The sequence below is a fragment of the Hippopotamus amphibius genome, chromosome 5 (genome assembly GCF_030028045.1).
Source record: "Hippopotamus amphibius kiboko isolate mHipAmp2 chromosome 5, mHipAmp2.hap2, whole genome shotgun sequence".
Lineage (NCBI taxonomy): Eukaryota > Metazoa > Chordata > Mammalia > Artiodactyla > Hippopotamidae > Hippopotamus > Hippopotamus amphibius.
The window spans coordinates 131959454-132031542 of NC_080190.1; the positions used below are offsets into that span (position 1 = coordinate 131959454).

A 72089-nucleotide genomic window follows, 5' to 3' on the forward strand; every position below is an offset into this window, starting at 1 on the left:
ACAGGGGTAATCGAGATAATGTGAGGTATTAGGCTGGGCCCTAATCCAGTGTGACTGGCGTCCTTATAAAGAAGGGAAATTTGGACAGAGACAGATACATGTAAAGGGAGGATAATGTGAAGAGAAGACCACCATCTGTAAGACAGGAGAGAAGCCTGGAATGGATCCTTCCTTCATAGCCCTTAAAAGAAAGGAAGCAACCTGCGGCCATCTTGATTTTGCAGTTTCTAGCCACTCCAGAACTGTGAGACCATACATTTCTGTTGTTTAGGTCACTCAGTTTGTGCTCCTTTTTCGTGGCAGCCCTAGCAAATTAATAGACTGGGTGTGGATTCAGAGCAAGGAAAGATTATTGTATGAGTTAAGTGTAAAATGGAGTTGGTTATGTAGTCTTAGGTCTTCATCTTCATGATAGCCTGAGAAAAAGACAGGTCAGATCACCATCAACCACACTGCCTCCCTTCGCATCCCAAAACACTGAGACACAATGACCCATCTTAGCCTCATGGGGTCCTTTTTCTATATCCAGCAGACCACTCCCAGTTCATTTGCTCAGTTTCATGCAGATCTGAATTTATTACAAGTCCAGTGCAGAGCTATAACTGTCAAAATATATGATACCTTGATAAAGAGTTCAGATATGTGCTTAGAGATGGCAAGAAACTTTGTTCTAAGCTGTCTATGCCCAGACAGACTAGCTTGTTTTGATGGTCTTCAAATAAATTTAAAATTTATAAATATAAAAGTATATAATACACTTGAGTGTATTTGGGGAATATACTTTTACATTTAGTTAAATGTCTTATAAATGGAATGGAATCGTACTTTTTTGGCACTGCAGCATGCAAGGGTGAGGCTGGGTCTCCCACGATCCTGTATTGTGGATTTGTGATGGAAGCAGCTCTGCAGGTGCCTGTCTTAGTCAACTCCAATGGCCATAACAAAATATCACAGACTGGGTAGCTTAGACAGAAATTGCCTTTTCACCATTCTGGAGGCTGGAAATCTGAGATTAGGGTGCCAGCAGGACTGGTGTTTGGTGAGAGCTCTCTCCTTGAGTTGGAGACAGCTGCCTTCTCGTGTCCTCACATGGTCTTTCCTTGGAGACTGTGTGTAGAGAGTGAGGAAGCAAGCTCTCTGCTGTCTCTTCTCGGATGGACACCAATGCCATCATGAGGGCTCCACCCCCATGACCTCATCTAAACCTAATTACCTCCCAAAGGCCCATCTCCATCTACCATCACATTGACAGTGCTGCCGAGAAAAACCTGGCCTCTGTTCACTGATGCCAAATAGAAATACAGAGACAGAGCTTTGGAGGAGTAGAGACAAACAGCTTTATTACTTTGCCAGGCAAAAGAGGAACACAGTGGCTAGCGCCTCAAGAACTGTGCCCCGCTCCCTGGGGAATAAGGAGTGGTCTTATAGTCAGGGCTCGTGGTCAGGGGTAGGCAATAAGGATCAAGACAGTAACTGTCTTGCATTCTTCTGATGGGCTGGTGGTGAGGTAGGTAGGAGTCAGCATCCTCAACCTTCAGGTCCAGCTGGTCTGGGGTCCACATGCTTGCGGGCAGCACACCATCGTTAATCATTAACTTCTCCCATGTGGAGGGGGTTTCAGCTTTTGCAAGATAGCTCAAAGATATTGTTGCGTGTATTGTTGATAGGAAACAAGACCTGCCCCAAGGCTGCTCTTGATTGTTTCTCCCAGGTCTCACACTCTCCTCCCTTCACGAATTAACAACTGCTTGAATTTGCCCCCTGGAACTCAGGGAAGGTCATGGAGGCTGCATGAAGGCTGTTTTCCTATAATCAAAGAAACAGCGGCACAAAAGGCTTTGTACCCAAGAGCCTCACAGGGCCCTGCACAGTATCAGTAGTTAGGGCTTCAACATGTGAATTGTGGGCTGCAGGGACACAATTCAGTCCAAGACAGTGCCTCTGCGCAAAGAAGGAGCTCATTCTTCCCTCTGGGCAGATGCAGCCCCACACTTGAGCATGTCCTGGTGAATCATGAGTGGGCTAGATTTCAGGTCCCTGTTGTTCCCCCACTTCTGGGATGCATTTGCGCCGTATGTAAATCATACATAGACTGAAAACCAACAGCATCCGTAAAAAGAGGTTGTTCCACTGTAGCAGCAAGTCCTGCTTTCAGTAATAGAATTATGGGGAAAGAATGGGGTCTCAAGGTAGGTCAACTTTTCCTTTGAGGCTTTTTTCACATTGGCCAGTTGGTTTTGTAAGCCAGGTCTCTGCTAGGTACTCTGTAGGCCCTAAGGTTATTTGAGGAGACTCCTTAGAACCAGCCTCTCCCACTTACCTTCTCATGTTCTTGTTCTCCGACTGCTTTTGCTTTGATTTTGTCTCTCTCTTCAATTCCCAGCTCTTGGTGTGTGACCCCTTTACTTGTACAAGCACTTCCTAATTTGGGGCCTGAGGCTTTCTCCAGGATTCTACAACTTGACACATCAGCCAGGGCAGGAACTTTCCTGTCCCAGCCTCAGTTTCCACAATCCACATCCAGCTCCGGGTCACTTAGCCAGAGGCTGATGGCCCAGTGCCTACTGGCTTTCCCTTCTCTTCTCTTCCCTCCAGGGTGGGAGGTGATGCAGACCCTCTCCAGAAGGGGTGGAGTGGGGGAGAAAGCCTAGGAACTCTGGCTGGTGGCCTGGCATGTGGAGGTTGTCTGCTCTGGGCAAGTTGTCCAGCCCTGAGATTCAAACAATATGTGAGTAGTCCTTCTATTTTTAAAGCTCTGTTAGCTCTAGCACAACTGTTATTTATTGTGTTTTACTTTCTCTTTTGCCTCAAATGGTTTGATATCTGCTCACTGCCAAAAAATTTTAAAACAGTGGTGTATTTTGAAAATTGAGGGGGTGGGGATAAATTAGGAATTTGGGATTAACATTTTAAAAAAACAGAAAATTTGAAAGCCTTTTCACATATGTATCTTTTTCATTTAATGGTCATCAAATCTTTGAGAGGAAGGTATTATTCTTCCCTATAGGAGAAACAGATGTTGGAGGAGGGGATTTATAACTCCCACCCAACTTGAGGTTGCTGGCTTATTGTGGCCTAACTCTTTTGACCTAAAATTCTGATCTACTGCCACTAAAAACAATAACAAAATCACTGGTAATGTAGCTCCAAGTGCTTCATTTCAGTGGAACATGTGTATCAAGTTCTACCTTCTGAATAACAAAACTAATCCTTATGGAGGATGTATTTCAGGTTAATCAGGAAAGTGCAGTGTCCAAAGCAATTTAAGGCGGTCCTTTTTTTTTGTATGTTTAAATTTTTTTCTAATATTAAGCTATAGTTGACATAACATTATATTAGTTTCAGATATACTGCGTAATGATTTGATACTTGTCATATATTGCAAAATGATCACCACTGTCAATGGAAAGAAAATTGCACAACGTGAAAGTTGTGAGTTAAGTTTTATCTGAGTACCTTACTGAGAACTATAGCACAGGAGATAGCCTCTCAGAAAGCTCCGCGGAACTGTTTCAAAGCATCAAGAAAGAAGCCAAGACATATATGAACTTTTTTTTTGCTGGGAAAAGCATGTAGTCAAGCATCAAAAGATTACTGCTAATTGCTAAGAAGAGACATCTCAAGTTAATGATTTTAGTGCTTTCCTATGTACAGGAAGATGCAAGAATCTGGGGTCATTTGAAATTTTTCCTTAGACAGGAATCTTAACTATTTAGGGGCAAGTATATCCATGACTTTCTTTTTTTTTTTTTTTTTTTTTTAGCCGTGCCACGCAGCTTGCAGGATGTTTATTCCATGAACAGGGATAAAACCTGTGCCCCCAGCAGTGGAAGCGCAGAGTTCTAACCACTGGACCACTAGGGAATTCTTGGGGCAAGTATATCCAAAGCACAGAACGTTTCCTGTTTCTCTCCACCATGACTTCCCTTCAGGGCACGCTGTCAATGGGTGACTGCAGTGGTTAATGGCCTAATCCTTCTAGAATTGGAATGGCAGGCAACATTTTTTTCTTAACAGTACAATAACTCCAATTAATTTCATCAACATACATAGTTACAAAAATTTTTCTCAGGATGCGAACTTTCAAGATCTACTCTCTTAGCTACTTTCAAATATGCAATACAATATTACGTACAATAATACAATATTAACTATAGTCACCATGCTGTACGTTACATCTCCATGATTCATTCATTTCATAACTGGAAATTTGTACCTTTTGAGTGTCTTCACCCATTTCACCCACTCCCTGCCCTCTCAGGTTGTCTTTCTTAATTATTATTATTAACTAAGTGCCAAGTTTATTCTAGAAGACCAAATGCAGAGTACATTTTTTCACATGAAATGTATTATTTTGGTGGACTAGCTGCAGAAATGGTACTGGGTATAATATATTTGGCAGTAGCTTATATCTGCCTAAATAAATAAGGTCCAGGATATGTAAGTTGGGCCAGAGCAGAGCCTGCTAATTGTCTGCCTTAAATCCATTTCTGCCATTCTTCCTGAGTAATGGAACTCTTACTCTTCTGCTACTTTATAGTCACAATATTTTGGCCACCTCAGAATAAAGACTACATTTTCCAGCTGCCCTTGCTGCTAGGTATGGTCATGTGACTAAGTTCTGACCAATGGAAGACACGTGGAGGTGTTACGTGCAACTTCCAAAAAGTGTCAGGGGGTGGATGGGGTCAGGGTGGAGCAGTTATGTCCTGCTCTGGCTCTTCTTCCTTCAAGCTGGCTGAAAAATAGATGCAATGGCCATGTCAGATGGCAAAAAAGCAAGGTAAAATGAGCCTGAGTCCTTGAGGATCATGGTTTGACCACATCAGCCCTGGATCCTGCCTCTGGACACTTCTACATGAGTGAAAAATAAACTTCTATCTTATTTAAGCCTCTGTTATATGGGAATTTTTTGTTTGGTTTTGTTTTGTTTTTTACACCCAAACCTATTTCTAATTAATACTTCTTAGGAATCCCTATGAATTGTGTTCCTGCTGAGGAATGTAAATCTTTATGCACAAGTTCTTCTTAAAATATTTATTTAAAAAATGAATGATGATTGTCTGACTTACAAAATAATTTTGTGGAGGGCTTATCCTAACAGATTTTCGGTTCCCAAAGGAATCACATGGATCCCTTCACATGTATTTAGTACGGGTCTGAGAGGGTTTCCATACTAGGTGTGAGGAAGTAGTCAGAGAAGAGAAGCTTTGAGGGCGCCTCTAGTGTAGCTCTGGAAGCAAATGTGTAAAAATTAAACTATGAAATACAGTAAATGCTATAATAGAGGTGTAAAAGTGTTATCAGGATAGTTAATTCTTCAGGAAGAATCCTAAAATTTTCATGGAAGTAGTGCCATTTCTCCTGAATCTGGAAAGATACAGCAGCATTCCAGAGGGACTAAGCAAAGTCACAGAGTAAAGAAAGAGCCCCGCAAATAATCCTATGTGGCTAGAACACATGGGAAGTAGAGAGAGTGACAGGAGATAACACCTGGGAAGGGCCGAGGAGCGGGCACTATCATCACTGATGCCTCCCTAAGGAAATGCAAGTCATCGGAAGGACCAAATCCATGGGTACCGTGTCCAAATGTGTGCTTTAAAATAATAATGCTGATAACGACATGGCCCTTGAATCAGAGGTGGGAATGGTATCCATGTCTGTGTTCCCAGGGCACCTTCAGCATCACTATATCTTTAACACCCATTCTAGGTATTCCTTAAATATTTATGAAAATGAATGAAAGAACAGATGAATGAAGGTAATAGTGTTGGCTTTTTAAATATATGGTCCATACTGAGTAATCTAACAACAATTCAAATCATCACAGGCCCTCTCAGAGAGTATATTTAAAAATGGAAGATGATTCTGTAAACAACAAACACACGGGTATGAGATGATTAAAGAACTCTAGACTGGGGAGAGTGTTATAGACAATAGGAGTTAGCTCTGGATGCCACTTCCTATACCTTCCCAAGCAGGACTGCAACTATGGTGAGGCCAGTAAGCTGCCCGGGGCTCACATTTAAGGAGACCCTCCCTCTTGGGGCCATGCGAGTGCAGGGTCACCACTTGCAGGACCCTGAGAGGGAGGGCCTCCTTAAATGTTATGTGCTTATGCCTTACTCTCTAGTCTGTTCTGTTTTCAAGTCTCCACCAAGGAAAGAATTCTGAAAATGTCTTAGTTGGGTTTCTCCCAGAAGCAGACTCTGAGACAGAGATTTGAGCGCAAGTCATTTATTTGGGAGACACAGGGACCACTGGCAGGGGAATGGGAAAGTGACAGAAAAGAGACAGCAGCCAATAATGTGTGGGTGACTAGACCTTGACCCGTGGGGAAACCATGGTGAGGAACACCCTCCTCAGAAGCCCACAACCTGCGGGAGGAGGGAGCTGGGTGTCTGTGCACCGCCTTCCATCAGTCTTCACTGAGAACTGCTCTGGGGGCAGTGGCCCTTCTGAGCAAAGCTGGAGGCAAAGGTCCTCAGGCACAAAGATGCATATACGGGAACTTTAGGGTCCAAGGCATACTGCGGTTGGGCTGGGGTGAAGGCAAAGCAGTGTCTGCTGCAGAAAAGAACATAGACCTTATCTGAAACCCCTCCCCTGAAGTCTGGCCAAGAGTAGACCTCCATTGCCCTTAGACTGTCAGCATGGTGCTGAGGGAGTTGGTCCAAAGATGCTGCTAAATGAAATCCATAAAGAAAGAAGAATCTGGGAATGACGTCAACAGGGCTGAGGGTAGGAAGTCCTGGACCAGAGATGGTTTGAAATAGGCGGAAGATGGTAGCCTGGAGCATGTCCTGTAGCACACAGAGGAGTCTAGTCCAGCTGCAGTGGCTCATATAAGGCTCCCTCGGCAGGCTGGGCACAGGAGGGGACGGAGTGCGGTGAGGACAGCGAACAAAGGGTGGCTGTGGAGGCCGAAGGGAACACAGGCCGTCCTTAGAGCTCCCCATGTTAGGACCCAAGGGGTCTGAAAAAACATATGCTCAAACCTCTTATATTAGTGAAGCCCCAGCCTCTCCTGCTTGGCCTCCAAGCGAGGGCGTTCACCTGACCCCCTCACAGTGGCCTCTCTTCCTGCCCAGCTGGGGAGGCTGCATAAGGCCGTGGTGGAGAACACAGGGACTGAGGCGTGCGGAGCCAGCCAACCTGCCTCTCCAAGGCCTCCCACAAGCTGGGGACATGGGGCGGGGGGGGGCAGGGCACGGGAACGTTTCTGAATCTGGTGAATTTGCCGGGTCCAGGGTGATGTTTCTCAGCGGGCCTCAGACTGCACGCGGAGAAATACCCATCTTCATCTAGGATCTGAGCCCTGGTCCTGCAGACACGCAGATGATGGATTTTGTCAGCAAAATCAGGCGTATAGCTGTTCCCAGGAAGGATATCGAAACGTTCCTATTTCAGGTTGCACTCACTAAGTCAACCACTGCTACACTTACTTTTTCCTCTGGGTCTGAATGGAATGCGGTGGAAGCCGCCTGGGGAACTCTTGGCTTGTCGCAGGCGAACACGCATGCGCAATCACACACCTTTGCTGGGGGTAGTCAGTGTCGAGCCCCACCGCGGACAGTCACCTTTTGAACACCTGTTACACGTCTGGTAATACATGCGGTGTTTCACAGACACTCTCTCTTAATCCTCATAAGAGGATTCCATGTCATTTGCAAAGGTAAGCGTCGTCTCTGGTCTACCTGACTCGCCTTTGGGGTGCAGCTTCTGATGCCAAGTGACTAACGGTGAGGTTCACGAGCCCCTGCCTGAGTCTGAAGACTCAGGGCCCAGGTACGACTCTGCTGGCCCTCAGCAGCTGTGCAGTTCCAGGTCACTTACCTGTCCTCTCTGGGCCTCGGTTCCCTCTGCATTATGAGTGTTTTGGACGATCTGCTTCCTTGGGCACCTTCATGTTCTGTGCCCTGCCTTGTCGTGTTACTTAGCACGTTTCAGACCTGACCTTTAGTGCAGCTGCGAATGTGGATAAGACAAATTAATTAGATTAATACGATTTTATTTTATTCTTTTAAGCAAGCATAACAAATATTTTTAAAACATTTTCTAAATGGAAGGCTTGAGGAGATCCATCCTTGGAGAAATATATGAGGTAAAAGTTTGAACTTAGAATATGCCTGCGATCCCCCAAGGCTGACTCACTTCATCCAAGCTCTCTGTTAACCTCATCTCCTCGTGCGAGCGCTGGGAATATGCTCCGTCACGCTTCTCTGTCTTCAGTCTTTCCGTTTTCACTGGCTCCTTTTCTTTAGGCTAGAAGTGTCAGTCCCTTCCATCTACACACACACACACACACACACACACACACGTCCCTCCATTTTGTGTATCCCTCTGGCTATTACCTTACTGGTTCTTTTTCTTTCTCTCCACTTAGCTAAAATCCAGAAAGGAGTACTCCACGACTGCTCTGCATAACTTCTCATCTCCCTTTTGCTCCCTATCTTTTTGTATTCATTCGACAAACTTTTTTTCTATACGCCAGGCATTGTGCTAGGTAATGTGGATACAAAGACAAGGAGCATTCCTATCGTTAAATTGCACGTGATCTAGGGCAAAGAAACTCAAGCTGTGTAGTGCAGTGGTCAAGAGGCCAGGTTTAGGAGTCCAACTACCTAGCTTTGAATAGCCTCTTCTAGTGACTAGCTGTGGCCTTGGGCAAGTTACTTTACCTCTCTGAGCTTTAGTTTTCTCATGAGCTTAATGGGGTTCATCATAAAAGTTACCACCAAAGATTGTTATAAGAATTATATGAGGTAATGCATGGTGGATATTCAATAATGATGAGCAGTTTCTGTCACTATCACATTACAGTGGGACCAAAGCCATATAGGGGCACGCAAAAAGATGCTTTGGAACATATGGGCATGGTTCTTAACCTAGATCGGGAAGGGAGGCAAAGTCAGGGAAGGCTTTCTAGAAAAGAAGAATGGCCTTAGAGATTAACTAGGAGCAGGGAGGGCACGGGGAGGAGAGAGGAAGGCCGGGCTAGAAGTATTCAGGCATAGGGCGATGCCAGTGGACAGGAGGAGAGTGCACAGAGCCCATTCTGGAGTAACCCAGAGAGTGTGGCTAGGATGTGGGATGAGGACAAACTGAACTATGCGGACTGGCGAGGCAGGCTCCTCATCAGCACAGGCCTCCCCCTGCCCCGCCCTTGCCTCTGCCCCTGCCCGAGAGCTCACCTTGTAACCTGCAGGCAGGGGAGCCTGTGGAGGACTTCATGAGGACAGGGGCAGACCCAGATTGGTGTCTGGGGAAGATCACTCTGGAAGTAGACAGGGCCAGGGTTGTGGAGGGGCCAGGAGACTAGTGAGTGGGCAGTGGGTGGCTGGGGGTGATGGTTGATTTTCTGTGTCAATTTGACTGGGCCATGGGATGCCTAGATATTTGGTTAAATATTATTTCTGAGTGTGTCTGTGAGGGTGTGTCTGGATGAGATTCACGTTTGAATTGGTAGACTGAGTAAAACAGATTGCCTTCCCTGTGGTGGGTGGGCCTCATGCAAACTGCTGGCGGCCTGAAGAGAAGAGAGAGCAGAGGAACAGAATTCTCTCTCTGCCTGACTATCTATGAGCTGGGACATTGGTCTTCTCTTGCCTTTAAACTGGGACTTACATCACTGGCTGTCCTAGCTCTCAGTTCCTTATAAGTGTCTTTACACACACACACACACACACACACACACACACACACACACCCCACACACATATCCTGTTGGTTCTATGTCTCTTGAAGCACCCTAACACTGGGTTAGCCCTGTAACCCTGTCATCCTCATTGGTCTCTGCCTCCAGCCTTCTCTCCTTTCCAGTTACTTGGTATTTCTAGCCAAGTTATCTTTCTAACATATATCTGAGCAGGCCAGGCCTTCTCTTGATATTCTCCAGCTCCTAGTTACCTACAGCTCCCAATTCCTACTCTAGAATAAAAAGTCCTTCAAACTCTAACCCCAGCCTACTGGTTCAGCCTTCCTTCCTCTGTTTCCCCAGTACCGATACCACCATTTAAACTAATCACGGTCTTTCTGGCACCCACTGTTTCCTTGTCTGGAAGGCTCCTTCCCCATTCTCTTCCTGGCTGGTTAACCACTGATTCGCATCCAAGTGTCTCCTCCTCAGTAAATCCATCCCCAGTTGCCCAAAGGTACACAGCCTGAGCCCCATTCCATTTTGTACCCGTCTCCATTGTGGCAGGGATTACATCATACTATAGTGGTTCATGTAGTGTCTGTTTCTGCCAATTGACAGGGCATCTCAAGGGCATACACCATGACAGTTTAAGTTTTGGATCCTGAAGTCCTAGCATGTAGTAGGGACTCGAGTCCCTAAGTGCTGCAAGACTGGGCATGAATAGATATATGAACACATGGAAAAAAGGATAGAAGAGACAAAGAAAGCAAGTGTGCCGGTGTAGACCCCAGTTATCCCAGTTCATTCTCCTCTTTAAATGTCCTGTTAAATAAACATCATGAACTTCTTTCCCATCAGTGTTTTACACTGTATTCTAATAACAGCTAATAATCAACTACGGGATTATTTTCATAAGATTGTTTTCTTTTACTTCCATCAAGTTTCATCCAGTTTCTATTTGGACTTGAAGAGCCTTGGCTAATTTCAAACACTGCTGTTCTCTCTCCTTCTCTCTTATTATACTTTTATTTTGTACTGGAGAAATTTCAAGAACTCATTCTGGTGTTTTTTAGGACATTCGTTCATAGCATTGTTTAATGTAAAGTTAACATTTTAGGAAAGACAGAATTTCTGAAAAGTGTTCTTTGATCTTTTGAGTTAACATAAATACCTGTTCAGAGTTTTAAAATTCAAGTTCTATGACTTGTGCCAGGGTGAGGAAAGACTATAGAGGAGTTATGTTTTTTAATGAAAGTTGGAAAAATACAAAATGAAGATTAAGGAGCAGGCAAATTTATTGTGGCAACTGACAATTGTAGGCCTAGTGAGTTTCTCATCATAATTCCCAAAAAAGCAAGAGGAGAAAGAGCCTGAGTGTAGATGTTTAGAATGGAACCACAGCAGGGGGCAACAGAAGTTTGCTTAATTATTTTTAAAAGCAGCACTAAGACTGAAAAATGCTTTTAACATTCCTAGCACACACAAAGAGTTGGCCTCAATGTTTTGCTGCTGAGCAATTGGGAAAATGAATATTTCCATTGTGGCCAAAGCCTGCACATTTCTCTTATGACTCATCTTGTATCTGAATTCTAAAAGCCTGGCATGCGGAAGAATGGGGAAGTGCCACACCCTCATTTCTAGTTAATTCCTGTCAATATAAAGTCAGGCTGCACTGCAGGTTAAGTTTTGTGTGACAGTTCAATTCAGAGTATGTTTTCTAAGGCCCTTGATATTTGGGCTAAGGAGTAATTTTTATCTCTAAATTTAAAAAAAAACGTAGACACTCTGTTGTATGTAAACAATAGCATCCCCCTTGACACGTATACCCCTTCTTGTTCTCTATACTGTGGACTGATATAAATATCAGTACCCTGACCTTGGGCAAGTAATTAACATTTCTGTGCTTCATTTTCCTCATCTATAAAATGGGAACAATATCTGCCTTATTGGTTTGTTGCAGGAGTTAAATGGGCGAATGTATATAAATAGCTTAGCACAATGTCTAACACGTACTCATTATTCAATAAACAGTAGCTGTTGTGGTGGTTGTTGATGCTGTTCATATTATTAAGGATGTAATGGAAAGAACATTGTCCTGGAAATCAGAAAAAACGAAGTTTTCCCAAAGTAACTGCTTAGCCTATAACCTATTTTGAGCCATATTTTCTGGTCTTAAAATGAAGAGTTTGGCCCAGACAGCTTTCCAAATTTAGTATTTATGACTCTATGAATAAACTGGTCAGTATAGTGAAGTCCTCTCAGCTCCATCCCCTGAAGTCCTTGCATCTTTCCCGAAATATTCTTCAACCACAAGCGAGTCTTGTGTCTGAAATTCCATGGAGCTCTTGTGTCTGAGCTCCATGCTGGCCAGCTCTGTGTGGGTGCACAATAGCTCTGCAGAACTGCAGCAGAAAGAGTTTTTTAGGTAATGATTTTCAAATCCAAGGACATAATGTCTAGAAAAGTTTTTAGTACTAGTGGGACACAGATAACATTCAGACTTGTCTCCAAGAGATACTGTTCCATTGTCAGTGAGAGCGGAAGATCGATGCCTTTATCCCACAGTCCTTGATGAAATTTAACCATTTTGACTTGGAAGCAAAGAAGTTTTCATCTGGGGAAATAAAATTCTCCAGACTGATCCTAGTTGAGGACAGACAGCCATAAGAGTATAATAATTACTCCTTGGCTTGCTGCCTCTGCAAAGCCCTTTATCGTACATTGTGCCCTTTCACCCCTACGACAACCATATAAGGCAGGTAAAGACGCTACGAATATTCCCATTGCTGAAATAAGGGAGCTGATATCCAGAGGTTGCATGACTTGCTTGGGGTTGCACAGCTCATAGACACACCTAGATGCCTCCTTATCCTGCATCTGAGCAGCAGTAATTCTGTCTTCCCCACTGGTCTTCTTGGAAACTGGCCAAACATTTCAACATCTCTGTCAGGTAAAACTAAGCAAAGCAAAGTTCTCAAAGAAGGATCTACCAGATCAGCTTCTCAAGCAGGCCTGCTGGATGAAGTAAGGGGTAAGTGGAGGGGAGGCCATACCCTCCTTCTCTATTGAGAGATACCAGTATAATCCTTATCAATAAACACTTTTAAAAGGGCTGTCAAATGATTCACATACCAAAACGCACAAATATCACCCACAGAGAGTCACACTCAGTTCAAAAGCACAGTCATTTAGGACATTTAATGGAGAAATTTATCTGCTTATTATAAAGGAAAAACAGCATGTAAGCATTTTATTAATTGAATAAATCAAATACTACAAGAACACATTCAGGTTCATGTATCAGGAGAAAAGTCAGTCTTGGCCTGTTCATAATTTTGCTTAGTTAGTTCTGCAGATAGAAGATAATGGCATACAACTTGCCACTCTCTGATTTTCCTTGCTTGGGTTTGATAAAGAAATGATTCCCTATGGCTTGTCTCTCTCACATTCCTGCATTCTCCCTGTTCCCCCAGAGCTTGGGAGTGGAGAGCCCTGGCTGACAGGTCTGGGGGTGGTGGTGAGCTCACCTACAACTTACTCTGACAAGGGATTGCAGACGAGCATTGTTGGCTCTTGAGCCTTTGAGAGACTGAACTCAATGACCCCAGAGGGCCCGTCCCACTGGAAAGCCAGCAATGTTCCTTTCCCCCTCCTGGGAATCAGCCAGCCAAGAGTGTCCAGAACCATCTTTCACTTCTGGCAGGCATTCTATAAGCCCCCTAAAAGAGAGGAAGAAAGATGAAACTCTCAGGGACCCTCACCCCTTGTCCTAGCCAGGACCACAGTCTTGATGAATTGATACCTATGCTTCATCACATGTGAGTAGGTCTCTTAAGCCCCCAGGAGGCATGGTAGGTAGCAAGGTTTGGGACGGGCAGAATCACCAGGAAGCTTTGCCTACCCAGGTACCCACATGTGAGGACCTTCCCAATGGTGCCAGGTCCAGAGGTGCACAAAGGTACGCATGGCTCTAACGCCGATATATCCCTGAGCCCACTTAAGCAGCTTGCCAAGAATTGGGATGGCTTTACTCCAGCTCTGGAAGAAAGCCCTCACACTGGCTCTTTTTCACTCTGGGTTTCAATCTGTTAATCTCTGCAAAGCCTGGCTTATCAAAATCCAAAGGCATCTGAACAAGAAGCCTACAGATAGATTGCGAGCACGCCACTATCAGCCACTGGATAGATTTTCGGGGAGGTGATCATGTCCACTTACCAAGGACTGACTCTACACAGGAGCAGTCCTGCACTTACTTAACCTTGAGGAGGTATGAATACTATCGCCACTTTGCAGTTGAGGAAATAGACTGAGATGTGGTAGAATCTATTTACATAGGTAGTGAAAGGGGGAGGCTCCTCTACCTTTAACCACTAAGCTGCATTGCCTCTGAATGGACTAGAAGAAGGATCAGAACTTCTGACCAAAGACAGAGCTTCTGGAATTTGGGACCAGCTCATCAGCGTGGTTGAGCGCTACTTCATTCACTTACTTACTCTCTGCCTCCCCATCTACTCCAGACTATACTCCACATTCTACAAATGTAATAGCCACACAACTTCTCTTAGAAACATTAGGAAATACATAGGCAAAACCTGGAAAGGAAGAAAGTTGAAAAGATTCATGGGGTGTGATGGGGCTCAGTATCAAAATGTGTGTGTGTGTGTGTGTGTAATGGTGGTCAATACCAAAGAGTGTGTGTGTGTTTCAAGGGGGTCACGGGGGCCAGCATTAAAGTGTGTGTGCATGTCATGGGGTCAGTACCAAAGTGTGTGTGTGGATATATGTGTGTGCTTCATGGGGGCCACAGGGGTCAGTGTTAAAGTGTGTGCATGTGCGTGTGCGTGTGTGTGTGTGTGTACCACACGCACGCACTGGGCCTGTGATAGGGACTCACCTCTGTAAACAGGAGGCAGGGAGCAGGCCCTCTCCATCCTTCATAGCTCCAGTGAGTGCCGCCCAGAATAGCTTTGGCCTTGCTGTTGCCTCATCATGTTACAGAGCAGCATCTCCGTTCCGTGCAGCAGTCCGCCCAGCTGCTTTTCAGCCTCTCAGCTGTCCTTTCTCTCCTGACCTCTCTGCCTTTGCTGTGGATTAGCTCCCTGTGGCTAGTTTGGTTTGTATGTCCCCAAACCAAATCCCAGTTCCTTCCTCCCGCTCTGTACCAGCTCCTTTGGACTTCTGCTCTGCTTTCCGCCTCTGGTCTTTGAAGCACCCACTGTGCCTGCTCTCTTCCAAGTTATTAAGAACAGGTGTCAAAGGAGGACAGCCTGGACCGGGTCTTCAGCTTGATGCATCCCTGGAGCCAGCTATCAGCTCGTCCTTGAGATGGGCACCGAAATGCCAACACTTAGGCTCTAAGGCACACCCTGAGATCCCAGCTCTGCCACCTGGCTAGTACTTTACTCCCTGGGTTTCAGTTTTGTTATCTTTATGGTGGGTACAGTAATCCCTTCCTCAAAGAGTTGGAAATAATTAATGAGATAATGGTATAAAATACTTAGTATGTGGCAGCTATTGAAAAAGTTCTAGTTATTATTAATAGTATGATTATTACTTGACGTGTTCCTCCCTGCTCATGTGACACGGAACCTCCCTCACTCTCCCTCCTCCTCCCCAGTGTTTATAGTTTTTTAAAAAATGCATTATCTCAATAACTTTTACAAACAGACATCATCACCTCAATTTACAGGTAAGGAAATAAAGGCACACACAAGTTACATCACTTTCCCAAGGTCGTGTCATTTGGAATAAAGGCAACTGGAATAAATTAGTTTCCTCTCTGACTCATTCAGGAAACCTTTACTGGGTGCTTATGATGCCAAGAACTTTGTTAGGTGTTGAGGAGACAGTGGTGATCAGACATGGGCCTGAGGTGGGGCCCAGTAAAATGGAGAAAGCCAAGTAACTGGATGTAATTATCCAGTTATTATGGGATAGTGGGATAAAGGCATCCTAATAGATAGCCAGGGACTTGGAGGTACCCCCAGGTAGCAGGGCTCCAGAGCGCAGTGGTCTTTCCTTCACCACAGAGTTTACATAATGCAAGCTGGAATGCGTCCTGAGGTCCGGCGCGATGGGGCACACTGGAGGAGAGTCATTCTGACGGGAGAGAGGGAGCAATCTGGGAGACCCCATAAGAGCAGGCAGCCTCAGCGTTCAGAGGACGGGATGTTGGCAGGAATTCTGAAGGCAGCACACCCTTCACACCTCTCAGCAGCCACCCTTCTTCAAGAACAAGGAGACCCTTTCCTCTGAGTCCCCTGAAGACCTTCTTTCACAACTCTTTGGCCGGAATCACATCACAAGCCTGTGGAATCACCATGATTGGCTTAGGATAACAAAGATCTACTGAAAGGCTGTGGAAGTGCCCTTGAAGGCTCAAGTAAAACGGAGGTTCTATTAGCAAGGAGGAAGGGGCTGCCTGGGTGACCGGCCAACAGTGTCTGCCACAACCATCTATAATTATTATTATTATTATTTTGGTTTTTGATTGAAATATTTGGCTTATTTTTCTCTCCTGGGTTTTGGTCCATATTCCTCCTTTCTGATGATCAGGGATGTTGAAATGCCCCCAGCTCACTATTCTAAGAATCAGTTTTTTTAATTATGCTGAGTTCTAGGATTAGGAGGCTTGGAAGAATGGGCTGAATGTATAGTGGCTACTGGGCTGTGTTTTGGAAGGCACACTTTGGATAAATCACCACATTCACTTGTATGATTTACCTTTCAATTCTAAAATCAGAGTGCTGCAAAATATTGCGGGCTGTATTGCCAGCCTTCCATTTTAGTTGTTTCTCTTCTGGTCAGTCTCATTGATTATCTAACAAGCTACAACGTAGGATAAGTACCAGAACCTCTAATTAGGGTCAGACAGGTGACGGGACTTTTGTAAGGCCACCATAGCAGATTTCAGGCCTCCTGACTGCAGACTGCTCACCAAGCATAGTGTGATAAGCAAAACAGCCCGAGAAAGAAAATAACCACTGCAGCTCACTCTGGTTGCCTGGCCAAGGGGCTAGCAGGCCCCAGAGACCTCTTTCTCCCAGCAGAAGTGCTGCAGCCAAGCTCGGCTTCCCACGGGGCTGGTAGTGTCTTCCCCTGCAGCATCCTATGGAGCCTGGCCACTGGCTTTCCCAGCAACCCCTGCAAACAGCTGGGCCCCCAATCCAGACTGCCTGGATCAAACTGCCTGCGTATTCCCCCACTGACAAGTCAGCTTTCTTATACTTGCTTTACAGAAAAGACAGAATAAAGAGAGGTACTGTTCCTCTATTGGAACATAAACCCACACCACATTTCCTGCAAAGCACCCTTGCCTGTCTCTCTGTGGGACCATGGGAGGTACAGGGAACCCAGTCCTCTCTTTCTGTGTAATCTGCCTTATAGGTTTTTCCTTTCCCAATAAAGCCTATTCCTTAACCCAAACTGCGTGAGGTTGTAGAATTCATTCCAAACCTGAAGCACAGTAGGTGGTGACTCAGAAGACCCCCAACTTGAACAACAATCAGACACCTGCTTTTTTTTTTTTTATGTAGATCGGATGGAAGTACCATTCTATTCTCCCCACAAGTGCAAAGCTATTAATATAATAATGCAGGAAAAAATTTATGCAAAACTTTTCATCCTTATTTAAAATTTATGCCTATAAGTTATAGGTGTGTAATATATAATATATGAATGTATTCATTTAAGTCACTCTAACTTTCTTCTGAAAAAGATAGTGTATAAATAAATACATAATAATAAATGGGGTGTACGTTATTCATCATTTTGCCTAAGACTTCTATGTGCTTTCTGCTTCCTCTTGCCCCCATACATGCAGAGCATCGACTTTGCTGTTTTCAACAAGATCTGAGCCCTGGCACTGGGCCTGAGTGTGTTAAGCCTTGCAGCCAATAAAGACTGAGATTCCAAACACACACACACACACACACACACACACACACACACACACACGCCCCATGCCCCACTCATTTATTCTCTGGCAGTAGTTCATCAATGCCACTGCTAAAGTAACTTGATTTCCCTAGTGATTCTAAATATTGAAATTCTAAGGGCTTATGGGAAAATTCTTCCTCCCAAATTCCTCTGATCCTGCAATTTCTCTCATGTCTCCACCACACGTTTGGGGATTGTTTGTTACACAGTAATAGATAACTGATCTAAGACAAAGTAGCTTTCAGTAAAAGAGTGGGTTTCTCAGTAAAGTATTAACTACCCTCATTGGTAGATTACTTTGATTACTCTTTGGAATATTCTCCATCTTAATCCTCGCTTGAGTCCTCTCATATCTGCAGATTTACCTTTGGTCTTATCCCTTCCCTGAAGTCTCTCTCTGATCAAGGGCTCCCAGATCCCCTTCTCTAGCACTTGTTGCTTGTAAGTTACGGGTTATACATCATCACGGAGTAACACATACATACTCACATACTGGCTTAAACACAGGAGCTATGATTTATACTTGAATATAAGTACTGCATTCCCTCAATGTCCTCCAGTTCGTCTGGGAGAATGTGTCTTGTGTGGTCTTGGGAGTAAATCCTCTCTCCTGCTTTGACCTGATGAGGCTATGAGTTCCTCCTGCACATTCCATCAAAGCCTGTGTCAATAGCCTGGTTGCCTGTTCCAGGCCAATTTCTTCTTCCACATCAACTCTGTTCCAGAAGCAGACTGGGTTCAGCCCAATACCACCCGCCCAAATGAGGAAACTCCCTTCATCCTCTAAATCCCCACTTCTTCCCTAGAAATTTCACTGAAACTCTGTTTTGTTCTTTTAATTGCAGCCTCTACTCCAGGTCTTGGGTACAGATCATGGGGGCAGGGTTGGGCCATCTGAGGGACAGATAAAGGCTGTGCTGAGGTGTAGCTACCTCCATCACTGATTTAATGACCTTGGACAATCTTGGACTTGCCTCTCTCTTTCTTTAGGATGAATTGTCACTGCTGTTAGGAGGTTTTTGGGTCATATGCACAGCAACCCATAATTATCTCCCCTTCTGTTTCTTCTCAGGCAAGACTGAATAGGGAGATCTCAGCTGAAACTATCAGGATGGCACACCAGCTTCCAAATAAAAAACAAATGGATGCCTACTTCCCTTTATGTTGTCCCTCCCATCAACAGATGGAGTTTTATCTCTTCACCTCCTTGCACTTGAGGCTGGCCATGTGGTTTGCTTTGGCCAATAACACATTAGCAAGGGCGACACAAACAGAGGCTTGAGAAGAGTTTGCAAATTGGAATCTGCTCTCTTTTGCTGCTTTTGGAAACCAGTGGCCAGTGAAAAGCCTGGGGTAGCCTGTTGGACGCTGCAGACACACAGCACAGTTGCCTCTGCACCCTAGCCAACCACCAGACACGCGATGAGGCTGTCTACATTCAATCAGCTTTCGGCTGAACCGCCAGCTGACTGTGACCGCGTAAGTGAGCCCAGGGAGGACCAGCAGAAGAACCACCTAGCTGAGCTCAGTTCAAATTGTCAACATCCATAATTGCAAACTACTCAGTGATCATTTTCTTAACCAAAAAACAAGTTTGGGGATTGTTCATTACACAGCAATAGATAACTGATCTATTATTGGAAGAGCAGAAGAGGGAATGTGGAATTGATGGAATAAGTATCCACAACTGATGGATAAAAGAAGATCTAAGGTCTTTGTCAGATACTGAAACTCTAAGATTTGATGAGAAAGACCCCAATGTCTATAACAAGTATAATTTATATAATTTCAATTTGCAGGGCTTCCCTGGTGGTGCAGTGGTTAAGAATCTGCCCGCCAATGCAGGGGACATGGGTTTGAGCCCTGGTCTGGGAAGATCCCACATGCTGTTGAACAACTAAGCCCGTGCACCACAACTACTGAGCCTGTGCTCTAGAGCCCATGAGCCACAACTATTGAGTCCATGTGCCACAACTGCTGAAGCCCACGTGCCTAGAGCCCATGCTCTGCAACAAGAGAAGCCACCGCAATAAGAAGCCTGCACACTATAATAAAGAGTAGCCTCTGCTCTCTGCAACTACAGAAAGCCCGCGTGCAGCATGCAGCAATGAAGACCCAGTGCAGCCAATAAAATAAATAATTTTTTAAAAATTTAAAAATTAAAAAAAATAAATTTGCAATTTAAAGACCATATCTGCTCTTTCCTCTGTTTTGTATTGTAAATCTCAGAGATACACAATGTATGACCATAAAGAACTATGACTGATAATCACCACATTGATCTCATTACTTCCTTGCCATGCTTGGTTTTGTTGCTACCAAGGCAGTGCCTTTCTTGAGTTGTGAACCGTTCGTAAATGTTTACTTCACATGATTCATACCTCAATCTTGGATAAGAGCTATATGCATTAAAAAAAAAAAAGGAGTTGAGACTTACGCATGAATTAATTTCTTAATAAAAAGATATTGAAATCACTTGCACAGTCACACACAACCATAAAAGAATGCAGTTGCTATAACACTAAAGGAAATTACCTCTAGGCTTCCATCCAGTACAATGCAATTTCAGCAACTAAGACAGAAGCCTTGAAAATAAGAGGTAATAATGGAAATGCTGACAAATCCATAACTCCCGTTGCTGAAGGAATGGCAAGGAAAGACCAGAATAATAATGACACAGTGTGAGCTCCCAGTGTTTTTACCTAGCGTGGCAGCAAGTGACACAACAGGCTTTCATAATGACAACGTTATAACTAAATTGCCCATTGTTTATCTAAATAATTTCTGAAAGCCAGGAAAAATAGCATTATTTAACTTTGGAGAAGATTCCATTTTGCTGAGGTTTTTGTTTCCTGCCCACAAGTCAGAGATTTCCAGACAGGACACTGCCCTGTCCTGGTTTACACATCTGGTGTCCACCTTAGGTCACGTGGAGGGAGACGCAGGAGGGAGGCAGATGCATCTCTGTACACACGTCACATTGAGGACTGTGGGCCTAGAACTCTGGGAAAATGTCCTCTTTCAACTCAGTGATCAGTGCCTTCCCCATTCCCTGGCTGTGACACAGTTTTCTCTTTGAAGCACAGGGACATCAGGAGAGAGTGTGGACAGTTCTCATCTCCATTTATGCCGCCCTCACCCCTCCACTTGCAATTATCCCTCCCCACACCCCACAACGCACCCCCAGGGCCTCAAAGGGTCTCCTCCTCCAGATACCCAGGGCTGACGCAGCAGGAGGCATGGCCACCCTTATTCATTACAGAGCGTCCTCTCTTCTTATCTTGCCTTTTTTTAGCCTGAAGGACAAAGACAGAGAGAGGAGTCTTGATATTCCTTGTTAATCTGCTCCAGCTGGCAGCCTAGCCAACATCTAAAATCAGTTGTGATGTGACAGTTATTTTTTTTTAACTCTAGCATCTCATTTTATGTAATTTTAACAGGGTAACAGGATGGGAATTCAGCTTAGAAAACTTTTGACCAACAATCATTCAACAAATAAAAATGAGAACACAAAGGGTGGCTGTGAAGAGCAAAATAAAACAGGCTGCTGTACCGAGAATGTACACGAACCGCGTTTCCAAAGGCCACGTTTCTTGTCTGTTTTGTAATGACCTGGAACCTCCTTCTCATCATGTCTCTCTTGGGCTCCTTAGCTGCCCAAGGATGACTAATTCTGCACTTAGAACGGTGGACACTCAGAGCCTCAGACTCTCTGAGCTGAAGGGACCTCAGGGTGCTTTCTGGTTGACCAGCTCTACCACAGCCCCCAACCTGCTGGGAGTTAGAAAAACAAGGATGGAGAGTGTTATGGCTGGTACTGTATCCCCTGAAAAGATGTGTCGAAGCCCTAATCCCCAGCACTTGTGAATGCAACCTTATTTGGAAACAGGGTCTCTGCAGATGTAATCAAGCCCCAGATGAGGTCATCAGGGTGGCCCTAATCCAATACAACTGCTGTCCTTACTAGAGGAGGAGGGATACTGGGACGGACACACAAGGGAAGGACACCATGTAACAGACGGAGAGAGGGACTGAAGTGCTGCAGCTGTGAGCCGAGAGTGCCAAGGACTGCTGGTCACCCCCCGGAACCGAGCAAGAGGTGAGGAAGGATGTTCCCCTCTGAATTTCAGAGGGAGCCTGACCCTGCTGACACCTTGATTTCAGACTTCAGCCTCCAGTTCTGTTGCTTTAAGCCACGTAGTTTGTGGCACTTGTCATGGTAGCCCTAGGAAATGAATACAGAGAGTCAGGCAAACTGCCCATGATCACAGGGCAGGCAATGGCCCAGGACACACCAGAACACAACCCTTGTGACTCCCACTCCAGAGTCCATCCACTGTCCTGGGCTTTATTCCTCCGAGGCATCACAGCTAAGTTGTGTGCACGTATGTTTTCTTACTTCTTGTTTTTGATCTGGATTTCTATAACAATTTCCCTCAAATAGATTTCCCTTGTCTCCCCCTTTTTTATTCTGCAAACTTTAAACAGACAAGTTGAAAGAATAACACAATGAACACACACGTTCCCTATGTCTAGACTCACCAATTAATATTTTGCCATGTTTATTTCTCTCTCTGTGTATTTACTTTTGTCTTGAGCCACTTGAAAGTTGCAGACTTCAGGACATTTCACACCTAAAATATTTCAGCACGTATCTCTAAGAGCAAAGACATCCTCCTTCAAACTGATCAGATTCAAGGAATTTAACACCAAAAGGATAAATCAAAAAATTATATTCAAATTTCTCCAATTTCCCCCAAATGTCTTTTATAGATATTTTTTTCCTTCCTCCCCTCCCCTTCCCTCTATTGTCCTTTCCTTCAGTTTCTTTCAGCACCCTACCTCTCAGCTGCCAGGTCTCTTTTTCTTTTAATTTGGAGCATTTACCCACTTTTTTTTTTTTTTTTTGTCTTTCATAACACTGACATTTTTGAAGAGTGCAAGCCAATTGCCTAACAGAATGTTCCATGATCTGGATTTGTCTGCTCGTTTCCTCATGATTAGATTCAGGTTAACCAGTCTTTGGTGGGACTATTACCCACATGAGTCTGTGCACTTTCCACACATCTCAGGCAGAACTTCATGGCGGTCAATAACCACTGTCACTGAGGATATCAGGTTCATCGGTGATGGTGGTACCTGTCAGGTCTCCCCACAATAAAGTTACCATTTTTTTTTTCCTGTTGTAAATTAATGAATTATCTGTGGGGGGGGGTTTTAAGAGAAGACTTGTTCTTAATTGCTTAATACAGTACGTCCAGTTAACAACAAATGCTGACTCAGTATTAGATATCACTCCATAGCTGAAATGCAACACCTAACACGCCCTACTTAATTTACCACATGTTTTCCATAAGGGTTGTAGGGGGGTTAAGGTTAAAACTAACCCTTCTCCTTTACAAACCACCTACCCACAGAAATCTGAAGGTCATTCTCATGGCTTCACCAGCACATATAATATTATCCAGGTTTTGGTCTCATGCAAGATTTCTGACTCATTAACATTTACATTAAAACTTAAGAAGGCATACAAAAACAGTTAACTGTATCAAAGAGTAAAGCCCTAGGTAGGTAACCTTGATACTTAAAGCACAAAATTACATTAGGTAAATCAAAGGTTTGCATCTCAGCGCGTCTGTATCACAACAGCCCAAGTATCACAGATAACATAGAGCTTATAAAATTACACTTGTGGCAGAGTGGTATTTTCCCTGCTGGCTACCACAAAGGATATGAACTTGAGAAAGCAGGACAAAAATAGATCTCCAAAGCCATGTCAATCATTTTTGAGAGTTCAAAACTCCTCATGGCTTGAACTGGAAGTTACTGCCTTGGTAATTAGTATAATAGCATGAAAACACACCTAAGTCTCTGAGTGAATATTAAGCAGGGTGATTATGAGCCATCAGCCACCAAGGCCACCCTCAGGGCCTTCTCATGCCACCAGAAGGTTGGTTCTGCCGTGAATTCCTGTGGATTTTTTTCTGCATTTGTTTCCGGAAGGGGAAGCCCTTCCAGGGCCTGAGAGGGGGCTCCTGCCTAACACTGGGAAACGAACTGTCCAAGGAGACACACGTGCTGACAAAGCAAGAGACTTTATGGGGAAGGGGCGCCCGGGAGGAGAGCAGGAGGGTGAGGGAACCCAGGAGGACTGTTCTGCCACGTGGCTTGCAGTCTCGGGTTTTATGGTGATGGGATTAGTTTCCGGGTTGTCTCTGGCCAATCATTCTGACTCAGGGCCCTTTCTGGTGGCACAGGCCATGGCTCAGCCAAGATGGATTCCAGTGAGGAGGATTCTGGGAGGTGGGTAGGACATGTGGACTGGCATTTCCTTTTGATCTTTCCCGAATTCTTCTGGTTGGTGGTGACTTGTTAGTTCTGTGTTCCTTACCAGGACCTCCTGTCGTGAAATAACTCATGCAAATGGTTACTGTGGTGCCTGGCCAGTGTGGGCGGTTTCAGACAGAGTTTCCCCTAACACGTTGATTTCCCCACTGGACTGCAAGTTCCATGAGAATAGGGGCTTGGTCCTATTTGCTCTCCAGTGTCCAGAACAGTGTCTGGTGCACATTGGGTATCCAAACGATTATTGGTTAAATGAATGAATGACTCAAATAGTGCTCTTCAAGATTAGGTCAGTCAACATTTCTAAGCAAGAGATGTAACCTCGTGGCCCCTTCATCCTCTTTTAACTTAATTACAAAATGTGTTGCTTGGGAGTATGTGTAAAGGGCCCTTCTTAACTTCTCTATCTTAACCTCCAACAGCTTAGCTGGTCATTTCAGGGTGGACAGCACACCTCTGTGTGCCAGACCACATCACGATTCTATCCCTTGAGGCCATGTTTCTTTCTCTCTCTCTCTCTCTCTCTCTCTCTCCCCCTCTCCCTCTTTGCAAAGCAGGAACCAGGAAGGACATGGAATATTCCATCATCTCATCATCACTGGTGTGTTTATCTCCTTCCAATATTTCCATTGCTGAGTTGCTAAAGGTCATGGGGAGAGCGAAACCTGTGGATTGTTAATAGAATGTATACTTTGCTTAAATAACATTTTTTCTCGGTATGATTTTGTCTAGAAATATTGCGACATACAATTTTGATTAATTTGCTTTAATATATGACAGTTAAGCAAAATAAATGATCTGCCCTATAAACATTATTTTGTTGTTGTTGTTCACATGCAGATGCTTTAGTTTCAAGGAAACTGAAAGAATCAACCAGTACGCATGTTCACATGAATCAGGACCCTCCAGACTCAGAGACGGAAGACAGTGCAGAGCAGGGAAGGGGAGAAGGGCCAGGAGTGAGGCTCTCCTTCCAGGAGGAAAGAGCAATGATAAAAATTTAAGTACAAGAACAGTAGGAGTCTGTGATTATTGCATGCTTATTACTTCTGTGTACAACAGCCCTATGCAGTAAGACTATTATTCTGGTTTATAGAGAGGAGGAAGCTAAAGCTTAGCAAGGTTGTGACTTGACAGCAGTAAGGAGTGAGCAAGAATTTGAATCCCCTGACTTCAGAGCCTCCTACTTCACCACACACAAGGCTGCTTCCAAATGCACAGTAGAAAAGAGCCTGTTATTTACAAGTGTTGTCTTGCAAATTTTCAAGGAAATCTTTGATCATTTCTTAAAGTATCTATGCTGGGAGGAATTCAGGGCAGGTAAGTTCCTGTCAGATCACTGCCCGAGAGTTCAGATAGGGGAATCCCTATGGTATTCTTCTTAAATCTAATATCTTTTGATATTATTCAGCCCTTTTATCATCTTTGTCATTGTCCTTGAATCCCTCTTCAAAGATGATACATTTCCTAAAGTTATGGATATAGCTTAGCTCCTGAGAGGCATCCATTTGCACATAGATGAAAAGCTTTGCTGCTGTAGGTGAGATGAACAGGGCAGACTGACAAGGCGGCACGTTAAACATTCTATCACCACCACCTGCCCAGACACACAGATACAACGGCTCACTCTTTCTCCTGCCCCCTGTAAAATATTAGGGGAAAAAAAGAGGCCGTATATACAGAGGTTATTTTTTAACCCAACACCTGGAAAGAAGTAGAAGGTTTACAATCATCAAGCTTAATTTTATCTAAACTTCTTAAGATTTTATGTGGGGGATGGGGAGGAGACTGGGGTGGGCGGTGGGTGGGAATCCTTCTAAAACCAGTATTCATGTTGGCAACAGTGGCTTTCCAAAGCTATAGTTCAAATTCTGCACCACTGCGGGCACAGTTTTTTTTTCTTACACCTAGTGCCCCCGCCACTCCCCAGACACATACTAGAAAAACATTCAAAATCAGCTTTAAAAAGCAAGCATACATTTTTTTTCTCACAAATTAATTTCCCTTTAATGTGGATGTGGTTAAACCACTGACAGGCAAACAGCAGGAATGCCTTTATCTGAGCGTATCTTTCTTCCAATCCCAGCACAAATATAACCATCCATAACGAGGGCTCCTAACCTTTTGGATTTCAAGGACCAATAAGTGAATGAACACATGAAAATTTGGATGACATGAGGTTGCCAAGTTTCATTTTGCAATGAAAGAAAACAAATAATAGTACATATTATCACCATGACTTCATAAAGCAAAGGACAACATAACAGGAAAAAGAATGTCAGTACATAATTTCAGGCTAAAGAATGTTTTTTAAATGTTAAAGTTAGCTTTAGTTTCTTTTCTCACTCTGCCACAAGTCGGTGAAAATTCTATTAGAGACTGGCACTGGTCCTGGGCCCAACATTTGGGGGCCACTGATCTAAAAGAGGTCTTTTGATTATCATCTTCCACCACTGGGCGGAACCAATCCCCTTTTTCTCCTCAAGAGTTTTGTGAACACTTCCCTATATCACATGGTTTCATAATTATGCCTGTTAATATTTATCTAGCAGCTTGACCACAAGTTTTTAAAGGCACAAAGATTGTGTCTTACCCTTTTACCCACTTTGAGAACATAGCACAAAGCCTAGAACACAGTAAGTACCCTGAGAGAATTTATCAAATTAATTTGTACGTCAGTCAAACGTGAAGAGAAAATTCTCTCCCTAGACAAAACTGACCATCTTATTTGGAAACTGGGGCATACCACAATAGGCCCTGGAGGGAGGTCCTAGAGATGTAAAGAAAGTTATAACAACATTCAAATACCACTGGCACACAGTGACGGCTTGCAAATTTTAATTGAAGTCTAAATAATTAGTCAATACCATTGTTCTGAAATACAATCTCAGCTAAGAAATTGGTTTGGGGTTGTGTTTAAACATGGAGAGTTTTATACATACCTCAAATGAAAATGGAATTTCCAGTTGCAGAATAGAGTAAGAATCAAGAGGTAGGGTAATAGCCAGCAGCAGATGAGATCCTCTGTGTTCATTTATCCAGGTGGTTTATTGGTGAGTCATAGATCTGTGGTCTGAATACTGAATACTGAGCTGGTAGTTCCCTGAATCCAGGAAAACAACATGTCCTAATTTATTACCCAGACAAAATTTGGCCACAGATCAGCAATGCAGTAAAAATGTTCCATAAAAATATCTTTATGGAGTCTCTCATCACATTGACAAATGAGGGGTGGAATCACCTTATGGGGGTGGGGGGGAGGGTGGAACCACCTGGAGGGGGCAAATCACCAAAACCTTCTATCTTTTATACACATATATCTCCCATGAAGCAAAGAACGTAAAACGTGGAAGGAATTAAAATTACAATCAGTTGTTTCTTGCACTACCAAATTCAGAGGCTGTCAGCCTATATATAGTGTTATGTTAGCTATTACTTTTTACTTCTTAGCAGTATCCAACAGTTGAATCATTTAGTGTTGTCTTATGGATCAAATTCAAAGTTACCTTCAGCAGTGATTAAATAGTTATGAAATGACACAAAGCTTTATGGATGAAACTGTGGCAGCATTGGCAACTGTAAGCAGGATTAGAGGAAGAAAACTGAAACCCAGAGCCTCACAGCTTGCTGTGCTCATTCACCTATTCTTCAAGCTGAAGAAACAAAAACAGCTCTGGGGACCAAACTTGAGCATATCTGAATCCAGTGCTTCTGTAGAAGCAACATTACACAGGCTCAGCTACATTATCTCCTCACTGAGGGTGGCAGCCCCCAAGGATCCCACCCCTGGGACTCATGTCCTGTGGACTCCCAAACTTTACCAGGGTTGGTTTGTGTGACCAATAGAATACAGAAGTGATTGTATGTCACTTCTGAGATTAAGTCATAAAAGACTGCCGCTTCTGTCTCGGTGTCTCTCTCTGTCTCTCTCAGATCACAAAGCCAGCTGGGAAAGCCAGCTCTTATGTTGTGAGCAGCCCTAAAGAGAGGCCTGTGAGGCAAGAAACTGAAATGGTCTGTGACCAGCCATGGGAGTGAGCTGGAAGCAGTCTCCAGCCCCAGTCAAGTTTTCAGATGACTACAGCCCCAGCAGACCGCTTGACTGCAACCTCACCAGCCCCTGAGCTAGAACCACCCAGCTAAGCTGTTCCCAGACTCCTGACGCTCAGGAACCAAGTGAGAAAATATGTGTTTGTTGGTTTAAGCTGCTAATTTTGGAGGTGATACGTGACCCAGCAATAGGTAACTAATACACCCAATGTGATCCTGGCTAAGTTAGATAAATTAATTGAGCCTCTGCTTCCTCATCTATAAAGTGGGGACTGATATAAATAGAAATATATGTATACGTACTGTCCTTTGTTCCAGAATGAATTTAGGACTACTTTCAGGGATACATAAAATACAGGGCAGCATAAAGTAAAAGAGGAAGGAGGACAGAAAAACAACAGTAGGAGAAAAATAAGAAATGGGAAAGAGGCTAAAAAATAATACATTACACACATGCTAAAATTGGGCCACAAGTCTGGCTCTGAAACTTAGCAAACTCCTCCAACCTCCTCACCCCCGCTCCCCAACCTCCGCCCCCTCCCCCCCGCCCCCCACACACAAGGTCAGGTGTTAGTTCAGAGTCCAAAAGCTTAAAAAAGAAAATCCAATTATTTGAGACATATAATTATCCTTAGTGCTAACACAGATGAGAACTTTCCTTGGGCACTCACTAAAGCAGATACTGTGTGGGGTACAAGCCGAGGCCTTCACACTCAGGGGTAATTTAATGAAATGGGATGGTGACACTTTGTCTCGTATCATGTAGCCCATAGTGGAGCTTATACTACAATGCCTGCTGTTACTACACTACCATTCAGGGCAGAGTTTTACCAGTACTACAGCTCATCTTTAAAAAAAGTTTTCCCTTCACAGCCTAATACTCTTGACTTTCCAGTCTCATCAATATTAAAAATAGCCCATTTTCAGCTACGAACTTAATGGAAACAGTTGTGGAAAATCCTGGACATTCCAAATAGTTTCTCATATTCCTTACATTGCAGTAAGAAACTCAGTGGACATAAATATCCACCCTCAGGGTCGCTCATGCTCAAAGCTTTGGGCCTCTTTGATACCCTCTCCTTTAAACCCTTTCTTATTGGCCTCAACCACCAAGTCTTAATGTTTTCAGTAATGTCTCTTCCCATCTGACCCCTCCTTTATATTCTTGCTGCCACTGCTTAGCTCTGAGTTTTAACTCTTTACTCTCATATTTAGGCAATAGGCCTGAATTAGTCAGCTCGGGCTGCCATAACAAAATACTACAGACTGGGCAGCTTAAACAAGAGACACTAGCTTCTCACAGTTTTGGAGGCTGGGAAATCCAAGAGCAAGGAGCTGGCTGATTCTGCTCCCTGGTGAGGGAGCTTTATTCCTGACTTGTAGATGGGCCCCTTCTCCATTTGTCCTAACATGGCAGAGGGAGTGAGAGAGAGAGAGAGGAAGAGAAAGCTCCCTGGTGTCTCTTATTTATAAGGGAACTAATCCCATCATGAGGGCCCCATCCTCATGATCTCATCTAAATCTAATCAATTCCCAAAGGTCCCACCTTCTAATCCATCCCATTGGGGATTAGGGCTTCAACATAAGAATTGTGGGGGACATTTCAGTCCATAGCAAGTCCCCAGTCTTTCCCAGTAGAGCCAAAATGCATATGATTGTAAGGACACTTTTTCTCTCTTCTTTCATCAGGATTTAGTCAAAGTGTTAGCCTGGATCCAGACTACAGGATGAGAAAGCCTGACATCCTTGAAATTAAAGACCTTCAAGAATCAAGACCCAACCTCCTGCCCCAACTTTAATTCCTGTTCTTCACCCAAAATAGCTCCTCCACTCACATTTGCTCCCTCTTGTCTCTGGGCCTTTTCCGTACAGTGAAATCCAGAACACAACACCACCACCTCCTTTCTGCAGCCAATTCCATCCTTTAAACCTAGTTCAAATTCTAGCTGAGAACTGAGAGTCTGAGTTGGAAGGACTCTAAAGGTCACTCTGTCCAACCCTTAACCTCATTCATGCATCATCTATTTATCAACCCAACATTCATTTGGTACCTTCTAAGCCAAGTAAAAATGAATATGATAGGTTCAGCCCAGAAGGAAGTCACAGTGTGCACAGGGAGACTGGAATGCAAATGATTACAATGTAAGTACAATGTTCATGACCTGAACAAAGTGCTTTGGGAGTGCATTCTTTGACACTTGTCTAGATTCTGTCTGAATACCTCCAGGGACAGGAAACTCAGGTAGTTCATTCCACTTCAGAAAACTATAACCACATAAAGTTATCACATTGAATTTAAACCTAACTTCTACACATTTACTCTAGTTTTTTCAAATCCCAGAGATTTCAAAGAAAAATCCAGATTTCTTTTCATAAGTCTGTCACTTAAGTATTTGAAGACCACACCATAAATATCCCTAAACTCCTTATGTGTTCTCATTCTAGGCTCTTCACCCTGTTGGCTGCCCTTCTCTGGCTCCACTGAAGATTTTTATACCCTTCAAAGTTTGCTGGGGATTCACCAAGGTAAAATGGAGGGAGGCTATCCGCTCCTTTGTTCTTATCTTAATACAATCTAAGATCACACACCTTTTGTGAAGGGAAGGGGACATCTTTATTATTTATTGTAGAAAATAAAAATTGTCAGTGATTCTTCTTTTCTCCCTCATTCATTTAAGTGATCTCGCCTCTGGAATGGCTCACTGGGGCTTGTTCATACTATCTTGCAGTATTAGTTAATTTTTTAATGTATAAATCTAAGCTCTCTACCTAAACAGAAGGATTCTTGGAGGGTAAAGATACTTTTATTATTCATATTTTCCTTTAATAAGTATATGAATGAATGAACAAGTGTTAAGGGAGAAAAACACTATGGTATGCAGAGCAACACCCCTCTCTAAAAGGTGTCCACACCACAGTACCCAGAAGCTGTGAATATGCTGTGCTACATGGCAAGGGAGGGGATTAAGTTTGCAGATGGATTTACAATTGCTAATGAACTGACTTTAAAATAAAGAGATTATCCTGGATAATTCTGGTGGGCCCAACGTAATCACAAGAAAGCAGAAGAGATCACAGTGAGAACGATCTAAAGATGCTACTCTCTCCCTTTGAAGATGGAGAAAGGAGCCATGAATCAAGGAACTGCAGCAGCAGCTCAACACTGGCTGAGGCAAGAGAACAGATTCTCCTCTAAAGCCTCCAGAAGGGAATGCAGCTCTGCCGACACCTTGATTTTAGCTAACCGAGACCCATTATAGACATCTAACCTCCATAACTACAAGATATGGGTGCCATCTTAAGCCACTACATTTGTGGTAATTTGTTACAGCAGCAACAGGGAACTCATTTAGGTGCTACCGCTTCATGCTATTTGCCAGCCATCATTTGGCATTTTCCTTTAGATTACCATTAATCCTTACAACACTCTTTAGATTTTAAAAGTATTGAAACTATTGGGTAAATTTGTAAAGATTACCCAGCTAGTAAGAAGCAGAGCTAGGATATGAACTCAGGTGTCTCTGGCTCCAACTTATGTTCATTTTACAAAACCACGATGCCTTAAGAAGGGATAAAATCATAACCCAGATATTGTACCTTAGTAATTCTCTAATTATTCTTTTTTTAAAAAAATATTTATTTGGCTGTGCTGGATCCTAGTTGCAGCACATGGGAACTTCATTGCCAGTGCAGTATCTTTTTAGTTGCGGCATGCAGGATCTTTAGTTGTAGCATGCGAATTCTTAGTTGTGACATGTAGGATCTACTTCCCTGACCAGGGATTGAACCCAGCCCCCCTGCATTGAGAGCGTGGAGTCTTACCCACTGGACCACCAGGGAAGTTCCCTAAATTTTCTGATTAGACTTCCCAAGACCATTATTTCTAGCAGAAGCTGTATATAGAATTCCATAGCTCTTATTAATATTATTCTTCTTCTGTCTTCTTTCTCTCCTTGAACTTTTCTCTCTCCTGTTGATACTGCTTAAAAATAAAATATTGTAAACTGAACATATAGCTTTAAATACACTAAATCATTCACTTCATATCATATATCAACTATAGTTTATTACTAGGATGTGAATTGAATATATTAGGTATTCATCTACAAATATTTATAATATCTAGTCTCCAAGGAAAATATGCCTTTATAGCTAATATCAAGGGGTGCGGCAGCTTGAAGCAGGACCTTAGTCCTTGTCTCCTTTGAAGAAAGAATTCAGCAGAGACAGATTGTGAAGCAGACAAAGCATTTATTAGAAGCAAAGTACGTGTGGAAGAACATACAGGTGAACTCGGTGAGGCACGGAACGGGGATGGCTTAGGTTGCCTATGCAGGGGTGGTCTTCCGGACTGTCTCTGGCCAGTCATCTTGCTTGTGTCCATATTTGGCCTGACTCAGGGCCCTCCCTGGTGGGTGTGCATGCATTGCTCAGTCAAGATGGATTCCACTGTGAAGGTTTCTGGGAGGTTGTCAGGACATATTATGGGCTGACTCCCCCTTCTTCCTTCGAACCCTGAGGACGTTCTCTGCGCCTAGGTGGGCTTGGAAACCCCCCTGACCACAAGAACGAGAAAAATGTGGTCATTTTGTCTTTCACCCAATCACGTCCTGATGCTCCTGCTAGTGTCTTTTTTTTTTAAATTAAATTATTTGTTGGCTCTGTTGGATGTTCGTTGCTGTGTGCGGGCTTTCTCTAGTTGCAGAGAACAGTGACTACTCTTTGTTGTGGTGCACAGGCTTCTCAGTGAGGTGGCTTCTCTTGCTGCGGAGCACAGGCTCTAGGTGCATGGGCTTCAGTAGTTGCAGCACATGGGCTCAGCAGTCATGGCACACGGGCTTAGTTGCTCCACGGCATGAGGGATCTTCCTGGACCAGCGCTTGAACCTGTGTTTCTGGCATTGGCAGACGGATTCTTAATCACTGAGCCACCAGGGAAGTCCTTCCTGCTAGTGTCTTATCTTGAGATGTCAGCAGGGAACTGGTTGTAGCTGCTCAGCCTGGGGCCCATCTATTGCCTACCTCATAGGTACAATTGTTTTTTCTGAAAAACCATAACCAAACCCTGCAGTGTTTTGACAAGAATGGCCATTCAGTGGTGATACACTTATCTGTGCAAAATTTAGTGCTGGTTACACATACAATAACATGGGTGGAAATTCTGCAATTATAAGGGTATAGTTCATCCTCAAATCCATAATGAAAATGTGAAACTTTCTGTAGTTCCTTAATTATCACGCTTCAGCTGTTGCAACATGCTACTTTTGTCTCTATTTGAAACGAGTTCGTTATTGAGCACCTCTAACATAGTACAGAGGTCACTATAACACAGCACCTTAGAATGCAAGCTAAGATGCAACGCAGATGATTCTACTACTTTCTACTTATGTAAACAGCACAAATCACCCTCAGTGACTCAGTTTCCTCTCCTGTGAAATGGATATAATGGTAACACCTGCCTCATGTGAGTGTTATAAAGATGTAATGAGACAATGCATTTAGAACATGGTGCAGTATAAAGTAAGCACTCACTACCCGCTAGTTCTCAGTATATGCCAAGCTGTGGGTTTAAAAGAAACATGATCCCTGCCCTTGAGAAGCTTATACTCTAACAGTTAAGGTATACAGATAAACAATGAATTCTAGTTTTTAAGAAGTATTCAGATCAGCAGCTACTATTTTTGAGTTCATAGTGTGGGGGCTTCTGCTGAAGTCTGCAGATTGGCATGACTTGCTTCAGGGTCTCTCAGGACTGGCACCTACTGTAAAGTGCTTTAGACCTACCCCAAGGTCTCAGTTCCCCTGAAACCTTCACTTTTTATTCTCTGTATTCTGGAGAATCATCTACAGAATTACAATGCATGAAAATGTAATCCTGCCTGATCGTCTGATGGCTAGAAAATAATACCCTTTTCCCCAAACATCATCCTTAATATCCAAAGATACGCCCATTAGCAGGGGTTTCTGAAATAAAGCAACCCCAGATACCCACTTTTTGTAATTTTTTTCATGTTAAATTAATGCACAGAAACTTCCTGCCTACTCCCCAGATTTTCGTCCCTAATTTTGCAAGAGAATGATATGTGTGTGTGTTTATATACATATGGGTATATACATATATATATATTTTTTTCTCTTCAAACATACTACTGCCTCATGAATTCTGATGAGAACGGACTACTTTTAAAATATTAAATGAGAAATCTGAATGCACCTATAACAGCCTCTGGCCCACAAGAAATGAGCCACAGTACATGATCTGTTTCTTTCTTATAGATGATTTGTTGACCCCAGTGCATAACTCCAAATAATGTAATTTCAAAGAAGCAATTTTCAACCCCAGGATGGTAATAAAACAGGTACCTATTGCTTACATACTTAGTACTTGCTGATTTCCTACCCAAGACCTGAAGGGAAGTAGGAGCTAAAGATGAGTGTCTAGCAGTCTCTCTTCCCCCTAATTGCTGATTTTGGCAAAGGCCATGGTAGCTCACTGGCCATCAGGCTGACAGCATCTCAGACCCACTTGCAGGTCTATTTTAAGCTTTCTGGCTGGCACCACTGAGATTCTACCGGACCATCTCCATGTTGTCACAGCTAACCTCCAATACCCACTGAGGGTTTTTTTCATCCACCCACAAGAACACCAGGCCAATCTGGTTAAGCATTTGCTCATTTCCAGGTTTATTCTAGGGCAAGAAAATGACTACATGTTAAGGTCTAATTCAGGAACTGTCTTTCATTTTTGGCATCACAAAAAGCACTGTGTAGATATAATAGGTATTTGGGGTCAGTGCTTTCTTTGCACCATACTATTTTAGAAGCCCCTTCTCTCCTTGCCTGCCCTTGAAACAATCCTGGGATGTTCAGTGCTACTTTTCTATACCTTACAATATCAAAGTGTCAACAGGTGTTCCGGTGGCTAAAACAGTCTGTGGGGTTACAGCAGCAAACCCAAAGACCTGCCCTGGCCTTGGCCAGATGGCCATGTGATAACAAAGAGCACTTCTAAAGCAAGCCTAACGGAGCTCCAACTAGAGACAGGAAGAAAGCCAGCCCAGAGGGGAGACATGGTTGAGATACTAAAGAATCTCCCCCAGCGGTACAAGCAGTTGGCTCCTCTGCAGACGCACTGTGACTTTATTTAGAACATACATATCACTGAATCATCCAACTTTGTAGCTAGAGAACTAAACTAACACCTCTAAATAAGTTTACTTCAAAGCCATTACTCTGGGTAGCCTTTATTCTGATTTCAGAAATACCTTGGCATTGCCTTCAATTCTCATGACAAATTCTTTTGACTATATCTAGTGGTGGCAAATACCAATTTTTTGAGAGTGGGTGTTATTTTCAGAAATAGGTTGTTCAGAACTAAGAATATTAGCACGAGGGAATCAATACTATTTTGGTGTAAAAACCAAGGTACTAGTTATAGTAAAATAAGTTGGAGTTTCCTGAGCAGATGCAAAAACAATCTGAAAAGGTAACTTAAAAAATGCTCTGAATAACGGCAATGCTGGTGTAGAATAACCAAGGTTGTCTGAAGAGATCATTGATATGGATGTATATATACTGGAGTCTCATGACTATTTTCACAATCACTAGGAACAAGTTTATACACAACAGACAAGCTTAATGTAAACTTCAATTCTGAGTCCTCAGGCAGAAACTCGCAAAATAAAAATCCACTTACCTTCAATTATCTGGTCTCCATGTCAGCAAAGTGGGGGCTAAGAGGTAGTGACATTCCTCATGTAAATAAATTACTTTAAACTGCTATCCTAAGTTTCTAAGACTCTCCAATCTATTAATATTATAACTTCTTAGTATCTAGCTGTAGAACATATTCCACTCGAGGGTCTGGGTCTCCTACTCTCTAGGAGTCCCTAATTAAAAGAAACACACTGACCTGGACATGTCTATAATATTAATAATAGCCGATACTTACACAGCCCTTACTACCTGCTTGTACTTACTTAGCATGAGGTATACATACGTATCTCAACTCAATACAACACTGTGAGGTTAAAATAATTTTAAATATTACTATTTTTATTCCTATCTTACCTATGAAAGAACTGAGCCAGGAAGAGATTGCTCAAGACCACACAGTAAGCTGCAGAACTGGGACTGGAACTCAGGCAGTCTAGCTCCAGCTGTGTTCTTACTCATTTTGCTATACCAACATATACTGCCTCTAGGAGACAAAAGGAAACCAGATACATAAAACAGATACTCAATAGAATAAAGGACAATGAAAAATACAAACTTATGGGAAGCTCATTTGAGAAGTAGAAAGGAGGGGTGCAGTGAGGCAGATGGACCCATGTAAAATGGGATGAAGGCCACATAAAAATAGCCACAAGAGGTCCATGGGCAGCCTGGGGCTGGGCAAAAAGGCCCTCTAATTTATTTAGAGAATAGAGGAGGCAGTTGGAAAGACCTAGAAGTTATAAACAACCAGCTCCTGGCACTGTTTTGTGTCTATAAAATTTTTCCTTTTTACATAAAAATCAGATAATGCAAATTAATAAAAACAAAACTCCACAATACTGTTAACATGATAGTTGTAATATCCAACCCACATCACTCTGTGAACTTTATTGGCTAGTAAGCACATACGCTTAATAAATCAAAATAAATTGTTTAACAGTAGGCAGGTTAAGTGCAATGATCTGACACCATTTCCAAGGAAGCTTTTAGAAGTCACTATCAGTGATTCAGTTCCCATAAAGAGGGGATTACGTGTGGACAGAAGCAAATGAAGTAGCCCTTGACATTTCTTCCCTTTAACCAGAGTGCCAATGCCACCCCAAATCCAACTCATCTCACAAAAGTGGAATCTGAATATCACGGAGTGGCAATGACTTGGATGAAGGTCCTAACACAAGAGTTCATGGCTCTTCCCACGTTTGCAGACTGCATTCTACCCTTTGCCTTGTAACTATTCAGGGTAAATAAGTCAAAACTGATTTTCAAAGCCCTTCAGAAAACGTCAGCACACACCTACTCTATGTGGGAAAGAATTCCTTCTTAACAACTTCCTCTTGCTGCTGTTTAGACCGCCTTCCTCTCCCTGGGCCCTGAGAGGTGTCCAAAAAAAAAAAAATAGAAAAAATCCAAGTCAACGCTCCTAAAATCCGCCAAGTATCAAATGAATGAGGCCACAGATACTCCCGGGTTATCAGGTCTTGTTACTCCAGACAGGGGCGACTGCGGGGAATTTAATTTCCCGTTGGGCAGGGAGACGCCCCTGCAGCCTAAAACTACGAAGCCCTGGCCCACCCGCAAGGCGTGGGGGAGGCTCGGCCAGCACCGCGCTGTGGTGCCAGAGGTTCGCGGAAGCCTGCCCTGCGGGAAGCGGCCGGTCCCGGGGCCTGGCTCGCTGGGGATGCTGGTGCCGGCCCAAGTGCTTCCTCCCTCCCGGTCCGCCGCCAACACAGTCGCCACGCGCAGCCCCCAACCTCCACCAGGCTACCAGGTGCGGACGCGAGCGCGACCACGTGAGGCGGGCCCACGGAACCAATGGGCAGCTCGCGGGGAATGGAAGGGATTGTCTGACCCCCATGACGTCACAAAGCTGGCGGGGAGCGCGCGCTCTTCCGCCCCTAAGCGCCGGGCCGCGGCCCGCTCTTCTCCTCCCCGCCCACTCGCGTCTCCGCAGCCAATCGGAAGGCGGGAAGCCCTCCTGCCCGAGCGTGCGGGCGGGGTAGGGTGGCGGCCCGGCGGGGCAGGGGTGCGGAGTGGGCCGGCCTGGGGCGCGGGGCCGCGCTCCGGGTTGCGTGGAAGGACCGCCGGGAGGTGCCGCAGCCGCGGCCTCCTCCCCGTTGAGAAGCAGCGGTTCCTCCCCTGCCGTGCCCGGTTCGTATTCCCTTCTCCCGGCCCCGAGCCGCCCCGTCCGAATTCTCCTCCGCCCGCCCGAAGTTGTGAGGGGGGCGGCCGGCGCGCGTGGGGAGCGGAGGGACGAGCCCCGGAGCGCCAGGTGCGCGCGAGGGCGTCGGGGCCGCGGCGGGCCCAGGGTGGGGCGGGCCCGCCGCGCCCTCTGTCAGCGCCGGGGGCGCCGCGGGGGCCCGCGGGAGGGTGGGCTCCGGGGAGGTGCGGCGCAGGTGGCGCGGCGTCTCTGCCTGAGGGTCCCACCCTTACACACCCCGGATCCGGAGTGACCCCACGGGCAGCCGCCGCGGACCGACCCCCAGTTTTCAGGAGTGGAGCCGGTGCGGCGTGGGCGGGCGGAGGATGCCGCGCGCCCGTGGGCTCCGCGCCCGGGCTGGATGGACGGGCAGGTCCCGGGGCGCGCCTCCGCCGGCGTCCGGGCCCCCGCCGCCTGCGGCTGTAGCTCTGCCTCTCCCGCGGGGTGGGTTGGTTTGTTTGGTTTCCCTCTTCTCCCCACCCCTTTCTTCCTCCTCCGTGCTCTTCCCGCCTCCTAGCCCCATTCACCGGGCTGGAGCGAGACCTCGCCCCTCCTCCGCTCCCGCCCCCCCCGCCGCCGCCGCCTCTAATGAGCATCTCTGCCTTGCTTTCAATGGGCCGGTGCTGCTGTCGCTGCTGCTGTCCGCGCGGGTTGTGGATGTTGTCGGCTCCGTGTTGTGATGACAGGAGAATGTGTGTGTGTCCCGGGCCCAGACAAATTGGTAGGTATTCACTTAACTACCTGCGTTGGGTACCCAGGAAGGATGAAGACTGATTTTGTGTGTGGATGGTTTTAGGTGGGATAGCTTTGATGCCCTAGTGAGTGCAATTTTCAGGTAGGGACAAAGGAAACTAATCAAACAAGTGCTAGCTTGGAGCTTCGTGTCTTCCGAAGGCAGCCGGTTTCTTCATTCGTGTAGAGATAACGCGAACTGTGAAATGGCTAGACCAAAATGCTGGTCTAGCCATTTCACCAATGCATTTCACCAAAAACGCTGAAAAATCGCAGAGTCTTTATGCAGGGTGTTTAATGCAATCAGATTACCTAAACTGGGGTTCTGACACATTTAATGATCAGCATAGCCTTTTTTTTTTTTTCGTTTACACCAAAAGCTTTGCAAAGCTAAAGAGCTCTGGAGTTGGTATGGTAATTGCAGAACTCTAATTTCTTCTGTGAGTTTATTGATGAAGTGGAATCGTTTCTTGGCACAAGCTCTGCTGAGCACATCAGTAAGAATGGATGGGTCTCTTTCCTGTCTCTGGTTACAGCTCATTTTTCTTTATTAGTCATTGGCAAAATTGGCAGAATCTGCCTAAAACTAAGATGCTGCATATAAGGTGGCTAAGTCTGGATCATGGGATAGGAACTTTGAAGTGAAATGGTGCCAGAAATAACTTGAAAATTTGACAGTGCTTCCGTTTACCACAACTGTACCTTGCTGCTGTTCTTATTGCCTCATCAAGAGCCCTCTACTTTGTTAATTTAGCAAGTTTGTCAACAAAAGTTTTGATTTCATGGGGTTTTGGTTGAATCACAGGATATTCAGAAGGATGCTCAAGAGTTTTCTGAATGCTTGCTTATGGTTTTTGAAAACATTTGAAAGCACTTTGACTTCTTGGAGTAATTAGTCTGATGGAGAGAGTATGTCACTTGTACTGGTGGTGATAGATGCTCATTAATTACAGAGTAGGTAACTTCCCTAAGAATTTGACTTTTAGAGGCATGTTGAGAGTCCATATGCTAAGCCCCTGAATAACTGAAAGATAGAGTTAGTAAAATTCACTCTCCGATTTTCTGTTTTTAATCTTGAGAATTTATGCCTGAAGGAAAATGTATGTTATCTGAGTGCTTGCTGTTTGAATTTACGTATTATTCAAAGCATCTGCTGCATGAATCAGTTCTTTTGCCACAATAGTTCATTCATTTTGCAGTCGATTACAAAAGCAGGGGGACTGTCAAAACAAAGGAATTTAAGGAAAGCGTGGATTTCCAGGTCTTGTTATTCCTTGATCTGACATTGTATAGCCAAATCCTGTTATGCATCTATCTGTCAACCCCCTCCCTCCAAACACACACGCAGTACTTTGATTCAATCTATATTCCATACAGAAACACACATTTTTTTTCCTCTAAGATTCTTCAGTTTTAAAGTAAGCATAAATGCAACCATATAGAAAGTTACAGAGAAAATTTACTTTCATTAAGAATGGTGTCTGCTTAACGTTTTTAATAATAGAAATAATCTTTATACAAAGCATGGAATGAGTTAATGTGCTTTCTGCATACAAACCTAGCAAGAGATATGGTTCATATCTGGAAGCCAGTGTCATGTGGCCCAGCATTTGAGCACATCTCCTGGCTCAGTCATGTACACTTAACCTTTGGATGACTTTCAGGTATTCAGTTTGAAGTGCTCTTATTTAAGTGGTTAGTCTTTATAGATTCCTTTTCTCCTGGAATTTCTGTTTTTCATGACTGCCTTTCAAAATGCTTATTTAGTTATCTATCTGATGTCCAAAATTCTAATCATTATCTTCTATTGCCTAATCTTGTCTTCAATTTTGTAAACAAATCCCTTCTTACATAGTGTGGTTAAAATAATGGTTCTTTTTAACACATGCAAAAGGGGTTCCATATGACTGGATTATACAGAGCTTATTACAGAAGCAAATTCAGTGTTTTCTCTGTCCCTCACATTCCACTTATCATTTGTCTATTTTTCAAAAGAGGGTACGTGAAAATAATGTAATATATAGCTAACACTATGATATTTGTAAATTTTTTTCTTAATGTGTTCAACCTTAGGAAGGAATAGTTGATATTAAGACTCAAATGGTTTTATATTTCTTATTTCTTTTTGTATACTGCATTTGTTTCCTTATTTAAAATATTTATAAAGCCTGTTTATTTATAGGCCAGATGAATACTTTGAGGCAGTTCCTCAAGAATTCAGGGGAAATATGTATTACAAGAGGGATTCTTTTCTTGTATAAATTACCTGACTTAATGATACACATTTATTAAATTTTCTAGATAAATGCCCAGCAAAATATTTTCAGTGTCACATAGTAAGTGATATGATTTTGGTTTATTCATGATTATAATGCTCTACCTTTTTTAGCCAAGCCTTAGACCATTAGACTACTATTTCACTGTTTATTAATTTCCAAGGGCAAATACATAACCTTGTTTAAAAATGTAAGGCAAAATATTTTTCTAGGGGTGAATTCTACTTGGGATCCCTAATAGATGAAAATCATATTTCTATAGCTTTGTTTTATGACCGATAAGCAGAGGAAAATGCTAGCAAGTAAATTAAATTCCAGAACTGAGACCATTTATGTTACTAACAAAGTTTTAGAGCTACTAGAATACTTAGTTTTTAATCACAAAGAAAACAGTAAAATTAAACAACGAATAAATGGAACCTGCATTTCATTTTAAAGCTTCACTTTAGTGCATACTTTTTATAAAGCTACAGAGTCCTAGAAGTGAGTTCAAATAGCATCTGCTCTGATGTGTTCACGTACAGCTTGGGAAAGCGAGGCTCAAAGAGGTGAGCTGTCTTTTCCAAGATTATGTGGCGAATTGGTGGCAGACCTATGTCCCTAAACTCGCCAAATTGGCACAGGGGTCTGGAGGAGCGTTGTTTGCAAGACCATCTGTTGGGTGCAGGGAGGGCATTTTGGAAGTTCTGTTTTTATTCATTATGCAAATTTTTTCTTGTACATGTTATAATGAACATCATATTAATGTAGTAGCCTGTGTATATAACTTACAAATAATTCCTGAATACACACAGGTTGGGGCTGCATCCCAACACTTTTACGGTGATAGCCATGTGTATCAAATGCTAACAATTGACCACGGGTCTAGAAACAGGATCTTCATAAATGGGAAAAGTCCCTGTGCAATATGGGAGATCCACGGCCTTTTCTAAGGATAGGGAGAAGTGATTGGCCAAGTAGCCTGCCACTGCATAATGTTATATAACCTTCGTCTCCTCCGCTTTCCCCAGCCAGATCTGTTGTACGTTCTGCACAGTTTGTGCTGCACAAAGAAATACAAAGAAGAGAGAAAAGTAAAGCTAGACGACAGTTCAATCCTGACTCCATAAGTGATTGGGAGGTGTGCTTAGCAGAATATATGCTGTAGAAATAGTACATGATATGTGTGTGAAATGTAGCGCTTCAGGAGGCATGGGGAGCCTGTCGATTCACCTGCTAAATATTTGTTATGAAATCAAAAATAGATTAAGTAATCTGAATGTAACTTTTTTCTTTGTGCATACCTGTGAAATTGCTGTCTAGGAATCCCAGTCAGAAGTTCCAGCCTGGCGCTGTTCTCTGATGCCATGCCAGCACCAACGCAACTGTTTTCCCCTCTGATCCGTAACTGTGAACTGAGCAGAATCTATGGCACTGCGTGTTACTGCCACCACAGACACCTCTGCTGCTCACCCCCTTACATTCCTCAGAGTCGCCTGAGGTACACACCCCACCCGGCATACGCCACTTTCTATAGGCCAAAGGAGAGCTGGTGGCAGTACACCCAAGGAAGGAGATATGCTTCCACACCACAGAAATTTTACCTCACACCTCCACAAGTCAATAGCATCCTGAAAGCTAATGAATACAGTTTCAAAGTGCCAGAATTTGATGGCAAAAATGTCAGTTCTGTCCTTGGATTTGACAGCAATCAGCTGCCTGCGAATGCACCCATTGAGGACCGGAGAAGTGCTGCAACCTGTTTGCAGACCAGAGGGATGCTTTTGGGGGTTTTCGATGGCCATGCAGGCTGTGCTTGCTCCCAGGCAGTCAGTGAAAGACTCTTTTATTATATTGCTGTCTCTTTGTTACCCCATGAAACGTTGCTAGAGATCGAAAATGCAGTGGAGAATGGTCGAGCACTGCTCCCCATTCTCCAGTGGCACAAGCACCCCAATGATTACTTCAGTAAGGAGGCATCCAAATTATATTTCAACAGCTTGAGGACTTACTGGCAAGAGCTTATAGACCTCAACACTGGGGAGTCCAGTGATATTGATGTTAAGGAGGCTTTGATTAATGCTTTCAAGAGGCTTGATAATGACATCTCCTTGGAGGCTCAAGTCGGTGATCCCAATTCTTTCCTCAACTACCTGGTGCTTCGAGTGGCATTTTCTGGGGCCACAGCTTGTGTGGCCCATGTGGATGGTGTTGACCTTCATGTGGCCAATACTGGCGATAGCAGAGCCATGCTGGGTGTGCAGGAAGAGGATGGCTCTTGGTCAGCAGTCACTCTGTCTAATGACCACAATGCTCAGAATGAAAGAGAAGTGGAACGGCTGAAACTGGAGCACCCAAAGAATGAGGCCAAGAGTGTGGTGAAACAGGATCGGCTGCTTGGCTTGCTGATGCCTTTCAGGGCTTTTGGAGATGTCAAGTTCAAATGGAGCATTGACCTTCAAAAGAGAGTGATAGAATCTGGCCCAGACCAGCTGAATGACAACGAATATACCAAGTTTATTCCTCCTAATTATTACACACCTCCTTATCTCACTGCTGAGCCAGAAGTAACTTACCACCGACTAAGGCCACAGGATAAGTTTCTGGTATTGGCGACTGATGGGTTGTGGGAGACAATGCACAGGCAGGATGTGGTTAGGATTGTGGGTGAGTACCTAACAGGCATGCATCACCAACAGCCAATAGCTGTTGGTGGCTATAAGGTGACTCTGGGACAGATGCATGGCCTTTTAACAGAAAGGAGAGCCAAGATGTCATCGGTATTTGAGGATCAGAATGCAGCAACCCATCTTATTCGCCATGCTGTGGGCAACAACGAGTTTGGGGCTGTTGATCACGAGCGCCTCTCCAAAATGCTTAGTCTTCCTGAAGAGCTTGCTCGGATGTACAGAGATGACATTACAATCATTGTAGTTCAGTTCAATTCTCATGTTGTGGGGGCATATCAAAACCAGGAATAGTGAATGGATCTTAACCCTGGCAGTTCTCAAATGAAATAAATTTAAAGAGCAGATAGATTTCTAAAAGATACTAACATAATAAGCATTTCCAGTGGGACAATCTAAGCATTTCCCCATTTGATACTCTAGTCAGCAAAGTAGTCCTAGATTGACTTGTAGCAGGGTGGCAGGATCCTGAGAGTCCCATTCGCTGGACCTCCCAGCACCTGCACTTGAAGCACGTCAGTTCCTTACTGCAGATGTCGTATGACATTGGCTTCTTTTACCAGTCTGAGAAAATCAGGATGACCTGGCAAACAGGATCTTGAATAGGCCCGAAGCAAGGAGTTTGCTGGGTTATTCTCTTGGTAAAACGAAAAACATTACTGCTCACACCTGCAGACGCCTTCCATCACAAGATTCCAGTGTACATGAGAACATTTATTGCATGATTTCCTAGATATACAACCTATGCATTATTCATATAACTTTATTTTAACCATAAGTAGTTTTTCAAATCCAGTACTTTAAGCCATAAAGGACCGAGAACCAAGTAATCTGAATTTGTAAGTGTGTGTGATTGTTTGACGGGATTGCTTCTTAAATAGAAAAATAAACACTACTCCCTTCCCCACCCCTGATTACCTTATGTAATTGAAACATTTTCTATTTTTCCACACACTTGAAGACAATAAAAGTGTCTAGTTTTATCTACTCTTATTGATGTTAAATGAAGGAAAAAGTTTTTTTAGTTTATATTAATGAAAAGCTTTATTTAATTTGAAATAAAAGGTCCAGAATGAAGAGACTGATAAGTTTAGTTGTTGTCATCTGCAGCCACCAGCACGTCGCTCTTATCATGCAGTCCCCCGAAGCGTGGCATGCTGTGTGTGGTGTGTAGACTGCTGCTGAGAAATCATACTTCTAATTTAGTAGTGATAAGACTTTTCATCATTTTTGGAGTTTTAAGAATGACATATAAAATAAATTTAAATATATAATTTTGGGGAATAAGCTTTAATATTACCTTCGGGTGTTGAGATGAGGAGGAAGTTTTTTGTTTTTCCCCACTTAGGTGTAGGTCAGTTAAAATAATTGGTTTAAAAATTACTAAATGCTTTAAACATATTGTAGCTTATAAATAGAAAAGTTAAGATATATACATGAGAAATTTTTAAAGGTAACTAATGTGCATGCCTGATGCTTAATGGAACACTTAGTGGCATCAAGTATTTGCAGCAGTCTCCGTAATTAAATGCAGTCCCTTCCAATGCTGTATCAAAGTAAATGAAAATATATTCAAATTGGCTTTTTGGGAGCTTATTTGATATGTGTCAAACAGCGTTTAGTTCCTGTGTTTAATGGTGATCCGTGTACAGCTGTGCATATGTTTTCATCACCTGTTCTAGCATCACTGTTAAAAGAATGGCTATGACTATGTTTGATTTTCACATAGATTTGAATACAAAACATGATCAGTTTTCCCTTGTGTAATTAGTTGAGGGGTGTTTAGGAGTCCTTTTGGATTTCTGTAAACTATGAACTAGATATTCAAGGACTCCCTCTGGACTGTGGACACTGAAGCAAGGTAGAATTGGCTGCAAAATTTGTTCTAATTGAAAATAGACTCAGGAAAATTGCAGCTCAGGAAACCACATAACGTTTGTTTTCTGAGGTCTATTTTTTTTTCCCTTTTTTTTCCCCCTTGAGTTAGCTTGGAACTTTTCTCCCAGGCAGTATTTTGGAGGGGGGAAAGCTATTGTACTATATACTTATTTATAAATGTTTTGACAGAGACTTCATCTTTTAATGAAATCTATGTAGAATGCAGTAGCAGTTAAAACTCATTTTCAGGCTACTATTTGAATTTCTCTGGAACACCACCACTAAAGAGTTCCATATTATACTTAATAAAGTCTCGTCTCTATATAGTACAGTATGCATAAATTTGGTTTCCCATGGTCATGACCAAGATAGTAATTCTTATTTTTACACAAGAAACTTGGTCTGCAGTCCAAAAGTCTGTCTGCTCTCTGTAGAAATGAAAATGCAATGTGGAGTTAAGTGTGGAAATGAAAATAATTGGATGTTAGAAATATGAATGTATTATCATCTAAAAGAAGTTGTGATTATATTGTAATTGGTTGTCACTGTGATGTGATATCTAGAATTAAAGAATACATGTGAACTTTCATGGTATTTAGCTTTTCTTAAACTTTCTAAATTATACTTTCTAACATATGTATCAATTTCTGTATTTAGTCAATGGCTCATGGTATTTATAATATGTCCTTAGCTAGAAGAATGGAATGGTGGTATGGTACACAGTACTTGGGGAAAAAAACTTCCTTGTAAAAGATGTATCTGTGTGAAGAAATATGAAAAGTTTATGTATAATATAGAGAATGGTCAGAGAAATGCCCACAGTGAATTAAAGCTTCATATCTGCTTTCTGAATGACCTGTGTTGGTTTTTAATTAATACTAAGATTCATTAAATGCTTTCTCTGGGGGTAGGTTATACTTAACTTTAGGATTCTCTAGATAGATAGTACTTTAAAAAAAAAAACTAGGGTATAATTTACATTCAATAAAATGCACAGATTTTAAATGTGTACTTTGAGATTTGGTAACCACAACCCCAATAAAGATGCAGAACTTTTCTGTTACTCCGGCAGAAAATTCCCTCCTGCCCCTTCCCAGTTAATCCTTCCCACAAAACTATTGTTCTGACTTCTGTCACCATAGGTTAGTGTTCCTTGTTCTAGAAATTCATATAAATGAAATCATATCATATGTACTCTTTTGTATGTGACTTTTCATTTTTTTGAGATTCGTTTATGTTGAGTGTATTCATAGTCTCTTCCTTATTACCAAGTAGCATTCCATAGTATGAACAGATCACAGTTTATCCATTGTTGATGGGCATTGTTAGCCCCCTTCCGGTCCCCTTTTAAAGCTAACTTTTAGGTTAGCAATTCCCAGGGATATTATGTGCTTGAAGTATACATAGGTTTGACATTGCAAATATGATTGATTACAGGTGTTTTATGTTCCGTACCTTAATGGTAGGACTTTTTAAAAAATGCCCTTTAAACAAGTGATGAACACGTTTCATGGTGAAAAATTTGGAGGGATCAGAGAGCAGTCCTTTGCTAATGATCCCTCTATACCTCTCCCACTGATAATCTTGTTGAGTTAATTTAGTTCATTAAGTGATTGAGCTAATGACTGTCCTGTTAGAAAAAGACAAATTATTCCTCAGTTTTTGATGGTTGATCACTCCATCAGCCATTGCTATGATTAGGGATGGGGAGGGATGTAGATTAAATACTGTTAAATTACGACTGGGATGCTGCAGCTGACTTGAATATCTCTGCTTTTATTAAACTAAATTAATACTTCCTAGAACGAGTTTTCCTGCTCACTAGTCAAACACATGCCTGAACATGGGTTATTGTTAGCAAGAAGATAGCTAGGTAACCTCTGTCCTTAGTCGGTAGGTTAACATACCTTAATTCTGATCTTTTTCATAAATAATAATTGCTATTCACTATAGAATTTTTCAGATCGTCAAAAGTTGAGGCCTGGACAAGCTGTGTAAATGCAGACATCTTAATGGTATCTGTATTGACTTGTTACAGTATGAAAGTCACTTCCTTTGTTCTGTTCAGAATTTACTTTGAAAGCCAAGCTTAATCCTGTTAAATCCAGTCAGCCTGGTTTTTATGACAGAATTTATACCTTGGATTGAATCCTAACAATATACAGCATTATCTTTTAAATAGCTTTCAAATTATAAGTCTTCAAAGTAAGCATATTAAGAATGATGAATTTCATGCGTTTCATGTGCCATTAATAATCACACAATGCACATATTTTAAGGACCACACAATTTAGGCTCAATTATGTTGCCAATATTTAGGTTCATAAGATATGCACATACCTGGTTTTAAATTGTCCTAATAATTTTTTAACTTTATCTTGTTTGTCCATCAAGATTTTCAGTTCTTTAAGGTCAGGGCCCTGCATTTTGTTTCTCTCTGAGCCAACACAATATTGAATAAAAAATGTTCTACATCCAGGGCTTCCTAGGTGGTGCAGTGGTTGAGAATCTGCCTGCCAATGCAGGGGACACGGGTTCGATCCCTGCTCCAGGAAGATCCCACATGCCACGGAGCAACTAAGCCTGTGTGCCACAACTATTAAGCCTGTGTGCCACAACTATTGAGTCTGTGCTTTAGAGCCCATGAGCCACAACTATTGAGGCCACGTACTGCAACTACTGAAGCCCACGCGCCTAGAGCCCGTGCTCTGCAACAAGAGAAGCCACAGCAAGCCCGCACACAGCAAAAAAGACCCAACACAGCCAATAAAATAAATAAATTTATTAAAATAAGTTCTGCATCCAATTTATTTTATGTTAGAGATATACAATCAATTAAAAAAAATCTAAGCAAACTTTAAGTTCTCTCCTTCATTCATCAGCAGTTAACATCTCAATCCAGACAGAGAAATAATTTATTCCTATAATTATAGTTTCATTTTATAGTTAAAAGTCAATGATTTCTAAAACTTGAGCTAACTTCCTGTTGCAAATAATAGTCAAAAGAAAAAATTAAAGTACCAGTATACAAATTGGCCCATTACAGGTTTAGCCCTGGAAGGGAGAAGGCTTCCTGTGTTCATTGGGAGAGACCTCAAAGACTCAATTGTCAAGTGAGTCAATTGGATCCCAAAAGTTACTTTGTTTCCCCCAGTAAAACTTTGCTAAATGGTCCCCATCTAACCCCTGCCCCCTTCCCCAGCTCCTTTTGCACATGGTGGGAGAAGAGTTCCTTTGAGGGCCTACCAAGAACTTTAGCCGCTATTTGGAAGAACCTGGCACCTAGCTCCAAAAGAACGCAGTAATTCATGCTGGTTCACCTTCCTACCCCAGAGGGCTGTAAGACCCTGCCCTAGAGGCATACTTCTCTGCTTTTCTAAGCCATACCCAGTTCACTGACTTAACTTCCTGCCTGCAGTACACACTCAACCAAACTGAACAGTCAGATTTTATTTCAGTGCAAGGAGTTTAGTGATCACATTCAGCCTTTCAGAAACCTCAAACCTGGAACACTGAGCCACAGCAAGCAGCCAAGAGGAGTCAAAGAACCAAAGATTTTATCTCACCTGTGGTGATTTAATCAGTCTGTCTCCTTGAAGGACAGGACCAATTTGATTGGCTGGCAATGTTGACTAAGAGGCCAGCCTTCAAACATGAAAGCTGAGAAGACTGGGAAATGTGACAAGAGATCTAAGGCAAAAAAAAAAAAAAAAAAGGTGAGAGAAGGAAGAGAATGGTGTGATTAGAGGCAGTAATGGGGGCAGGGAGCATCAGATCCTCTGACACCTTGGACCAGTGACAGGGATGAAAGCAAAGCAGGGGAAAAACAGCAGCCAGCTGAATAGTGGTGAGGTAAAGGATTTTAAAAAAACATTTTAAAGCCCTTATGAAATCGGATTTTATGCTAGTGCAGCAGCAGTTGGAGTGCAAGGCAGTTTCTATTAGTGTGACCATTTTGTCTTGGCTCATTAGATAAGAGGGAAGAAGGAACGTCTTTGACCATATGGAAAAGGATCTGTGGTGCCCAGATGGACAGTTTTCTCAAAAGAACTTTGTTTAGAAATTATTTTTTCTTGCTCCAAATCTGGGGACAAGTTAAACAATGGATTTCACCAGATGAAAACAGAGACTAGATCATTAAAGCCCTGGTATCAGTAGAAACAGAACTGTGAGACTGAGCAGACCAGAGAGAGTACAGCACTAAACCAAGCCTCATGACTGTGTAGTCACACCCCTGTGGTTCTTGCTTAGAGGGGCAAATATGGCTTCAGGTATACGCAGAAAGTCCAGTAACCCTGCAGCCTTAGTAATACTAGCAGTAACCACGACTGCTATTTCTTGAGCACTCACTATGCGCCAGGTCCTGTGGAAAGTATATTTTCTCATTTAGTCCTTGTGCTGCTAGTCTCTCTTTGGCCCCTGAATCCCTTCTCTAAGTCATCTCTGCCCTGCTTTTTGTGCCTGGAAGCTCAGCCCTCCAGGCTGCACCTCTCAGGCTCACCTGTCTTCTGATTACCATTTCCTTTCAACCAATGAGTAGAACTAGCAGGTGGTTGGAAGGTGGGATGAGAGAGATGTTGCGATATTTCTTCCTAGTTTTCTCCATGCTTCAAGCTGCATCTCCAGCCTTAGCTCTGTCCCTCCACACTATAGCCCCTTAGGGCTGCACCTCTTGCACAGTTCTGTTCTCAGTGGGCTCAGGTCTTGCTATGCCTCCCTTTGTCCTTTCAACCTTAGGGATAGTAATGGCTTCCTACTGCTGCTCATTGCTGGGTGCCTCAACAACCCTTGTCTGTTTCCTCATCCTTGCTCACACCTCTGTGAATAATCTGTTCATTTGAACAATGTAAGGTGAAATCAGTTTCCTACCAGGACCTGACCAATACAATCCTTAAAACAAACCAATAAATCCTTATATCATACAAAATGAAAGTATGATTTCCCCTATTTAACCTGGTGCAAAGAGGCATGGTAGCTTGTCCAACATCACACACCAAACAAAGCCATATCTGTACATTCCAAAGCCTGCATGTTTAATCACCACATCACACTGCCTGGCCTCTCCGTGTAATGAGCCCTTTGGAATTGAGAAGACCTGAGGACTGTCAAACGGTCAATAGACAAGTGAGCCCTTGAAAAGCAGAGACGAAGATCCTCAGAAGCAGCAGCAAAGACTGATGTAGCCCAGCGGTTAGTCTAGCACGTAGGGAACAGAGCCACCCTCAGAGTGTGTCAAGTGAGGACAAAAACAGCAGTGCATTGCAGTGTCCAGGTATGCAGTTCCTCACTTCCCCAGTTTATTTGTTGAAATCTCCATGGTGGGAGATGAGGTAGAAAGATAGGAACTGCAGAAAAAGCCTTAGGTAGATAGTACATTTGCGCCTTGAATGAGGAGGGGACTAGGGGCCCCAAACCTCTCAGCATACTGGAAAATCTGGGTATAGCTTACAGTCAGCCCTGCATATAGTCAGTTCCTCTGGATCTACGGTTCCTCTGCATCTGTGATTCTGCATCTGCAGTTTCAACCAACCATAGATCAAGGAGCACTGTAGTATTCACTACTGAAAAACCTCCACATATAAGTGGATTTGAGCAGTTCAGACCCTTGTGGTTTGAACCGTATACATTTAGAGAACTACTTGATAAGGCAAAGACTAGCCAAGCAAGCATGGGATGCAAGAGTTGGTACGGGCAGGGGTGGGAGGAAGAAGTACAAAACGAGGTCAGCCAGAGCCATGCCAGGCTGAAATCTGGCTTCTAGCCACTGATAGGTGGAAGACTTGACTAGTCCTAAATAAGGAAATGTTGGTGGTAAGGCAAGAGAGCATCTGTGTGATTTACATATTGTCATTAGTCATTCATGTGTATACACTCACATTTAATAAACTGGTATGTTTGGTTCAAACACAGTTATATTTTTGTTCCTCTCGATTCCTTGGTTACCATGGTGCACGATCACTGAATTCTGCTCAGGTATAGGGTAACTTGACAACTGAACTTGGGTGACCTAATCAGTCACCCATCAAAGTCTTGGAACATTATAGCTGGATTGAATTGCCAGGCACCAGTTAGTTCAGTCCAGTCTAGCAAATGTTTATTGAGCTTGTTCATTGTTTTGGGTATTTCCACATGATCCCTATCTCCTGGCATTTATACTCTGTGTAATTTGCTCCCAGGATTTGTTTGTGTGACTAATGGAACATGGCAGATGTGATGGCATGTCTCCCCTGAGATCAGATTATAAAAGACACTGCAGCTTCTGTCTTGGTCACTCTTACTCTCTCTTGGATTACTCATTCTGGGAGGAGCCATGCTGTGAGCAGCCTTGTAGAGAGAACCACATGGAAAGATACTGGTGCCTCTTGGCAATAGTCACATGAATGAAGCTGGAAGCAGATCTTGCAGCTCCAGTCAAGCCTCCAAAGGTGCAACTCCAGATGACAGCATGATTAAAACATCATAAGAGATACTGAGCTAGAAAAGCTGCTCCCAAATTCTAAACCCTCAGAAAATGCAGCCAGTTATTTCACTACCAAAATGGGTTTATTTGGGAACAGCAAAAAATTGCAATATAGGACATGCAATCTATGGCAAATCACAGGCAAATTTGGAGAACACCGGGAAGGAACTTTTTTTATAGAGGAGAAGGGGGGAGGCCCTGTTATAAATAGAGTCCACTGGAGGAAACTGAGAGTTTGAAGTATAGTGGATTTTCATTGGCGAAGTCTCTCATTGGCTGGGCTGTTGCCAGGCAAGGAGAAATTCTTCCTTCCTTCTACTGGTAGTAATGTTGTAACTTTCTTCCTGTTGGAGCTGCAAAGGTACATCTCTTCCAGTTGGGTCTGCAATCGATTTCCAGTGGTAGAGCATGAGAACTCTGCCTTCTGGACCTCCCCTTGCCAGTTTAAATGAGGTTTCTATTTATAGGCAAACCTCATTTCATTGTGCTTCACTTTATTTTGCTTTGCAGATATTGTTTTTTACAAGTTGAAAGTTTGTGGCAACCTGAGATGAGCAAGTCTATTGGTGACATTTTTTCCAACAGCATTTGCTCACTTCCTGTCTCTGTGTCACATTTTGGCAATTCTCAAACTATTTTACACTTTTTCATTATTATCATATTTGTTATGGTAATCTGTGATCAGTGATATTTGGTCTTCGATGTTATCACGATGACTTGCTGAAGGCTCAGATGATAGTTAATAGTTAGCATTTCTTAGCAATGAAGTCTTTTAAAATTAAGGTATGTTCATTGTTTTTTTGGACATGATGGTATTGCACACTTAGACTACAATATAGTCTTTTTATGACTACAATACAACTTTTGTATGAACTGGGAAACCGAAAAATTTGTGACTCACTTTATTTCAATATTTGGTTTATTGTGATGGTCTGGAATCAAGCCCACAATATCTCTGAGGTATGCCTGATTTAATTTTCACAGAAATAACTGTTTGTTGTTTTCACCATTAAGAGTTGAAGTAATTTGTTATGCTCTTGAGAATTTTACATTTGGTTACACAGACATTGGTCATTCAACTGTTTTCTGGACAGGTGATGTCTCCAAATTTAAATGTTATCTGGTAAACAAGATGTGCAATGACCAAACATATTTTTATGCATAAAACATTTCTGAGATATAGTGAATGGAAAAAAATCAAGTTGTATAATATGATCCTGTTTATTACAACCCTATTTAAAAAATAAATTTAAAAAATAAATTTGACTATTTCTATTATATAGGTAATAAATGCTCACTGTAGAAAATTAGAGATACACATAAACAAACATAATTAATAGATAATTGAGTTGAACCATTATCTTGCTATTCAGTGCTAACAATTATTAAGTCAGTGTGTATCAGGAGACAGTATAATATAGTGGAACTAACACAGGCTTAGATACAGGTTGACCTAAATATGCGTCCCAAGGTGACCAGCTCCTAGAAATTATTTTACCTCTTAGAGCCTCAGATTCCCCATCTGTAAAATGGAGATAACAATAGCACTTTCTTCATAGGCTTTTTGTGAGGATTTTAAGGAATAATTCGTGTAAAGTGCTCTGAGAGTCATTTTCACTATTATCCTTCCAGATCTCTTGATATGCATATATACATTTAAAATAAAATCAGATTGTACTGTACATATTGATTTCTAACCCACCTGTCCACTTAATAATATATAACAAACATCTTTTTAGCTATCCCATGTTCATGGATTGGAAGAATTAAAATTGTTAAAACGTCCATTCTACCCAAAGCAATCTATAAATCAATCCAATCCCTATCAAAATTCCAATGGCATTTTTCACAGAAATAGAAAAAACAACCCTAAAATTAATTTGGGACCAGAAAAGACCCCAATTAGCCAAAACAATTTTAAGCAAGAACAAAAGCGTAGGCATCACACATCCTGATTTCAATATATATTACAAAGCTATAGTAATCAAAACAGTATGGTACTGGCATAAAAACATACATATAGACCAGTGAAACAGAATAGAGAGCCCAGAAATAAAAACATGCATATATGGTCAACTGATCTTCAACAAGGGTGACAAGAACACACAAAATGGAAAGGATAGTCTTTCAATAAATGGTGCTTGGAAAATTGGAATCTACATAAAGAAGAATGAAGTTGGACCCTTATCTCACACCCACCCCACCCCACCCCATTTTTGCCTTATTTCTCTAGCCCACTTTTTTTCTGGTCTCTGGTCAGAAGAGTGACCTATCTATAACATCAGTGCCTCACAGTGGATCTAGGCTGTCATACATTATTGCCCACAGCTTTGCTGGTGCTGGTTCAGCCAAGAAGGATTCTAATTCCAGAGTGAGCCGGACCACAAAAGTCCCCAGCAGGTAAGTAACCATGACCAATGGATTCTTTTAGGCTTCCAAGTTCTCATTTCTTATCTCTGGCTCCCAACCAGACTTGAACTATGTTTTCCCTCTCTGCTAGAATACCAAATACAAGTACCAAAGATCCAATGCTGGAAGTGGTGGCAGGAGGAACCTCTCAGACTTGCTCTCCAGTTAAACAGTCATAACTGGTGAAAGTTATTTTTTAAAACACAGCCATTTAAACTCTCTGGAGATTGTCCTGAGGGTATACAGCAAATGAAGAAACATTTATTTAAGAAAACCTACTAGATCTCAGAAAGATCGATGAGAACCTATGGCATTTGAACTATGACCTGCTCCCTTCCCCTCTCCGCCCCCAGATAAAAGTAGCATGTATTCTTCTGCCATAATTTGTAGGTTATGAAGAAGTTGGCAAATGATTGGTCTTGGGTAGCAGAGAAGGTACTTGAAATAGTCAAAGAGAATGACTCCATTTCCTGCAATTTCATGTGTTCACAAAAGGGCAAAAAGAGAGCTCCATGGTCTTGCTTGGAGAATACTTATACAGTCACAGCCCACACGGTCTAGTCTCAGAATGGACGCTTATTTGAGGAAGCACAGCTCAAACAGGCATTTCAGGTTTACTCACATCTCTAAAAATTTTAAATAATCTAAGTCATAATTCATGGTTAATCTTTAAACTCTTTACACTCAACTCTTCTCTAGAACCTAATAAATCCTAGGGGCCTCACACTCTCCTCCTGACTGACCTAGATCCCTCCATTCTGCCCCTCTTCTCTAGTGAGTCTGATCCAACAATTCGCACCTCCTCTCTCCTCCCACTTCCCCATCTATGCAGTTGGCAGAGGAGGCAAAGGAGGTGGCTAACAGGGTAACACCCAAATGATTTTGTCCAGTTGCATTTCAGTCACATTAAGCTTCTTAGTGTTTTTGTGTATATTTTTAAAATTTGCATTTGTAAAAGAATTATTGCATGTTATTGTCCTTTGGCAAGTTATCTTCTTTCTGTGGACAGTGGCTTATGTGTTCCTCACCAATGCCCCCTTATTCTGTTCCTCATCTGCATGTGAGTTTGACCATCTTTTTATTATGGTTTCATTTCCTTTTCTGGGGAAAAGGTCTGCCCCTCACCTCTCACTTACAGCTCCCCAACCTTGGGTGACAGGCAGAGCAGATAGACTGGCAGCCGAGCCTACTTGCGGGCTAGGGGGCAGCTGCTTCCTGACTTTGTGGCAACTGCGCCAAGACTTGAGCCTGTTTAGAGTTTACTGAGTCTGCAAGATGAGGCTTCCTTTTGTGTGCTGGCCTCTTTGTCTGGCACTTAGTAGGAGTTTGAGAAAGCTGATCTGGCTCTGCTTTTGTAGCTTAGTGGCAACCTTGCTGGTCTCTTCTTTGTGGCATCACCAGCTCTCTTACAACAGCAGTGAGGGTAACTCAGGTGAAAGCTGGGTACCATCACAAAAGTTGAATACAAAGTTCATGTTTGGTCACTGTGGGAGACAATTCAAACTAAGTTCTCTCGGTCTGTTAACTCTGTCCTATATCCAGTCTATTCTCCGTTCAGGGTCACCTTTGCCCATGTTCTGAAGAGGAAGTCTTTCCCTGTCTTGGCTCAACTAAATTCCTTTAGTTACTGAAGAAGCTTACCATCTGAAGAGAGAAATGGATTTCCTTCCTGTCATGGCAAAATGACCTTTACTTCCCTTAGCCACCAAGAAATTGAGCTCCGTGTTCATGAGAAAAGGCTGCTAAGACTGGGAGGCCGCTGCCAGTTTCTGCCTCCTGCCTCCTCTTTGATTTGATTGTTGTCTAAAACCCTGGGGGAGATGAAAGCTGCTTGCCACCATCTCTCCACAAAAGATGCTGCATTGCTTCATTAGCATTTGTGAACACCCAACGCAGCCAGCCACTCCGGTGATGTCAGAAAGTCCCGGGGTAGACTAGACAGTGGAGAGCAATTCAGCACAGCATGCAATTTTAAAATACGGTGCTCTCAAAAATAAATATAGACACTAAAGGAAACGGTATTAGGTTTAAACTGTGGTATAAAAAAATACATGTTATGTAAGATTCTAACCTTCATGCTAAATCCTTTTCTCTCAGGACACCTTTCCCTGATTCTTTTTGACTTTAAAGGATGGTTTTTTGTTTTGTTTTTTAAGAAAAAGGAAGTTATGCCCTCAGAAGCGAGAAGAAACAGCAGCAACAGACATGGAAGCTCTCCAGGTCTTCACAGGTGGGGTACAGGTAAATTCTTTGCTATTTATGGGGATCTTTTCTTGATAAGTCTTTCTTCTAAACAATGGCTTCTGCAGAATCCAGCTAGCTACAAGCCACTCACTTGCTTGTATTTGGCCAATCACTCAACAGTTATTAAGTGCCTACTATGCATCGGGAACTGAATTTAATTCTAAAATAAGTTTAAAACACTTACGAAGGCCTCCAACACACTTGCCACTTCTTGCCCATCAGTTCAGTGAACACAGTATCATCAGTATGGTAGATCAATAAAATGTTTTACGGAATTCCCGATAGTCTGAGGCCCTTAGGACTGTATTTTGACAGAAGGCATGAGTTAACTTAAAACCTAGAGAGATTGTAAATGCCTACTATTGTTTATCCCACATGAATGCAAACTACTTCTACTAGTCTTTTCTGATGAGAATAGAAGACCACACATTTGCCAGATCAGTGGCCATATGCCATGAGCCAGAAGCCATTTGACCTACTCTAGTAATGGTACCAGCATGACAGCTGCAATTAGAGCTTCTGTTTAGTTGAATTGGTGGGAATTCACTATTAGGATCCATTTGGTTTTATAGGAGAAAAACTCGGGAACTAAATGGACATATGAGAGGGAAAACCACCCATGCATCCTTAGATTTTTAAGAATGACATTAATATACAGCACAGGGAAATATAGTCATTATTTTATAATAATTTTAAATGGAGTATAAGCTATAAAAATATTGAATCATGATATTGTACACCTGAAGCTAATATTGTAAATCAATTATATTTCAATAAAAAAGAATATTAAAAATAAATAACATAAAATAAGTTTAAAACAAGTGACTAAAATATCAGCTCTTAGCCAAATGTAATAAAATTGCACAACTTGCCAGATGTTATCTTATTTACAACTTTGTATTTACTCTGAGTGGGCAGGCTTAATACATAACTGCTTGATCTTTTTCTTCCCTATCTCGCTATTGCCCCAGTGGGGACTAGAAACAGAGAGAGAGGAAGAGGATGCCAATTTGGAGCCAGATCACATCTCAGGCTTAAGCATATCCCTTTGCTTATCTTCTTGCAAGTCCTTGGTCAGTTCTCAAGCCCATTCCCCAAAGCAGCTATTTCAAAGCTCCACCACTTCCCCAAGCTCCTATAAGTTTTCCTCTTTCATTCCCCATTGCCTCTCAACAGATGGCTTGTCTCATACTGAGGACATTGAGGTGATCAAGCGAGAACTTGCTTAATTTCCTACTTCCTAGCCAACAACTTTATCTGTTTCTACACCTTCCTCCTTCGCTCCTGTTTTAAGTCTTACCTCTCTACCAGACTTAATCAGATCTGCCTTCAGCTTCTCTAGGGTAGATCACATCTTAAGGTAGAGGTTAGATTCTTAAGTCAGTACATAGGGAAATTTCACAAACAGTCAAAATTACCCTAGTAGATTTCTTAAATCACCCATAACAACAGGTCAAATGTGGCTTTGAGAATACAGTCCTGTAGAGTAATATATAGCTGTGAATGTATCAAGCAGACAGTAATATATAGGTGTAAGGCATATATACTGCATAAGACTACAAAAAGTATACAGTAATATATAGCATGAAATTCCAAGAGGGATTACTTTGACGAAATTACTTAAATAAGCTTTTTTGGAACCTTGAACAAACTAATGACTATTCCGTCTTCCCATTTGCTGTCAGCATCCTAGTTTTCACAGATAACTTTCTCAGTTCCTCTCTAGCTGTTAGTTAGTTCTCCAGCTTCTTCTTCCAGATTGTAGTAAAGCCACCACTACCCACTAAGTATGACACTGCATTTCACTCTCTGTGTGTGTTCTGGAAAGACCTGTGTCCTCTATACCTCCATGATAGTTTCACTGAGAGACTTCCCTGCCTGAATCCCTGCCTATAGGCAACTTCATTGAGTGCACTGGTCCACTAGATTTCCAGCAGTCTTTAATAATGATTTCTCCCTCTGCCTGCCTCCTGCCCCATTAGAAGCTTAAGCTTGGCCGCTCATTAGAGAAATCCAAAATAGCAGTGGCTTGAGAGGTTTATTTCTCTCCTTCTCTCTCTCTCATAAAAGAAGTCCAGGAGTACGTGGTACAGGGCTGTTTCTAGTTCATGGCTTCCATCCTCATGGCTGCTGCAGCTCCTGCCACTGCATCCACATTCCAGGCAGCAGGCAGAAGGGAGGTGGTGTTCAGGAAACTTGGAAATAAAGCAAAAGGATGACTGTATGTCCTACCAATGTCATACGAGGGAACTGTCAAGTTCCCCCAAGGGTCGTCTCACTTGGAGAGTGACCCTTTAGTTACTCATGATTAGGGTTCAGACTCTAAAATTAGATGTCAATTTGTAAAAAGTCAGTGAGATGCAAATGAAGTTTTCTCAGGATAGATGGTTTTATTACCTTGAAGAACATTTGCCACTTTTGTATCTTACTTAGCATTCTTATTTCAGGATTTCTTTTTTTCCCTACTGAACCAGCTGTGTCGTCTTGCTGGCTCCCCTCATTAATGAATCAATTACACTGTGGCATGTGCTCAGATGATGTGTGGGAATTACATTTTTAACATTTATAATTTTCAACAGTAGGAAGGACAGGGACTTCCCTGGTGGTACAGTGGTTAAGAATCCGCGTGCCAATGCAGGGGACAACAGGTTCGATCCCTGATCTGGGAAGACCCATATGCCGCAGAGCAACTAAGCCTGTGCTCCGCAACTACTGAGCCTGTGCTCTAGAGCCCACGAGCCACAACTATTGAGCCCACATGCCACAACTACTGAAGCCCACTCGCCTAGAGCCTGTGCTCTGCAACAAGAGAAGCCATCACAATAAGCCCGTGCACCACAATGAAGAGTAGCCCCTGCTCACCACAACTAGAGAAAGCCTGCAGCAATGAAGACCCAATGCAGCCAATAAATAAATAAATAAATTTATTAAAAAAAAAAAAAAAACAGTAGGAAGGACAGAAGGACTTTCTCCCAGCTGAATCAGCGATCTCCCCTAAATGTCCCACCTAAAATTTCTACTTATATCTCTTGGGCCAGAACTTAGTCATAAGGCCACACTGAGCTGCAAGGGAGGCTGGAGAATGTGGCCTTGTAGCTAAGTGCAACAGTACCCTGATTACAATCAGGGATCTCTTACCAGATAGGCAGAGATTGAGCAGAGACAACTGCTAGTCTTTGTCACAAGAACATAGATCCATTGACTATACCCCCCTTTAACCTGTATTTTTGCCTCTCCCTCTGTCTTAGCTTCTTTCCAGCAGCCTAAAAGCATACTCAAAGAGCTCTGACCCCTTGGTTCTGAATCCTTCTCCAGCCATCATGATCACATTCTCCTTTTTCCTCCAATCAAGATCCTAGAAAGAACAATCTCATTTGTCTCCACTTTCTCACCACCTCTACCGCCTTCATACACTTTCATCAGGCCTTTGTTGCTCTCACCTCACTAAGTCTGCTCTCACAGGCTACTGCTGATCCTCCAAACATCAAACTCAAATCAACTGCGTCTTGTACAAAGCAAATATGTAATGAATGATTACTAAATTTTTCAATGCATTGGTTGATTTCTAAGTTATTCTTTCTTAGTACAGAGTTATTTTCTATTCTTTTTTTTATATAAATTTATTTATTTATTTATTTATTTTACTGGCTGTGTTGGGTCTTTTGGGCTGTGCTCTGGCTTTCTTTCAGTTGCGGTGAGTGGGGGCTACTCTTTGTTGTGGTGCGCGGGCTCCTCATTGCCTGTGGCTTCTCTTGTTGTGGAGCACGGGCTCTAGGTGTGTGGGCTTCAGTAGTTGCAGCACATGGGCTAAATAGTTGTGGCTCAGGGGGTCTAGAGCACAGGCTCAATAGTTGTGGCACATGGGCTTAGTTGCTGCGCGGCATGTGGGATCTTCCTGGAGCAGGGATCGAACCCATGTACCCTGCATTGGCAGGCGGATTCTTAACCACTGCACCACCTAGGAAGCCTGTTATTTTCTATTCTTAATTGCAAAAGTAATATTTTAGTTTCATTATGGGCTAAATCATTTCTTTTGACTTGTCCATAAAAAGCTAATTCTCCGACATTACTTTGGTTCTGTGCAAAAATGCATTCTAACTTTCAAAAAATCAGCCGAACGGCACACTTTTGGAAATGACCTTTTTGTAGTTACAGGTCTCTTTATTCAGTTCTCCTGCCTATTGAATAGAAAAAAGAAGTTGGATGTTCTTTGCTGATAAAAGCAGATTTCACTTAGATTGCTTCCAAAGCACAACAGGTCCGTGACAAGGTGTTTACCTGGCTAACCCATAGAGGAAAACCACCCATTTTGAAACACCCAATGGAAGAATACCAGTAAGATCCTTGATAATGCATTTTCCTCTCTTCTTGAATCTCCCTCCTAATTCTTCCTCAAAACATGGATCTACATATTTTCAAGTTCAATTTTTGTCCTAAACCAGAGATCATAATGTCCCCAGTGGATGCTTTGCCCTCTGTAAGCCTCTCCCTGTTTGTGTGCTTCCCTCATCGTGTGGGGCTGCTCTTCAGGGTTTGGGGGCTGGGACCTGGACGCCTGGGTGGTTGGGGACTGCTGGCACGATGTGGTTATACTGCCCCAATGTGGCAGATTTCGTTCTATTTCAAATGCTGCCTCATTTTTTTCTCTCATGCTTCCTTGAGAAACAACTCACTAACGAGAAGCGGTTTCTGAGTACATCATAGGACTTGGAAAGGCCGTGGTGGGCTTGAAGGGGACCCAAAATATTTCTTCCATCCCTTCCCCACAGGTGTTGGGGGACACAACGTGGAGGTGAAAATGAAAGCTTGGACGCTTAGTAAGAAATCCTCATCTGCCAATCTGAAGAGCTTTTCCAGCAGGAAGAAGGCAAAACTGCTAAGGAAGAAGTTGGTCCGTTTTTAATCAGCTGGAGTTTGTCTGATTCGGCCAAATTAAACAGAGGTTGCAATTTGGGACCCATAAGCTAAATCTGGCTCTCGGATATACTGTGTTTGGCTGGTAGTGTTTTTTGTTTGTGTTTGGTTTTAATTTTTAAAAAGCAATATTTAAAAGAAAGATTTCATAGAATAATCTGGACTTCTGGCTTCTCAATTTTGTATTCCCGAGTTGCAGCAATTGGTTGGCACGGAGTAGTTGCTCTTACCTTTAGATGGAGTTTGCCCACTGCATTTTGTCACAGTCCTCACTTCTCTCTGTTGATACCTCTGCTTCCCTCCTTTACAATACTTGCTGTGCCTCTTTGGAATCTCTACTGTAAATAGCTGGAGATGAGAAAGGAGGTAGAGGTATAAGGGAACACTTCACAGAGGATAAGATCTGAAGTTGGTCCTTGAAAACTGAGTAGAAATTTTCTTGGTAGAGGAGAGAGGTAAGAGCATTCCAGGTAGAACAGACAAATAGACAAAAGACAGAGAGTTATGAAGGTTATTGGGAAGGATCAGAATCTCAGAAAAGGCTAGAGTAATCTCTCATGTGACCTTGGATTTTGACAGATTTCAAATCTCCGTCCAAGCTCTACCACATACAGTCTGTGTGACCCTGTGCCAATTATTTAATTTCTTTGAGCTTCGATTGTTCTGTATAGTGGACATAATAGTAGCTCTACCATATGGTTGTGACTGCAGAATAAGGTCACATAGGTTTTTATGTAAAAAAATATATACTGAAGTATAATATATTTACTCAAAAGTGCACATATCATAAATATGCAGTCAGTGGATTTTAATGAATTGAACGCATCCATGTAATCATCACCCAGATCAAGAAACAGAAAAGACCATCGCCCCAGGGGTCCCCCTCACGCGCCTCTAGTCACTGGCCACCTTCCCAGGTCACCACTATCCTGACTTCTAACAGCATAGATTAGTTGTACCTGCATTTGTACTTTATATAAATGGAAGCTTATAGTTGGTGCAATTTTTGCCTGGCTTCTTCTACTCAACGTTACATTTGTGAGATTCGTCCATATCTAGATCCTTCGTTTTCATTGCCATATAATTTTCCATTGTGTGACTACCCCACCATTTCTTTACCCATTCTTGGTTAATGGACATTTATGTAACTTTATGGTTTCGGCTCCTAAAAATAGCATGATTTATGAAAATTCTAAAAAGTCTCGTACATGCATTTTGGTGAACATATACTTGTGTTTCTGTTGAGTATACACCCAGGAGTGAAATTAGAAGGTCACAGGCTATGCATATGTTAAGTTTTAACAGACACTGCTAAATAGTTTTCCAAAGTGATTGGAACCAATTTATATATTCAGTAGTCTATGAGAGTTCTGGTTGCTCCATATTTTTTCCAATACTTGGTATTTTTATTTTCATTTGTGCCATTCTGATGGAGGTATAGTGGTATCTCACAGTGGTTTTAAAGTACATTTCCGTCACAGCTAAGGAAATCTGACATCTTCTCATATGTTATTGAACATTTTGGATATTCTTTTTTGTGAAATATCTGTTTAAATCTTTTTTACACTTTTTTATGGAATCATCTGTGGGATTTTTGGTATTGATTTGTATGATTCTTTATATATTTAGTATAAGGCTTTGTTAGATATATGTATTGCAAATATCTTGTCCTATTCTGGTTGCTTTTTCACTCTATTAATGATGTCTTTTGGTGAACAGAAGCTCATAATTTTAACATTGTAAAAATGTTAAAATATTTTTACATATTTTTCTCAGTTTTTTCTTTTATGGTGAGCACAATTTTAGTCTCATTTATGAAATCATTTCCTACTCTAAGGTCTTGAGGATATTCTATGTTATCTTTTCAAAGCTTCATTATTTTACCTTTTACATTTAGATCTGTGATTCATCTGAAATTCATTTTTGTTTATGATGTGAGGTAGGGGTCAAGATTCATTTTCCCCCATTATATACCCAATTGACTCAGCACTGTTTATGAAAAAATCCTCCTTTCCCCTCTGAAAAGGATATGGCACTGTCCCCTTTGTGATAAGTTAGGTTTCTGTTCATGTATAACTCTGTATTCTGCTCCATTGGTCTTTTTGGCTATCCTTGTAGAAATGCTGCACTGCCTTAATTGCTAAAGCTTTATAATAGGTCTTCACATCTGGGGGTTTAAGTCTTCAGTCTTTTTATTTTTATTTATTTTATTTATTTATTGGCTGTGTTGGGTCTTCATTGCTGCACACGGGCTTTCTCTAGTTGCAACGAACGGAGGCTACTCTTCATTGTGGTGCACGGGCTCCTCGTTGTAATGGCTTCTCTTGTTGTGGAGCACAGGCTGTAGGCACATGGGCCTCAATAGTTGCGGCACACGGGCTCAATAGTTGTTGCTCACGGGCTCTGGAGCACAGGCTCAGTAGTTGTGGCACACGGGCTTAGCTGCTCCATGGCATGTGGAATCTTCCCAGAGCAGGGTTTGAACCCTTGTCCCCTGAATTGGCAGGCTGATTCCCAACCACTGTGCCACCTAGGAAGTCCTTCAGTCTTTTTAAAAGTCTTATTCTTTAACATTGCCTTTACTCTTCTTGAGTTTTTGCATTGTCATATGATTTTTAGAACCAGTGAGTCAGTTTCCTATGCCCTGAAGTACTAGAAACTAATGTCCTTGAAGTGTATCACATTAGTATCTGGGACTCCAAAAGAGCAGGGTTTGTATGAGTTTCCAAATCAGATTGTCTCCAGGGGTGACCATCCAGTGTCTTTCCACTCTTCTTCTCTGACTCCCAGTTATCCAAGTCTGCAGCCCCTGAAAGTCACTTGGGTGAAAGTCTCTCCTGCTCACAAGAACACCAATGTTCATATCAAGGTTATCCCTAGTGTTGTTCTAAAAGTTTACACTTCATAGTGGGTACCACATAATTTGGGGTTCCATGAAAGAGAAGACAGTAGCCTCTTCCCTTCTTCTTGCTACTTTGTTTCCTGAGCCCTGAAATAGCTCAGACTCTGCTCAGAGCCTCAAAAGTTTTTCTCAGTTTCTTCACCTCTGGGCATAACCTCTTGCCCATAAGCCCACCAAGTGTTTCAAGAAATATAGTTCAGTTTCTGAGCTTAAATACTAACCAAGGAGCCAGAAAAAAACCCTGCTCATCCTTTCTTTTCAAATTCCTCTTTCAATTACCAGTTACACAAATGAAGCTCCAGATATATGAGTGAATGGAAAGAGATTCTGGGCGCTGGGGATGGGGATGTTTTCTTTGTTCACAGTGTCTGAGTCCCAGATAACAAGTCAAAAATGCCCCAAACTCACAAAAAGTACATAAACAGTTCTTGTCTCATAAAATTCACTCAATAAATGATCTCTGAAAGCATCTTCTTTTACTGAGTTAGACTTCCAACAGTGGGGGTAGCATTTAGAATTTGGTGTTTATGACAAAGCAGAGACGATGGTTTTTCTCTCTCTTTCTCCCCCCTCTCTTTGCCCTCTCCTCTTCTTTTCCACTTTCCCTATCACTCTCCTCTCTCCTTTCTCTGTCTCTTAATTCTTCACTAACATCTGGTATTAATTATAATAGCTTAAGTTAATTTGCTTGAGTTTTGTAGATAGAAATGATGTCATCTGAAAATAATGATACATTTATCTCTTTTTCCAACAACTCTTACTTTCCTTTGTTTTCTTACTTCATTGGACTTTCCTTCCTTATTACACTATTTTTCAAGTTAAAATTACATAAGAGGAGTAATAATGAATAACTCCTTTTCATTCCTTATTTCTCAGGAAACAATTCCAGTGTTAAGTGTGATGTTGACTGGTAGTTTGATACACTGTTTACTATGTATACTATATATACACTTTTATGCTATATTTAGTAAATATTCTTCTTTTTCTATTTTCCTGAGACATTTTAAAGCCAGCACTAGGTTCTGAATATTATCAAATGTCATTTTGACATATATTGAACTGATCTCTATTTCTTTTTGAAATGTATTATAGCATAGGTTTTTAAAAAACTAAAATAGCATTTAAAAATATATGGTTGATGGGCTTCCTAGGTGGCACAGTGATTAAGAATCCACCTGCCAATGCAGGGTACATGGGTTCGATCCCTGCTCCAGGAAGATCCCACATGCCGCAACTGGGCCCGTGCGCCACAACTATTGAGCTGGCATTTTAGAGCCCATGAGCCACAACTATTTAGCCCATGTGCTGCAACTACTGAAGCCCACACGCCTAGAGTCCGTGCTCTGCAACAAGAGAAGCCACGGCAATGAGGAGTCTGCGCACCACAATGAAGAGCAGCCCCCACTCACCGCAACTAAAAGAAAGCCCTTGCACAGCAAAAAAAAAAAAAAAAAAAAAAAAGAGCCAATACAGCCAATAAAATGAATTAATTAATTTAAAAAAATAAAGAGATCCTGAGAGAGTTCTGTTTAAAAAAAAAAGTGTATATATATATATATATGTATATATATATATGGTTGATGGATACTACAAAACTCCTAGAGGAAAACATAAGCAGAACACTCTTTGACATAAATCACAGCAATATTTTTGGACCCCTCTCCTAAAGTAAATAAAAGCAAAACAACAAACAGGACCTAATTAAACTTAAAACATTTTGCACAGCAAAGAAAACCATCAACAAAATGAAAAAATAACCTACTGATTGGGAGAAAATATTTGCAAATGATATGACTGATAAGGGATTAATATCCAACATATATATAAACAGCTCATACAACTCAAAATCAAAAAAACAAACAACCCAATTAAAAAATGGGCATAAGAACTGAATAGACATTTTCCCAAAGAAGAACTGCCAATAGCCAACGGGCACATGAAAAGATGTTCAACATGCAAAAATGCAAATCAAAACCACAATCCAAACCTCACACCTGTCAGAATGGCTGTCATCAAAAAGAACACAAATAACAAATGTTGGCAAGGATATGGAGAAAAGGAAACCCTTGTACACTGTTGGTGGGAATGTAAATTGGTACAGCCACAGTGGAAAACAGTATGGAAGTTTTGCAAAAAACAAAAAAACAGAACTACCATATGACATAGCAATTCCAATCCTGGGTATATATCCAAAGAAAACAAAAGCGCTAATTCGAAAAGATACAGCCCAATGTTCACAGCAGCATTATTTACAATTGCCAAGATATGGAAGCAACCTAATGGTTCATCAACAGATGAATGGATAAAGAAGAGGTGGAATACTAGTCAGCCATTAAAAAGAACAAACTTTTGTCATGTGTAGTAATGTGGATGGGCTTGGGAGGGTATTATTCTAAGTGAAGTTAGTCAGACAAAGACAAATACTGTATGACATCACTTATATGTGAAATCTAAAAAATACGACAAACTAGTGAATATAACAAAAAAGAAGCAGACTCACAGATACACAGAACAAACTAGTGGTTGTCAGAGGGGAAAGGGGGGAGTGGCAGTATAGGGTTGGGGGGGTGAGAGGTATAAACTACTGGTTGTAAGACAGGCTTAAGGATTATTGTACAACATGAGGATTATAACCAATATTTTGTGATAACTGTAAATGGAAAGTAAACTTTAAAAATTGCATAAAAAATTTAAAAACTTTTTTTTTAAAAGCAGTGCTTTTAACCCCACCCCCAGATATGGTTGAGTTTGATTATCTAGTATTTACATAGGATTTTTGCACCTTTACTCATATATAAATTGGCATAAATACATAATTTTACTTTTTTGATTGTTATCTTAGACGCTGGCATTAGGGTAATGCTGATTTCGCAAAATAATTTGTGAAGTTTTTTTTTACCCTATTCTGTTTTCTGAGGTAATTCACATACTGTGGAATTGGTAACACTTAGGCTCTGAACTCTTTTTGCAGATAATTCTTTGAAAAAGTTTCTAATTTCTTACATAATAGTGTATTCAACTTTCAACATTTTGGATAAACATTGATAATTTACATTTTCCCAGAGAATAGTTTATTCTATTAAAGTTTTTACATTTATCTCTTCTTACATCCCCCCTTTTAATACTTTATGTTTATTTTGTTTTCCTTTCTTTCACTAATTAGATTTACTAGAGATTTTTGTTGTAACTGTTTTTGTTGCTATTTTTCAGAGAAAGAAACAGAACTTGAACCAATGTACAGTTTCTCTGTTTCTAATTCATTAGCCTTGAACTTTTTTTTTTGTTTGCCTGAGTTAGATTTCTAATTTCTTACATTGAATACTTAATTGGGGTCCATTTTATCTTGTTTAATAAAGACAACATTTAAGGCTGCTTATTTGCCTCTGAGCATAGCTTTGACAATATTTCATAAATTTTGAATGAGTATAGTATTGTCTATAAACTATAATTTAGCTTTTGGTTTGCCCCAAGTATTTAGGAGAGCTGTTTTGTTTTGTTTTCTTTTCTTATTGTCCAAGATTCTGTCTTTTAAGTTTTTTTGTCTCTGTAGTTAGGATGATCTTTATACTGCTTATTTCTCTTTCAGCAGAAAGTCTTCTGACCTGTCCTTGAGGAATAGTAACTCATCAGGAAAGAATGGAAACTATCTTTCCATCCTCATCCCTCTTCCAATAGAAAGGGCGTTTGGTGTGTATTTCTAAAGTTTGACACTTCATCACAGACAAGCAAGCCCTATTGTAAAAGAGAGGAACATGAAGGACCTTTAATTTCAGGAGGAGGGTTTGGAGATGTGTGATAGTAGATGAAAAAATAAAGCACTCCAGTCTGAGGTGTGATCTCCAAGTCCTGGGAATAGAGACTGGTTTAAAGAAGAGAGGATGACAGGACCCCCTTTTGCGAAACATCTCTGAAGCATAGAGCCTTGGAGGAAAGTGGCTGTGGGTGAAGACAGGTCCAAATGCCAAGAGGTGCAATACTGGGGCCCAAGCAAGGCGAGTGAGCCTCACATGGAAGAAGTGGGTTTGCTCACAGTGCTGGTCCCTTTTGAAGGACAATGTTGAGGCATGACTTGGGACACAGAGACCAGCAGTTCTGGACAGATAGAGGAAGACCCGAGCTGGCAACACTGTCTGGTGAAGCAAGGAGCAGCTATGGTGAAGGCGACAGCAGCCTTAAAGAAGCTAGAGTTCTCCTCTGCTTGAGAGTAAAAGCCTGCCTGTTTTCCTTTTTAAACTGCCTAAGATGAACCCCGTGGAAGACTGTGAGGGACCTATGGGTAAGAGGAAGCCTCAAGAATGGAGCAATGACTTCACACCAGTCTGGAATGTGGGGACTCAAACCAGTTCCAATTAATTTGAGAAATAAATAAAATATGGTATTCCTTTCATCCCTCCTGGGCGGGGCCATTTATGCATATGGTGTTACTTTTGAATTTTATTTTCTAGTGGCTGAAGCATATGCCTTGCATAATTTTCATTTTTGGAACTTGTTCTTGTGTTCTTTGTGAATTTTTGTATATGTTTTCATAAATTCTAAACATTTTCATTGATTTGTTCCTAATTACAAAAGTAGTCCACGTACAATACAGTAAAAATTTAAAGATAAAAGTATAAAGAAGAAAATGAATTTCAAAATATGATTTTAATATCTGAAGTATTATTTGTGTACATGTATGTGATACCCAATGTTGGACATTTAGGTTGTTTCCAAATTTTTCCTTTTATAATTAATATTGTGATGAACTGCACATTCTTAATTATTTATGTAGAATAAATCCTAGAAGGGGAATTATCGAATCAAAAGTTATATCCATTTTTAAGCTTTGTTACATATTCCAAAATTGCTTTCCAAAAAGTTTCATCAACTATCTCAACAACACCGTTCGAGAGTATGGTCCCCAGCCATCACTCTGTTTTCTGCACCTGCTCCAACATTAAGTATTGTCATTTCTTTTTTTTTAAATTAATTAATTAATTGATTGATTGGCTGCATTGGGTCTTTGTCGCTATGTGTGGGCTTTCTGTAGTTATGGTAAGCAGTGGCTACGCTTCATTGCGGTGTGCAGTCTTCTCATTGTGGTGACTTCTCTTGTTGTGGAGCATGGGGTCTAGGCACATGGGCTTCAGCAGTTGTGGCTCTCGGGCTCAGTATTTGTGGTTCATGGGCTCTGGAGCACAGGCGCAGTAGTTGAAGCACAGGCGCAGTAGTTGAAGCACATGGGCTTAGTTGCTCCAAGGCATGTGGGATCTTCCCGGCCAGGGATCGAACCCGTGTCCTCTGTATTGGGAGGTGGATTCTTAACCACTGTGCCATCAGGGAAGTCCCAGGTATTGTCATTTCTTAAATGCCATTACCTGAAGCAGGTCACCCTCAGCTCTCACCTGGATGACTTATCACAGTCTCTTAGTGGTCCCCAGCCATCACTCTCCCCACTGTAACCAATTCTCCATACTCCACCCAGACTGATTCTTCTAACTGCCCTTCTTAAATTCCATAGCCCACAGAATGAGACCTAAATGTCCTCATGCCCATGGGGTTCTTCATGTCCCTTTGGGGGCTTCTTCAATGATCTCACCATCCCTTTCTATGTCCCAGACATACTGAATACTTTTCTATTTTTAGAAGGAGTCATTCATATTCTCTCTCCCTCTCTGTCTTTGTCTCTTCGCCTCCTTCTGCCTTCCAGTCTCTGCATATGCAACTTCCTCAGGTTGGAACAGTCTTTCCCTTGTTCCTCGGGCTAACTGCCTCCTCTTCCATCAGAGCATTTGGGCTTTTTCCGCATCTGAGGTGTTCAGACTGGTGTTTGGCATTAGGCAATGCTGCCCCCTAGAGGACTCCTATGTACTCTGAACTAACCAGGCAACTAATTGGGGAATGTTTGGGGAAGTTAATCTCTGATGGAATATTCAGGGCATCTGATATCCATATTCATCTCCAAATTATTTCTTTCTTAAGATATTGCCTCTACTGCATTCTTTCCCCTCTCTTCTTCTGGAACTTCAAAAACCTGTTAGATTTTCTCATAGGTTCCTTGGAGTCTCTTACTCTTTCTTTTGTATTTTCTCTGTTTCTCTGTGCTGCATTTAATGGTTTCTTCTCTCCCATCTTCCACTTTGCCAAGTCTCCCTTCAGCCATTTACAATTTACTATTAAACCCTCTACTGAACTATTGATTTTACTTATTGCATTTTATTATTTTTTTTCATATTGTTTATTATTCTATTCAAACAACCCAACTCAAACTGCTTTCTATTTTAGTAACTCATCTCCTGTTTATCCAAAGTTGAGACAGGTAACACCCTCTGGAGAGGACAGCCCATATCCAAGACAGACCAAGCTGAGCATCTTTTCTTTGTTTGGGGTGAGTTTCTCCCGCATTATTAATGTTGTGTGGGTAATTAATAAGAGGCCACATCCCTTGCTTATTCGACCCTCAGTCATGGAAGCCAGTCATCTGCCCAGTTCTTTCTAGTCACTGTCTCACACAGAAAGTACATCAAGCTTCCATGCCTGCAAAATAACTGTGTCCTCAATTATTATTATTTTTTAAAGATTTATTTATTTATTTATTTATTTATTTATTTATTTATTTTTGGCTGCATTGCGTCTTCGTTGCTGTGCACGGGCTTTTTCTAGTTGCGGCGAAGGGGGGCTACTCTTCATTGCGGTGTGCGGGCTTCTCATTGCAGTGGCTCTTCTTGTTACAGAGCACAGGCTCTAGGTTCTTGGGCTTCAGTAGCTGTGGCTCATGGACTCTAGAGCACAGAATCAGTAGTTGTGACTCACAGGCTTAGTTTCTCCATGGCATGTGGGATATTCCCAGCCCAGGGATCGAACCCAACGTATCCCTTGCATTGGCAGATGGGTTCTTAACCACTGCGCCACCAGGGAAGTCCCACTTATTGCATTTTAAAATTACATAATTCCTATTTAGTTCTTCTTCAGCTCTGCCATATTACTTTTAAAATATGATTTTCAGGTCCCTGCTGAAACTTCTAAGCTTGTGTTCTATTTCTAAAAACATAGTAAGCCTAGTTGTTTTATGATTTGAATATGATAATTCTAATAGGTCTTTGCACATCTATTTCTGTTGTCTGGTCTTTCTACTCTCCTTTTTATTTACGGAATCTGGTGTCTGAATTTCTAGTTTCTGGTTTCTGAGTATGTCTGGTTATCACTATGTGCTTGTCATTATTTTTGAAAAATTATTTGTAATATTAATTATGAGACCTAGGATGAGGGCATGTCTATCCTGAGAGCTTTTTCATTTATTTTTGCTAGGTGCCTAGGGATATTTCTAGTCCACAGCTCCCTTCATCTACGTTCAAGTGTTGAGTTTTCCCCCAATGCCAAGATGGGGTAAAACTAGGCTATGGGTCACTACAAGGCTTCCTTCTGGTTCACTTCATTCTGAGGCTGAGGCCCTTTGGGGTCCCAGTTTAAACAGGGAATGTTTTAACACAGGATGTATTTTTGGTGGGTTTTGGGCTTTGACGTTCATCTTCTCGAGTCTGGAAATCTGCCAGACTCAGTATTCAACTGTTTCTTTTGTATCAGCAAATGCTTTCAGGACAAAGGCAGTTTTGAACACTGGACTTACCTCTCTGAGTTCTTATTTGAACCCAGCAACTCCTCACTAACTTGTTTGTTCTTTGATACTTTAAAATTTTTTTCTTCCAGCTTTTTTAGTTGTCCTCAGTGAATGGATTGGCTCTAGGTA

General features: G+C 42.1%; 1 protein-coding gene and 1 long non-coding RNA gene across 5 annotated transcripts; one reads left to right on the forward strand and one right to left on the reverse strand.

Annotated features, from left to right (window-relative positions):
• Positions 1 to 6232: 6232 nt before the first annotated feature.
• On the reverse strand, positions 6233 to 37546 carry LOC130853844 (uncharacterized). Of its 4 annotated transcripts, none has more exons than XR_009053891.1 (5): positions 36982 to 37546; positions 36043 to 36172; positions 26866 to 27026; positions 7837 to 7968; positions 6233 to 6914 (listed from the first exon to the last, which is right to left on the reverse strand). It is a non-coding gene; the product is annotated as an uncharacterized LOC130853844 (long non-coding RNA). The 4 variants fall into 4 exon arrangements; XR_009053889.1 differs by having other exon boundaries at positions 6233 to 7324; XR_009053890.1 differs by lacking the exons at positions 6233 to 6914; positions 7837 to 7968; positions 26866 to 27026 and adding exons at positions 32254 to 32867; positions 35669 to 35705.
• On the forward strand, positions 37134 to 46289 carry PDP1 (pyruvate dehydrogenase phosphatase catalytic subunit 1). The gene is given in 8 exon segments (XM_057736242.1): positions 37134 to 37289; positions 37291 to 37431; positions 37433 to 37568; positions 37571 to 37741; positions 37744 to 37877; positions 37880 to 37922; positions 37925 to 37957; positions 42196 to 46289. Coding segments are annotated over 8 exon segments (2472 nt in total). The 3' UTR covers positions 43854 to 46289.
• The last annotated feature ends 25800 nt before the right edge of the window (positions 46290 to 72089 follow it).